Source organism: Delphinapterus leucas, chromosome 1 (assembly GCF_059928025.1).
Source record: "Delphinapterus leucas isolate spDelLeu-1000000601 "Yukka" chromosome 1, BTC_Dleu_Yukka2, whole genome shotgun sequence".
Lineage (NCBI taxonomy): Eukaryota > Metazoa > Chordata > Mammalia > Artiodactyla > Monodontidae > Delphinapterus > Delphinapterus leucas.
Genome location: NC_143129.1, coordinates 109,749,336 through 109,821,424, shown reverse-complemented (window position 1 = coordinate 109,821,424; position 72,089 = coordinate 109,749,336). Strand labels below are relative to the sequence as shown.

The 72,089-nt window shown below is 36.2% G+C and overlaps 1 protein-coding gene across 1 annotated transcript; it reads left to right on the top strand.

Moving 5' to 3' along the window:
• The first annotated feature begins 21,002 nt into the window (after positions 1 to 21,002).
• Positions 21,003 to 69,340, top strand: BRDT (bromodomain testis associated). The gene is given in 17 exon segments (XM_089919713.1): positions 21,003 to 21,364; positions 22,117 to 22,254; positions 23,986 to 24,100; positions 28,361 to 28,530; positions 29,210 to 29,563; positions 31,977 to 32,105; positions 33,145 to 33,333; positions 33,972 to 34,168; positions 34,170 to 34,510; positions 34,603 to 34,716; positions 35,198 to 35,329; positions 43,692 to 43,747; positions 45,911 to 46,085; positions 51,734 to 51,834; positions 60,642 to 60,847; positions 61,362 to 61,536; positions 69,257 to 69,340. Coding segments are annotated over 17 exon segments (2,865 nt in total). The 5' UTR covers positions 21,003 to 21,175.
• The last annotated feature ends 2,749 nt before the right edge of the window (positions 69,341 to 72,089 follow it).

Here is a 72,089-nt window from a genome sequence, read left to right as displayed (position 1 = left end):
CATCTGTCAGAATGCCTATCATCAAAAAGACCACAAGTAACACATGTTGGTGAGGATGTAGAGAAAAGGGAACCCTAGTATACTGTTGGTGGGAATGTAAATTGGTGCAGCCACTATGAAGAACAGTATGGAGGTCCCTCAAAAAATTAAAAATAGAATTACCATACGATCTAGCAATTCTACTCCCAGGTATACATCCAAAGAAAATGAAAACACTAATTCAAAAAGATAAATGCACCCCAATATTCATAGAAGCATTATTTGCAATAGCCAAGATATGGAAGCAACTTAAGTGTCCATAAACAGATGAATGGATAAAGAAGATGTGGTGTATAAACACAATGGAATACTACTCAGCCATAAAAAAGAATGAAATTTTGCCATTTTCAACAACATGGATGGACCTGGAGGATATTATGGTAAGTGAAATAAGTCAGACAGAGAAAGACAAACACTTATAAGTGGAACTGAAAAAACAAAACAAACAAATGAATATAACAAAACAGAAACACAGATATAGAGAACAAACGAGTGGTTACCAGTGGGGAGAAAGGTGGGGGGAGGGGCAAGATAGGGGATTAAAAGTTACAAACTACTATGTATAAAATAAGACACAAGGATGTATTGTACAGCACAGGGAATATAGGCAAAATTTTATAATAACTTTAAATGTAGTATGATCTATAAAAAATATTGAATCACTGTGTTGTATACCTGAAACTAATATAATATTGCAAATCAACTATACTTTAATAATAAAAAAGAGGAGGTCTTTAGGAACAAATCATTTGTTCATTATTAGATCACTATTAACTGAACACCTGCTATATGCCAGATACTCTACTAGGTTAGTGAGCAAAACAGACAAAAATCCATTCTCTGAGTTTCCATTCAAGGAAGAGATAGATATTGAAGAAACAAACAACTATATTACGTGTCAGATGGCTATATATGCTATGGAGAAAATTTGGGAAATGGACAGAGTATAGGGGTGGCAATGGTGCTTGCTCTTTTAAATAGGATGGTGAGAAAAGCTCTCACCAATAAGGTGAGTAGAAAAGTCATGGATTAAGAAATACAGTACAATTGGCCATTAGCGTTCGTGGACATACATTTAAAGGAATACTTAACCGCACAGTTGTGCATTTTCCTTTAGTCAAACGGAGCTGCAAGGCAGAGGGCAGATATAAGCTTAATAAGGATTTAATTTAAGTTTTAATAAGGGTTTAATAAAGGTTGTGACCTTGCCATGCATGAAATGAGGAGGAAGCAAGAGGAGACAGAGGAGCTGAGGGTGATCACAAGAAGGGATTATCATGATTGACCACAGCATTAAAGTTGGATAATAAGGGAAGAGAGGACGTAGGTAAGGGATAGTGAAAATGTGATAGGGTTAATGGATTACTGATCCCAGTGGAGGTGAAGGATTGCTGGATTCTGATTCTCTTCTCGGATTGAAATCAGAAGCACACTGGGGTTTGATCCTCTATTTTTTTTTTTTTTGCAGAACATCCGTTTATTAATTTAAAGGGATATTTTAATTTTCCAGAAAACCAGATAATGATTGCAGCATGACATAGAATTCTCATTTTCCTGTTTATCTGTGAGGAAGAAATTTTTTTAACATATTTATTGGCGTATAATTGCTTCACAATGGTGTATCAGTTTCTGCTTTATAACAAAGTGAATCAGTTATACATATACATATGTTCCCATATATCTTCCCTCTTGCATCTCCCTCCCTCCCATCCTCCCTATCCCACCCCTCTAGGTGGTCACAAAGCACCGAGCTGATCTCCCTGTGCTATGCGGCTGCTTCCCACTAGCTATCTATTTTATGTTTGGTAGTGTATATATGTCCATGCCACTCTCTCACTTTGTCACAGCTTACCCTTCCCCCTCCCCGTATCCTCAAGTCCATTCTCTAGTAGGTCTGTGTCTTTATTCCCGTCTTACCCCTAGGTTCTTCATGACACTTTTTTTTTCTTAGATTCCATATATATGTGTTAGCATACGGTATTTGTCTTTCTCTTTCTGACTTACTTCACTCTGTATGATAGTCTCTAGGTCCATCCACCTCACTACAAATAACTCAATTTCATTTCTTTTTATGGCTGAGTAATATTCCATTGTATATATGTGCCACATCTTCTTTATCCATTCATCCGATGATGGACACTTAGGTTGCTTCCATCTCCAGGCTATTGTAAATAGAGCTGCAATGAACCTTGTGGTACATGACTCTTTTTGAATTATGGTTTTCTCAGGGTATATGCCCAGTAGTGGGATTGCTGGGTCATATGGTAGTTCTGATCCTCTATTTTTATTTTAGAGGGTGGGGCTCACCAATACCTCTCTTCAGTTCCTTTTCTCAGGAGGTGACTGAAAATGCAGTCAAGCCCAAACAACAGAAATCCAGTTGACTCAAGAGGGCTAGGAATTTCTGAGGACATCCAGATTAGGTTATAGTGGTTTCACAGAGACATTTTCTGTAACTTTCTACTGTACATGATTTATATTTTTTATTGTGGATAGAAATTCTCTGTGTCATATAGTTTTACCATTCTATATGCAATTAACTTTCTTTTAGTGTTTTCCAGTGTTATTGTGCTATTTACAAAATCTTGATATACAGGATTAATGGAGAACAATTTTACAAATAAATTTTCTTAGGCTGATTAACTAAATTCTTAAGTTTTGTGGTAGTACTATACAAAATTTTTGGCTTCTCTTTTCACAGATGGAGCCCCTGTCTACTGCCCAGCCTCCCAAAATTATTTATGTATAATCTTTACTTATTTGAAATGAATATATTAAAATAATTATTTACTATACATGTTAATTCGCATTCAAATTTGAAACTTCTATACTTTAAGCTCTACCTGAGGAGCATTATTTAATTGTATTTAATACTATTTCCAAAATAAATAAATTTGTTAGAGAAAATTGTAAGCTTATATCTATTGGTAAATGTCATACATTTTATTGTCAAAATAATTTAAAAACTGGTTTAATTTCACTTTTTAAAAAATGAATGATATATAAGAGCTGAAAAGCTGCTAATAAAAATATTAATGTCTAAGGCAAGTAAGAAGTCAAAATTTTAAACCATGAAATTGAATAGGCAGAAAGCAAGACTAGGATTACAAGTCATGTCTCCCCTTGAAGTTAGTATATGTGCTATTTGACTCAAAACCTTTTTTTCATGCTTTGTCAACTAATTGGCTCTGTTTCTTCAAACATTTATGGAGGAACCTACGCATCACAAGTATTATTCTTCTGTCTTCTCTCAAAATCATATTTGTAATTCTTCTTAGCATTTTGCATCCCCCAAATTTACTTATTCTTAATATATGACTCACTAAGTAGGTCTACCCAGGTAAACTTACCTATGATGATGTATATATAAACACAGGTTATCCTAGTTCTTTATTTCAACTGTCTTTTTTCCTGTTATATGGTCATAGGTACATATCTTCTTTCTGTGATAGAGAAGAACAATCCAAACATGTATTAACTAATTCAATTATCAAATAATTATTAAGGGTCTGCTATATGCCAGGTAGTTTTAGGTACTTGGGACACATCATGAACAAAATTGATAAAACTCCTTGTCATTATGGTGTTTACAATCTAATAGGGTAAGGAGACAATAGATAAGATAAATAAGTACAAATATACAGTATGTTAGTGACTAGAATTAAGGAGAAAAGTAAAGCAGGATGGAAATAAGAAATACATGTATGTGTACCTATATAATGCTTTAATTTAGATAAGCTAGCTATGGAAGATATCACTGAAAAGCTGACAAGATCTGAAGAATTTGAGGGAGTAAGCCATTCAGCTCTCTGGGGAAAAGGCCTCCCAGGCAAAGGGAACACCTAGAGCAAAGGCTCTGAGGCAGGAGTGTGGGTAGGGTGTTCTAGGAGCACCAAGTCTGGCTGCAGTGGAGTGAGCATGGGAGAGAGTAGCAGGCAATAAGATCAAGTATTAATGGTGGGGTGGGGGGGGTAGGAAGGAGGAGGATAAAGAGCAGTTAATGTTGAGCATTGAAGACCATTGCAAGGACTTTGTTTTTTACTATGAGGGAAGTGGGAAGCCATTAAAACATTTTGAGAAGTGGAGTGACATGAATTGATTACCAACATCATTCTATGGCTGTGTTGAGTCTAAACTGAAGAAGGCCAAAAGGAGAAGCAGAAGCATTGGAGATTAGTTAGAAGTCTGTTGCAACAAACTAGATGAAAAATTATATAGACTCAGAATAGTTTGGATTCTGGATACGTTTTGAAAATGTAACCATAAAGATTTGTTGATGAATCAACTCTTTTTGGACTTCATTAGCTGTCAGAGGTGAGAGAGAGAATGACTGAAATTTTTGGCCTGAGTAAGTGTAAGATTGCTGTTGTCATTTACTGAGATGGGGAAGACTGAGAGGAGAAGTTCGAAGGTGGATATCAAGAGCTCAGGTTTGGATATACCACGTTTAAGATGCTCTGTAGACTCTCCACATGGAAGTATCCAGTAGGCAGTTGGGTGTATGAGTCTGGAGTTCAGGAAAACGTTCAGGCTAGAAAGATGTAAATTTGGTAGCCAAGAGCAGATAAACCTTGGGACTGGATACACCGACAAATGTATCAATTGGGAGAAGGTCCAAGGACTGAACATTGGAGCATTTCAACACTGAGAACAAGGATGAAGAAGGAACCAGCAAGAACTGACTTTTAGATTTAGCAACACAGAGGTAACAAATATTTTTATTTTTAGTGATGAATCAACTCCTATGTCTATATGTATTTTATTGCCTCCAAATTCCTATACAAAACCATCTGTAAATTTAAATTCTTTTAACTCTGAGTTCTGGGGATACTTGTGAATCCATGGAAGACCAGAGAGCTAGGCTTCCTCTTGTTGAATCTGATGCTAGAATGAAGGATGGAAAATTTAAAATGTCTTTTAGCTATGTTCATGTGATATCTGGATTTAAACTAAAATGCGTATCTCATGGAACTACATTTGATGCTTTTCTTAAAAAATGTAATTACAACTATTTACATTTGTCATAGAATAGTCCTGTGATATCCTAGTTTTACTATACTGGTCTTCAGCCACTTTCTTTTCGATATTTTAGAAGCTACTTTTCTCTACATGTCTATGCCACACATCCCTGGCAAATCTCAGTGTTGGATAAAAGCAACTATCTTACTTCTCCATGAACAGTCACCAATTTCTGGGTCTCAACTGTCTCAGATATGTCTTACTAACACCTGTCCCCAGTCAGCTTTTTCTCCTGTTCTCTATAATTATTTTAAACCTTTTTTCACCCTCATAACCTCCTTCTTGCATTCCTCTCCCATCTTCAGCCTAGATTGTATTTTGAACTCTATAATAAACTCCCTATTCAAAATCTCTACCCAGATATCTTACAGGCACCCTGAATTCATCATGTTCAAAACTGAAAGATCAGAAGGAGAAATTAAAGAAACAATCCCATTCACCATTGGAACAAAAAGAATAAAATACCTAGGAATAAAGCTACCTAAGGAGGTAAAAGAGCTGTACTTAGAAAACTATAAAACACTGATGAAAGAAATCAAAGATGACACAAACAGATGGAGAGATATACCATGTTCTTGGATTGGAAGAATCAATATTATGAAAATGACTATACTACCCAAAGCAATCTACAGATTCAATGCAATCCCTATCAAATTACCAATGGCATTTTTTACAGAACTAGAACAAAAAAAATCTTAAAATTTGTATGGAGACAGAAAAGGCCCCAAATAGCCAGAGCAATCTTGAGGGGAAAAAACAAAGCTGGAGGAATCAGACTCCCTGACTTCAGACTACACTACAAAGCTACAGTAATCAAGACAATATGGCTCGGTACTTTGTGACCACCTAGAGGGGTGGGATGGGGAGGGTGGGAGGGAGACGTGGGAGGGAGGAGATATGGGGATGTATGTGTGTGTATAGCTGATTCATTTTGTTGTAGGGCAGAAACTAGCACACCATTGTAAAGCAATTAATACTCCAATAAAGACGTAGAAAAAAACAAGCCTTGAAGGAAAAAGACTGAAGACAGTATATGCAAATCAGATGAACCATTGGATTAAGAAATAATATAGTATGGAATAGGCAAACTGAAACCGCCATGGATTAATAATAAACTCTGTGATGAGCAAAAAAAAAAAAGACAATATGGTCTTTTACAGAAAGACCTGTATATTTTTATATGCAGAAATATAGATCAATGGAACAGGATAGAAAGCCCAGAGATAAACCCACGCACCTATGATCAATTAATCTATGATAAAGGAGGCAAGGATATACAATGGAGAAAAGACAGTCTCTTCAATAAGTGGTGCTGGGAAAACTGGACAGCTACATGTAAAAGAATGAAATTAGAACACTCCTAAACACCACACACAAAAATAAACTCAAAATGGATTAAAGACCTAAATGTAAGACGGGCCACTATAAAACTCTTAGAGGAAACATAGGAAGAACACTCTTTGACATAAATCACAGCAAGACCTTTTTTTGACCCACCTCCTAGAGTAATGGAAATAAAAACAAAAATAAACTAATGGGACCTAATGAAACTTAAAAGCTTTTGCACAGCAAAGGAAACTATAAACAAGACGAAAAGACAACCCTCAGAATGGGAGAAAATATTTAGAACCAAATCAACAGACAAAGGATTAGTCTCCAAAATATATAAACAGCTCCTGCAGCTCAATATTAAAAAAACAAACAGCCCAATCAAAAAAATGGACACAAGACCTTAAAAGACATTTCTCCAAAGAAGACATACAGATGGCCAAGAGGCAAATGAAAAGCTGCTCAACATCACTAATTATTAGGGAAACGCAAACTGAAACTACAATGAGGTATCACCTCACACTGGTTAGAATGGGCATCAACAGAAAACCTACAAACAATAAATGCTCGAGAGGGTGTGGAGAAAAGGGAACCCTCTTGCACTGTTGGTGGGAATGTAAATTGATACAGCCACTATGGAGAACAGTATGGAGGTTCCTTAAAAAACTAAAAATAGAATTACCATATGACCCAGCAATCCCACTACTGGGCATATACCCAGAGAAAACCATAATTTAAAAAGACACATGCACCCCAATGTTCATTGCAGCACTATTTACAATAGCCCGGTAACGGAAGCAACCTAAATGCCCATCGACAGACGAATGGATAAAGAAGGTGTGGTACATATATACAATGGAATATTACTCAGCCATAAAAAGGAACGAAATTGGGTCATTTGTAGAGACGTGGATGGATCTAGAGACTGTCAAAGAGAATGAAGTAAGTCAGAAAGAGAAAAACAAATATCATAGATATATGTGGAATCTAGAAAAATGGTACAGATGAACCGGTTTGCCAGGCAGAAATAGAGACACAGACGTAGAGAACAAACATATGGACACCAAGGGGGGAAAGCAGGGGGTGGGGGTGTGTGATGAATTGGGAGATTGGGATTGACACTAATTTGTATAAAATAGATAACTAATAAGAACCTGCTGTATTAAAAAAATAAAATTAATAAAAATCAGTAGAATGAATGGGAAGATAAAGTTAAGGAGAACTCTTGAAAGTAAATCTGCTAAATGATAGAAATTCCACTAAGAACAGAACAGAAGGAAAAATAAACTGCCCCCCCCAAAAAAACTGAACTAATGCTCTCCCCGCTCCACCAGACTTGCTTTCCCCTCCTACAATCCCCTTCCCCGTAAATGGTGCCTTCTTCAAGCCAGAAACCCCAAGTCATCTTTACATCCCATCTAACACCAAATCCTGGGGAGTCTACTCCCAAATAAATCCATTCTCCATATCTTTTCAATTTTGCAACCATTTTAAGTTTTTCAAAAACTCAAATCTGGTTTTGTCACACTTCCTTTCCCCACCCATCCCCACCCTTAATTCAAATGTGATTTTGTCACAGTTCTTAAAACCCAGCAGGATCAAAGGATAATATACTCAATGATAATACACTTTAGAGGCTTTTGATACCTTGCACTCATGGTGCTTACTGCCTAGTGGGGAAAATAAGACATGAAATATAACCCCGGCTATATAAGTACAATTTAGTAATAAGTGCTACGTAATTAAGTTGTAATGAGAGTGTAACGAGTGTAACAGGAGGACCTAATCTAGTGGAGGCCTCCTTGAGGAAATGACTTTAGGTTGACACCTGAGTGTGGGATGGAAGAAGAAGAGAGAAGAGCCCAGCACAGAAGCAGAGAGAGAGAGGAAACAGGGTACTGGGAAGAGCTGAAAGGTAAGTGGCTGGAGATGGGAGCATTGCTGGAGGGGTGGTTGCCGCTGAAGATAGATAAATCACGCAAGACCCTGTAGTTCATCCTAAGAGTTTTGATCTTTATCTTTAAAATAATGGAAAATAATTGAATGGTTTTAAGAGTGTTAACATGATGAGATTTAGCTTTTTTAAAAAGATTACTCAGGCTTCTCGGTGGAGTGTGCCTTTATCCCTTCCACTGGTTCTCAGGAGGAGAGCCAAAAAGTTGACAGTGAGCAAGATTTGCACTGTCATTCCTGGGTTTTATTTCCTTTGACCTCCCTTAGCTCTTTTTTTTTTTTTTAAACATCTTTATTGGAGTATAACTGCTTTACAACGGTGTGCTAGTTTCTGCTTTATAACAAACTGAATCAGCTATACATATACATATACCCCATATCTCCTCCCTCTTGCATCTCCCTCCCACCCTCCCTATCCCACCCCTCTAACCCTTAGCTCTTTCATGGTGTGATGGTAACACCAGAGGTCTGTACCTAGGTTACACCCTAAGCCTTACCTTTTCCCTGCATAATGAGATTTTATACAACAGAAACAAGAACACAAGTATTAAATCTAAATAAAGTAAACGCTATGGTATTAACTCTTCCACACAATTCTTGGTCATTGGGTTACTTGGAAACAAAGACCTTTAGTCCTTTCTTTCACTAAAGAAAAGCATTTTCAGCTTTTTGAGTAAGAAAAGTCTCTCTAATGTAAAAATGCCTGCAGCTAGTTATTTATGTTGACCTCTAGTAGTGTGTGGCTTTCTTGTGAACACTTAGTCCTGAGGACCTCTTCTATCACATAAAAGCGACTAAATCAAGCCATGCCAAGCTGTTAATGACCCTCAGATTTGCGCTTCAGGAAACTGGAGGCTGATTGGTTTTTGACGGGTTTCTCAAGCAGTTTGTCATCTGTTTTTGTCCTCCCCTCCCTCTTCCACCCTTCCATCTAGGAATGAATATTAACGAATTTAGAAACGTTGTTTTTAGTTGGGTCCAAAAGACAACTACTGTGCTGAATACATTTTTCTAATTCACATCCACAAATAATGATGAGGTAGTGGTCAAGACTCTCAAAATCCAAACTCAGTCTCCTTACTCAGCTGTTGTGAAACAGATCTTAAGTGCTATTTTAAACCCAATGAACCATGTTGGCTCCAACCTCAGCTGCTACCACATGCTGAGTACTCACTACGTTCAAGAGAATGGAGCTTTAGGGAGGGTGGGAGCAAAGTATGAAAAACATGACAACACCGCAAGGCAGAACTCACGAATCCCCTAAACGACATGGGGGCTAATCCACTGACTTGTTTTGACGGTAAAAGCCTTCAGGGCGGCGCTCCTACTCCTAAATCCTCAGCTCCCTGTACGGGGCCTGGCATTCAGAAAGCACACAGCAAACGTGCACGTGGTGAGTGAACGATCTGCGATCCACGCTCAAGCCTGGGGCCGCAGAGCTCAGACCTCAAGCACCTTTCAGGCGGTCGAACTCCAGGCCGGGCCACGTGACACCCTCCAGCCAATGGGCAGGTTGCCCCCCCGGAGGATCGCCAATAAAGGCGCCAGTTGCTGCCCACTAGCGGCCGCCATTGGGGCGAGAGTTGGCGGCGACGGATGGTGGAAAGGTGCTTCCCTGCAGCGCTTCATCTCGTGAAAGCTGAAGGGGCCAGTCAGAGAAGGTCCTTTCCACAAGGGGTAAGGGAGCCCCTTGGGGGAAGCACTACTCTGGGATCCGAGCCCTCGCTGTCACCCTGGGTGGGGAATAACCGTTTTTTCCTCTCCTCCCCTCCCCCATCAACATTGTGCGACAGCAGAGGCCGTTAGAGAGGCCATCCCGGCGTGTGCCTTTAGCCCAGGTGAGCTGCCGGTTGCTTTTCTTTGGCCTTACCAGCTGCAAGCTCATTGCCCCAGTGGACCCTCTAAAATTTTTTTGGCTTTTCTCTTACGCTTGGTGGTGGTGGTGGTGGTTTTTTTTTTTCCAAGGAAGGGGTGAGAAGAGGAAGGTTGGTCCAAGGAATGGCGGTCCAACCACCTCCCCATTTGAAAAACACTCATGGCCTTTGTAGTTCTCTTAGGTCTTGGATTGATGGATCGCTGCTTGTACTGTAGTTTCGGGAATGAAGGAGAAAGCACGGAGCTTTAGCTGTAGCTGACTTTTTTTGTTGTGTTTATTCTGGGCTTGATCATTTGGGACAGGAAATTTCCCATCCTTGATTAATTTATTCGTTCAACTAACATTAAGCCCTTGGAACATATTAAACCCTCTGTTGGGTGTTGTGGAATCTGGAGTTAGGGCAGGCCTCAAGGCGCTGGATTGTGTTAAGAATTAAAATGAGGTATGTACAGGGTGCTTTGGGACCTGTGGGAAGGGCCCGGGTGGTTGGAAGGGAGCAAGGGAGGGTTCTGGGTAGGCAATAACTGAGCTGGGTCTTGAGATGAAATAGAAGTTAGTCTAAAGAGCGAGGGGAGCTCTGGTGAGGAGGGGAAATTTTCCAAAAGCATAGGCGTGAGAGCACAAGAGTAGGTGGGACAGTGGAAAACTGGCAGATTTTTGAACATGGCTGGCACCATGTTGGGAGAGTAGGAAGAGATGAGTCTAGTGAGATAGGCAAGGGGCCATAAGAGGGTTTGTTTATTGGTATGTCATGAAGGGCTATAGGTTGAGCAGTATGATCTTAAGTTGCTGAACAAAAATCACAGCATCACCATTGCATGAATTCAGGTGGGAGATAGCAAGTGATTGAACAAAAGGAGTGGTTTGGGAGATGGAAATTAGGAACACCATAAGTATTCAGAATATGTAAATTTATATTCAAGAGTCAGTTGTTTAGAGGTATTTGATGCCTTGGAGTGGCTGAGATCTGCGGAAAAGTAGTAAAGAAGACAAAGGAAAAACTGTGGAGGATATTAATGGGTTAGCAGAAGATGAGATTATGGATTCCTCTGGAATTCTAATCTGACCCACCTATTTGTTCCCTTAGCACCCTCTTAACCTCTGTCACAGCAATAATTATATGTATCCTGTTGGAATTGCCTATTTTATAAGTCTCTGTAAAGAGATTATTGTATCCCCCAATTCCTAGCTCAGTTCTTGCCACCATTGTAGGTGCTTTGTAAATATTTAGTAAGTGAACAAACAGAATCTGGGGAAAGTGGTATCCTGGAAACCAGAAAAGAGTTTCAAGAGAGTCACAATAGTCTAGTGACAGATATAGCTGAGAGGTTAAGTAAGGTATAAGATTCAAAAAGAATCCATTGGATTTAACAAGTAAATATCGTAAGTATTAACCTTAGTGTAAGGGGGAGTTTTAGAGGAATGGCAGGAAAAAGGCATGTGTGATGCGGGGAGTAAAGACAGTGTCATTTTTTAGGATGCTCTGGTGTGAGATACTGAAGAGAGAAGATTGAGACTACAAGGATAGAATAGGATCAAGAGAGGAATTTTTAAGGAGACTTGAGAAAGCTTATATGGAGGGTAAGCTAGTATAGAAGTATTGAAGATACAGGCAGAAGAGAGCAAGGACCTTCAGCAGGGGTGTTATCTAGAGTATCTGGGAAAAGAGTTCGGACAAGAAGATTGAGGGAGGAGCAGATGAGAAGATTGAACCATTGTGAAGAATATACATTTTCTACAAATTACCTGTTTGACCTTAAATAAAGCCTGATTTTATTTCAAAGAAACCATTTTCTCCCTTGAACTGGAGATGGCTAATTTGATGGTGCAGGATTTGTAGTCAGTATTTGAGCTCATCACAGGGCAGATTGCTTTTGATCTTTCTGAGCCCTAGAGGGATCTGATATTCAGAATCCAAACTTTTTTTTTCACCTCACTATCACCACTTTTATTCAGGATATACAGGAGATAGGAGTATTTGAAAAGAAACTAATAAGCAGACTTTTACAAACCTAATAAATACACAAAACCCAAATAGAAAAAAAGAGAATGCTTTGAGAGATATAACACCAGAGGCTTTTAAGAAAAAATAATTTAAAACAGGGAAAAAAAGGTAAATTTCAGGAAATGTTAAGTATACGAAACCAAACTAAATTAGAAAATCAGACGAGACCAATAGATTCTTAGACAGTGGGTTTTTTTTTATTGTTTTCTTTTTTCTTCCAGTTTTATTGAGATATAATTGACTTACAGAACTGTATACGTTTAAGGTGTACAGCATAATGATTTGATTTACATATATCATGAAGTGATTATCACAATACATTTAGTAAATGTCCATCATCTCATATAGGTACAAAATTAAAGCAATAGAAAAAAAAATTTTTTCTTGTGATGAGAACTCTTAAAGAATCCAAGCTTTTTATGCTGTACTGCTTCCCTGCATGTGTAAGATCTATGAACCCAACCAGAAGTGCCACCACACGGCAAAATAACTTATATGTTTCTTGTAACATTTTGGAAACATTTTTTAGCTTGTGTGTGCATTTCAGGAAATCTTTGGCCTATATGTATTTGTCAGGGATGACTGAAACATTCACAACAATCCCAAAGGCTCTCTTTTTCTTAGAAGTTTAAAATTTCGCTCTATAAGTTGGAATAACCTATAGAGAACAATTAAACATCTAGCAAGATTTAAATGCATTGGCCCAGAAATTGCCAATAGAAATAAATCCAGTAGGCCAGGCCAAAAGAAGAAAAGGAAGAAAGGAAGAAATATATCCAATAGGTTTTGGCATACATATGCAACAATATATTTACTTATTAATGAGTAGATATTCATTGCAACATTGCTTATAATATCCATATGTCCACATCCATAAGATTACATACTACGCAGGCATTAAGGAGGGAGGGGGCTGCTCTGGGACATTTTCTAAGATGAATTAAGTGTAAAGAACCAGTTTCTAAAAGGATACCCAAGAAATTGCTAAGAGTAAGGAGGGGGATCTGGTTGGCTGGGGGACAAGAATGGGAAAGGAAACTTTGTTGTATACCATTCAAACCATGTAGATGTTAAAATTCAAATAAACTTGTTTATTTTTTGAAATCCATAAATGATATATTATCTTTAAGAATTTCTCCAGAATTCCCAAGATTATTTTTTAATGAGCTATTGTGTGGACAAAAGGGATCTGATTTTCAGGCAACTTGCCCATGGAACCGTAGAATAATTGACAAGGTGATGCTACATTATTATGTGATTATCTTTATCAAAGTAAACCAGAATTTTTTAAAAATTAATTAATTTATTTATTTTTGGCCACGTTGGGTCTTCGTTGCAGTGTGTGGGCTTCTCATCGCAGTGGCTTCTCTTGTTGCGGAGCACCGGCTCTAGGCATGTGGGCTTCAGTAGTTGTGACTCGCCGGCTCCAGAGCACAGGCTCAGTAGCTGTGGCACACAGGCTTAGCTGCTCTGCGGCATGTGGGATCTTTCCGGACTAGGGTTCAAACCTGTGTCCCCTGCATTGGCAGGCGGATTCTTAACCACTGTGCCACCAGGGAAGTCCCTAAACCAGAACTTTTAATAATGATTTATGATACATTGTTTTTGAGCAGTTGTAACTGGTGGTTGTTGCATAACATTCAATTCTTAGTGACATTAGATTTCATCTGCCCATCCTATCTTTCTTTTTAGAAATATATCCATGGGTAAAAAATGTTTTGAAAGCAGAAATAACAATAAAATGACAGCTCATCATAACCATTAGAAACAACAGTGGATTTTCACATAAGCAGTATAGGCCACGGATTATGCATAGTTCCCAGTAGTTCAGTATGTTGGAGTGAGGTAATTTTAGAGAAAATCTTGAAGTAACCAATCTATTTAAATGACAAATTACTTCTGACACCTTACTAATTGTGACCTACCATTATGCCAATTAAGGTGAATCTTTTAGAGGGTATGTTGCTGGACCATGATGCTGGCATTTTTTGTTTATTCTTAATTAATAATTAAGAGTAAAAGCTAAAAATAATAAAAGTCTTTAGAGAATGTAAAATAAAATAGTGAAATTGGCAGCTATCTAACAGAAATTTGCCAAATATCTTTTAAAGCCACATAGCTCCTTTTTAAAAAATTTTAAATAAGAAAAAAAGATTAAAATAATTTGAACAGTAAGACTGGGGTAATTACAAAGAATATTTTATAAAGGGGGTAATTCCTAGCTCTCTATTGCTGGACAGAATTTCACCTCAAAGAAACCAGGGCCTGTAGCTAATGCAGAGCACTTCTGAGATCATCGTCAGATTACCAAATATTAGCTACTCTTTTGCCCAATGATAATTATCAGAGCTCTTGTCCATGGTCAGTCCATCTGCTGCCTTCAGTCGCGTGCACTTTAAGTTTATTATTAAACATTTCTGACATATAGAATAACGGGTAAAGTAGTACAAAGGACACCTGTATAACTACCAACAATTGTCAACATTTTGCCATGTTTGCTTGTTTATATAGGTTTTTCCCCAAAACCATTTGAACATATTTCACAGATGTGGCTATTCACACCAAATTTTTTGAGCATGTATTTCAACTTTTTTTTCCTTACATAATTACCCTACTGTTCTCACACCTATCAAAATTCCCTCAATTTCCCTAGTTGTCCCCAAAAATGTCTTTAATAGTTGATCTCAAACCAAGATTTGATATAGGATGGTAAGTTGAGTTCAGTTGTTATGTCTTTTTTTTTTAATATTTATTTATTTAGCTGCATCGGGTCTTAGTCGCGGCACACAGGATCTTCGCTGCGGCATGCGGGATCTTTCGTAGTGGCGAGTGGTCTGTTCATTGCGGCGTGCAGGCGTCTCTCTAGTTGTGGCGTGTGGGCTCCAGAGGGCACGGACACTAGAGCGTGTGGGCTTAGTTGCCCCGTGACATGTGGGATCTCAGTTCCCTGACCAGCTGTCGAACCCGCGTCCCGTGCATTGGAAGGCGGATGCTTAACCACTGGACCACCAGGGAAGTCCCCAGTTATTATGTCTTAATTCAGAGCAGTTCCTCATTTTCTTTAACAATCTTGCTTTTTATAAAAGATGGGCCATTTGTCTTATAAAATATTCCATATTCTACATTTGTCTCTTTCCTTATGATTTTCGTTTCATTTGTTCTAGCACGTCAAAAAACTTTTCTGCAGTGATGGCAGTGGTCTATAGCTGCACTGTGCCGTACAGTAGCCAGTAGGCATATGTGGCCATTAAGCACTTAAAATGCTGTTGAGTTTTTAACTTAGGTAATTTTGGTTAATTTAAATTTAGAGTTACATGTGGCTAGGGACTTCCCCTGGCAGTCCAGTGGTTAAGACTCCATGCTTCCAGTGCAGGGGGTGTGGGTTCGATCCCTGGTCATAGAAGTGAGATCCCACATGCTGTGTGGTTTGGCCCAAATAAATAAATAAACAGAATTACATGTGGCTAGAGGCTGTCACATTGGACAATGCAGCTGTAGCCCTTGAATTTTCTGTTACAGAAAAGTTAAATCTAGAAGCTTGTTACACATTTTTGTCAAAAAGCCTTTATAGATGCTATATAGATTGTATTTTGTCTTATCAGGAGATATATATATATATATATATATATATATATATATAGGCTTTTAACCCAATATATGCTATTTTAAGTTCTTTCTAGTTAGTATTATTTTCCTAAATACTACAAAAACTTCAGTATTGGATTTGACTAATTTGGTGCAGATATCTGATCAAAGTACCAGAAGCAAGAAAATGTGGACTAGTGTGGTTGAAATATAACGGTCATATGATGAAGTGGTATGAGTAGCTAAGGATGTATGGGATGCAGAGGAAAACAATTTAAAAGTGTTGCTAACCATTTCAAATACTACAGAGGAGTCTGGGAAGATAACTTAGGAACACCAGTGAGGGATTTGGAATATTTCAAGGTATTAGTGGTCTTTGGTAGAGCAGTTTCAGAAGAGAGTTGGAGAAATCAGATGGATGTATTTGACCTTTACAAGATTTTTTGCACCCAAGTTTTGTTTGCTTGTTTGTTTGTTTTAAGAGCAGTTTTAGGTTTACAGCAAAATTGAAAGGTACAGAGATTTCCTGTATATCTCCTTGCCCAAAACATGCGTAATCTCCCTTGTTACCAGCATCCCCCAACAGAAGGGTACATTCGTTACAATAGATGAACCTACAATGACACAGCATTATCACTTAGTCTGTTGTTTGCATTAGGGTTCACTCTTGGTGTTGTACTTCCTAAGGGTTTGGGCAAATGTATAATGGCAGTATTTTCACCGCCCTAAAAATCCTCGTGCTCCATCTTTTCTCCCAGCTCCTGGCAACCACTGATCTTTTTACTGTCTCCATAGTTTTGCCTTTTCCAGAATGTCATATAGTTGGAATCATGCAGTATGTAGCCTTTTCAGATTAGCTTCGTTCACTTATTATGCATTTAATATTCCTTTATGTGTTTTTGTGGCTGTATAAATCATTTCTTTGTAGCACTAAGTAATATTCCATTGTCTGGCTATTGTGTCACAGTTTATCCATTCTCCTACTGAAGAACATCTTTGTTGCTTCCAGGTTTTGGCAATTAGGAACAAAGCTGCTATAAACGTCTGCGTGCAGATTTTCGTATGGAAAGGTGTTTTTAAGAAAAAAATTTTAAGACTCTGATTACAACATGTCTGTAGGCAGAGATATCAGCAGAAGCTAATAATGTAAACAAGTATAGAAAATGAAGCCTTAAGACAAAGCAGGAAACAGAACTATGTGTTGCATAATCTTTAAATAGAGGAAAGGCTTCATAAACCTAATAAAAAAGAAACATACAATAATGGAGATAAAGGAATTATTAATGAAATAATAGGTTTCTGGAAAAAGGGAAAGAAGATCCTTATGGAAGAGAGGTGAGGCACTTATTAAATAAGAGGTAATGGAGTAGGAAATAAAAGAAGCTAAGAAATTAATTTTTAAAAGTTTCTCATGTAAACTAAGATGAGATCCTCTGCAAATGGGTATAGTGGGCCTGAGGTTTTGAGGAGTGGAACAGGTTTGGAAAAAGCATTTTATAATTGATGTATATTCATTCATTCATATATATATTTTTTGAAGGCAGATTCCTGAGCAGTAGGAACTAACTTAAGAGTAAATCATCCTTGATTTCTCTCCCTACTTCTCCCTGTATAAACAAGTCACATCTGCTTTATTTCTAACATAAAATTGAACCTGAACACTTAAATTCAGCATATGTAGGCTCTGTCCTATGCATTGGATCAATACAAACAAGGTCCATGGCCGGCATAGAGTTTACATTCTGGGAGTTGGTGGGAGGGTGGGTTGGGAGACAGACAGTAAGCAAGTAGGTAAAAATATGTTGGTGAAGCAGAGAAATGGCTGATGGATTGGAATTGGGGAGGAGGGGTAAGTATGCCTATTTAAAATGAGGTTGTGAAGAAAAAGTCTCCCTTAGGAGCTGATGATTTTGAATCAGTCTGAAATAAGAGCATTTCAAGCAGAGTTTAAAGGCCCAGAGACCAGAACTGGCTTGATGCAAAGAACTCAAAGAAGAGGATGGCTGGTGTGAAGTGATTGAGCTGGGAGAGTAGGAGTGGAGGTGGAAGGAACAGAACAATGAACCAGACCTTGGGAGGTTTCAGATCAGTTTGGAGGCGATGGCATTAGTCTTTGTTAGAGGTGATAATGACTGGGGCTAGGGTCATAGTGGTGGAAGTAGTGAGAATTTGAGATTTATTTTGGAGGAGGACTCATCAGAGAAATACAAATTAAAATCACAATGAGATCCCATCGTACGCCCACCAGAATAGCTAAAATGGAAGAAGCTGATAATACCAAATATTGACAAGGATATGGAATAACTGGAATTCTTAGACTGCTGTTGTGTATATAAGTTGGTACATTTTGGAAAACTGGTGGTGTCTATTAAAGCTGAACATATGCATAACCTATGTCCCAACAATTTTACTTCTGGGTTTATACCCAGCATAATGCATGTACGTACACACTAAAGCATTTCATAGTATTATTTGTCATAGTCAAAAACTGGAAACAACCCAAAAGTCTTAACAGGAATGGATAAATTTTGGTATAATTTTACAATAGAATACAGTATAATTTTACAGTATACAGAATAGAATACAGTAATGAAAGTGAAAGTGAACAAACAACATAGGCAAAAACATGGATAAATCTCAAAAACAATATTCGTGAAAGAAAGCTAGGCACAGTGTAATACATAGTAAATAATACTATATTTATGTAAAAGTTCAGAAACAGTCACAATTTAACGTATGGAGATAGAAGTCATCGTAGTGGTTATCTCTGTGGAGAAGGGAGGGTGTAGTGATTGGGATATTCAAAAGGTAGGCTAGCCTTAAATAATTGCAAAGCCAGGATAAGAGCCAGTTGCAGTTGCAACACTAGAATAGCACCTTCTTTCTTCTCAATGACTTTTTAAAATTTATTTATTTATCTGTTTATTTATTTGTTTATTTTGGCTGTGTTGGGTCTTAATTGCTGTGCGCGGGCTTTCTCTAGTTGTGGTAAGTGGAGGCTACTCTTCGTTGCAGTGTGGGATCTTCCTGGACCAGGGCTCGAACCCGTGTCCCCTGCATTTGCAGGCGGATTCTTAACCACTGCACCACCAGGGAAGCCCCCTCAATGAATTTTTTTTTTTTCTCAATGACTTATTTTTTTCTCAATGACTTTTTATTGAATTCTAGTTCATATTTGTATAAGATGAGGAGAAAAGTGAAATGATGAGATAAAATTATAAGTCCTCTCCAAGTTAATTCATTTTAATGTAGTGGTTTGAAACCTGACTGCACATCAGGATGTCCAGGGAACTTAAAAAAGAAACAAAACTGATTCTCAAGCTGTATCTCCAGAGGTTTGGACCTAGGCATTGTTTTTTTGCTTTTTTGGGTTTTTTTGATAGGTAAGAAGTGGATTTATTTAGAGAGATACACATTCCATAGACAGAGTGTGGTCCGTCTCAAAAGGCAAGAGGACCTTGGGAGATGGGCCATCTCAGAAGGGCATTGATATTTTTTAAATGATCCACAACACCTCACACCCATTACATTGGCTACTATTAAACAAACAAAGTAACAGGTGTTGTGAGGATGTGGAGAAACTGGAACCCTGTAGATGGTGGGAACGTAAAACAGTGTTGCTGCTGTGGAAAACAGTATGGGATTCCTCAAAAATTAAAAATAAAATTACCATATGATCTAGCAGTTCCACTTCTGCACCCTGGGGATATATCTCTATTAAAAGCAGGGTCTTGAAGAGATATTTATACATCCATGTTTGTTTGTTTTTTTACATTTATTTATTTATTTTTGCTGTGTTGGGTCTTCGTTTCTGTGCGAGGGCTTTCTCTAGTTGTGGCAAGCGGGGGCCACTCTTCATCGCGGTGCGCAGGCCTCTCACTATCACAGCCTCTCTTATTGTGGAGCACAGGCTCCAGACGCGCAGACTCAGTAGTTGTGGCTCACGGGCCCAGTTGCTCTGCGGCATGTGGGATCCTCCCAGACCAGGGCTCGAACCCGTGTCCCCTGCATTAGCAGGCAGATTCTCAACCACTGCGCCACCAGGGAAGCCCCTACATCCATGTTTTTATAGCAGCAGCGTTCACAATATCCAAGAGGTGGAAGCTACTCAAGTGTCTGTCAATAAATGAATGGGGAGACAAAATGTGTATACGTATAATGGAATATTATTAAACCTTAAAATGAAGGAAATTCTTACATATGCTACAATATGGATGAACCTTGAGGACATTGTGCTAAAATAGATAAGCCAGTCACAAAAAGACAAATACAGTATGATTCTACTTATGTGAGATTCCTGGAGTAGTCACATTCATAGAAACAGAAAATGGATTGGTGGTTGCCAGGGGCTCGGGAGACGGGAGAATGAGGAGTTGTTTAATAGGTATAGTATAGAGTTCTGGTTTTGTGCGATGAACAAGTTTGGGAGGTTAGTTACTCAAAAATATGAATATACTTAACACTGCTGAACTGTACACTTAAAATAGTTAAGATAGTAAATTTTATGCTGTATGTAGTTTGCCACAATTTTAAACGAAGGATCCACAAGTGATTAATATGCAGCAGGAGCTGAAAACTAACACTGCTTTAATGAAAAAAAAAGGTAAATTGGCTAAATGTTAACACTGAAAAATGGACAATTTATTTAATAGTCATACTTTGCTGATACACTTGGTAGTACCTTTGCTCTTTTATCCTTAAAGTAATAATGTTGTCTAGGAATGTTAGATACCATCTTTCTGAAATACTCGTGAAGCTTTAAAGTATTTTATTTTAGGTATAGAAATATTCACTAAAGAGTAGCATATTAACACTTGTCATTTTTCTTCCTAATAATTCGCTTTTAAAATAAATCACTTTATTTACATTAGCCAGAAAAATTCCTTTGCCTTTCTCCCTTCACTGATTAATAATTGTAGAATAACTATGTACTCAGATAGTTATTCTTTAACCATCTCTTTAACATTCCCTGTTATTTCATTTTTGCCAGGAATTTATAGACTTTTCCTGCTGAGACCTCAATTTGTATCTAAGAAAGACAGAAAGAAATTACTGTAAAAGATTGGAATAACTTAAATCATCCAAAATGGAGGCATACATAATGAAACAACTTTTAGTACTTACATAGAAAAAGGTTCGTATTTGTTTACAAATAAATTTATCATTTGCCTTAGTCATGATATGCTTTAAAATATGAAATCTGCTACTCTTGAAGAAAACTTTTCTGTTCCTATAAAAACCATTTTAAAGGTGCTTTGAAAATAACTCAGTTTTTTTGTTGTTTGTTTTCTGGTTTCTTTTTTTTGTTTGTTTTTTAGGGCATATACCTATAGACAACATTAGAATATAAGGACTTGAAGCAGTTGAGAATGTCTCTGCCAAGTCGACAAACAGCTATTGTTAACCCTCCACCACCAGCGTATATAAATACTAAGAAAAATGGGCGATTGACGAATCAACTGCAGTATCTACAAAAAGTTGTCCTGAAGGCTTTGTGGAAGCATAGTTTTTCCTGGCCTTTTCAGCGGCCTGTGGATGCTGTCAAACTAAAGTTGCCTGTGAGTGTATCTTATAATTATGTTAGTTTAAAACAAGTAAAACCCTGTAAATATCCTCTGATAGAAATATTATGAAATATATTTAACTTAATAAATAAATTATTCAGCACCACTAAAGAATATCCCAATGAGTATTTTTTCCTAAAACAAAAAACTCATTTTTCTGAGCATTGAAATTCTCATTTTAGCAAGTTGTGATAAATTTTAAGTATCAACATATGCTTTCTTGTTTATAGCATATGTCCCTTGACCTTTTGGTGTAAGGTTGTCATAAGTGTTCCCTTCTCCAAGAAGTCACTCTTGACACGTCCTGACAGACTTAGGTGTTTCACATACAGAATTCAACTTTAGGTCTTATATTAAGAATTTTAGCCATCTGATAACAGAATGGTTAAGTAATTTGTAATATAACTAGTAAACTGTAGAGCTGGGATTGTACTCTGGGTTTGTCAGACTCCATAAATTCTAGTTTCTTTTTCTTCATGCCCTTGTTATTTTCCAGGATGGTTCTACTCTTATATTATTTCGTTATTCTTTCTTTATTGGCTTTTTTTTTCCTTCTCTCTGAAGAAAAATGCCATGGTAATCAACTTTGTTTCTCATCACAAAAGGTTTTGGTTTCTATATTATCGCTTTTAATCAGTTGCTCTCTCTAGTTACAGGTGTATAGCTTCTTAAATTTCTTTGTGTACCAATTGTTGTAGTGAATTCATTCTTACTACTAACATTTAGAATTTCTTCTTACACCATAGGATTATTATACCATAATAAAAAACCCAATGGATTTAAATACAATCCGGAAACGCTTGGAACATAAATATTATGTGAAAGCTTTGGAATGTATAGAAGACTTCAATACAATGTTTTCAAATTGTTATTTATACAACAAGGTCTGTAAGCCTTATGCTATACTTGCTAATTCTTTTCTCTTACATACAGAGCAAAGAGATATGTATAAATAAGTGTGCTGATTTCAAATTTCAAGTCTTGATTTGGGGTACATTCCATATTTTTAAAGATAATGTTTTTTACTTTATTTCCTAATTTTCATGTATCAATATTTGTTCATTTTGCCATATTTTTTGCTATATTTTTGTCTGAATAGCTATAATGGCTTATTATGTTTTAAAAAATAAAATACTAATGATTGCTGGTTTCTGTGAATAAATTGTTATCTCAAAATGTTCTCTACTACACTTCTGCCTTTTTAGTTAAAATATGAATGATAAATCTTATTATACACTAATCTTGGTTAAATTTTTATGGCATGGATCTCTAGTTATAATCTAAGAAGCCAAACAACTGACATACTTATTTTTTCTTTCAATAAATTTATTTATTTATTTCTTTTTGGCTGAGTTGGGTCTTTGTTGCTGGGCGCGGGCTTTCTCTAGTTGCGGTGAGCGGGGCGCGCGGGCTTCTCATTGCCGTGGCTTCTCTTGTTGCGGAGCACGGGCTCTATAGCGCAGGCTCAGTAGTTGTGGCGCATGGGCTTAGGTTGCTCTGCGGCATGAGAGATCTTCCCAGACCAGGGTTCGAACCCGTGTCCCCTGCATTGGCAGGCGGATTCTTAACCACTGCACCATCAGGGAAGGCCAAATTACATACTTCTAAACTTCATACAAGTTAACTTAAAGATCAGACACATTGTGTCATATCTCAGTAGTAGTTTTGCATCTGTGTTAATGTGTTAGCCTGTATGATAATATATGTGGACATTTTGAACTTAATCTTCACTTTTGTCTTCATCCATAAAATTGGATTTGTGTATTCAATTTTCCTCCATATAGGATTCCTGTTTCCCTAAGTACTGCATCCTTTTCAAGCTGTTGTATGCTATGTAAAATTTTTAAAACTTATTTTCCATTTATTCAAAATCACTAGTGACACTGAAATGTAATAGAAATGTTGGTTTAGTTTCCAAGGTAATCATCAGTGCCACCTTATGTATAATAGATTTAAGACTATTAGCTACTATGAATTTTTTAAAAATCAGAGCTAATGGTATTCTGAAAGTACCATTGGCAAATTCATTTTAATTTAATAACTGTAAAGAGTCCTCTTACATTTAATATTTTAAAACAAAATTCAGTAATTTTCCTGAACTACCTAACTTAGAAATAGGTGTCTGCTTTAGGCTTTGCTTTGTAATTTAGTTTTTTCTCAGTAGTCAAGTAAAGCAAGATGAAGACTTCTAAGCCGATAGTTAAGATTTAAAAACTTAGCTCTACAGTGTCACTTTATTGCTTAGTTAATTGAAAATTGAATCACATCAAGTCAAACCATGAGGTACTTTTCACAGCCATGAACAAGTTTTACTTTATCCTATTTGTAAGGTAGAAATTCTAATTTCTAATACCTTTTTGTATTAGTAGGATTGGTTGGATTTTAACCCTTAGTGCTCAGAATGGCATCCTCAGTCCTTTTTAGAAGTTATAGGGGTAGGATGTTAGAATTTTAAAAGTGAGCTGCTATACTTAATTTAGAAGCGATAAATACTGTTTAGTAAATACTGTCTAAGAGTACTATGGCACTGCCTTCACTAAGGTAGCCTGAATTATAGAAATTTGATACAGTGACCATACTGTGTAAACTTATGTTACATTTTATATATTTTCTAGCCTGGAGATGACATCGTTCTTATGGCACAAGCTCTAGAAAAGCTGTTCAGACAGAAATTATCTCAGATGCCACAAGAAGAGCAAGTTGTGGGTGGTAAGGAAAGAATAAAGAAAGGTAAGCAAGAAAAGGTTTATGTTCTCTTTCTTTCTCTTTTCCATATATATTTGAATGTGTGTATAAGTATAATGACTATAATTAAATAATAAATCCCTGGGAATTCCCTGGCAGTCCAGTGGTTAAGACTTGGCACTCTCACTGCCAAGGGCCCGGGTTCGATCTCTGGTCGGGGAACTAATCCTGCAAGCCATGCGGCATGGCCAAAAAAATTAATAAATAAAAACAAATAAATAAATAATAAATACCTGAAAGGAGGTAGACATCTAGAAGTCCTTTTACATCTAAAATGTCCCTTTAAACAATCTGCTAAACCTTGAGCACAAGGATGGCTATCATACAAGATTGGGAGGACTGTATAGATTATGGCCTTGGAGCAAAGTTTCCTATAGAATAGTGCCATTCACTTAGTAGGCACCAAGTAATTCACAGTTACTATTACTATTTTAGTAGATCATGTATCTGTGCTATACTAATTAAGAGGGCCAAAATTGCCAGCATTTCTCTGTGTCAGAAGATCCCATAGCTAAGAATGAAGTGTTGCTGGTGGGTCTGAAGATGCTCTTTTTCTAGATCTTAACTCAGAACTTTAGGGGGAGATGTTTTACAGCTAATAATCCTAATATTTAAATATGAAGTTATAAAATTAATCTTAAGTATTCAGATGGGTTTATTGTAGAGGTTAATCAAGATTGTCATAGGTCAAATGTTGGTTTATCTTTGGGTCACTGAAGCTGTAAACCTTGGTTAAGTTCCTTAATCATTCCATGTTAGTTTCCTCATCTATAGTATCTGGAAAATATTTAGCTTTCATGGTTGTAAACTTTTGTAAAGTATATGTTAAGTGGCTGGGACATATGAGACTTGTACCAATTCAGGTGATGGTTGAGGTTGTTTTATTGATAGTATGATGTACTTTTTTGCTGGTTGTTAATAGACCTTTAGGATGGGTCATGACTTATAGCTTGCTTTCCATCCATCCTGTGAGATACTCACTGTTTAATAAAGTTTTTATTTTATTATTTTTGGAGAAGATTGATCGTAAGTCTGACCATATAAGCATAGATTTCCACAAGAGGTTTAAAATAAGCCCTTGTGAGGCAAAAAACACATAGATCGGTATGTTACTTAAATTGTTAAAACAAGGTGATAATTATTGCTGACTTAAAATATTATCTCTAGCAAGGTGAAAATTACTTACCTTTAGAATTTTTTCCTTTAAAACAACACTTTAACAGTTTCTTGATGGTTAAGTTGTAGCTGCTTATTTCAGGTGCTCAGGTTATTGCTAAAAGCATAGGTTTCCCTTAGACAAAAGTTCTTTGACCTTGTTTTTCTGTCAGTACCCACTTGGATGTTTGTCCCTATAAGGCACGTACTTTGGGACTACAAAAAAGTATAACCACCCTAACTCTCAGTTTAAATTTACATTTAAGTTAGAAATAAAACTTTTTAAAATAATAAGGCAATGCATTGCAATAAGTGTCAGGTGAAATTACACGTGGTGTGTGCTATGGTTCAAGAGTGAGAAATTGACTTGCACTGGAAAAGCTGGGAAGGGCTTTAGAGGTGATAGAACTTGAGTTTGGCCTTGACAGATAGGTAGGATTGGGCTTTGGTGTGAAGGTCTAGGTTTCCAAGTAACTTTTAGTAGGAGCTTTCTACTGCCTAAGTCATGTCATTTTTCATGCACAGTGGTAGGGAAACTGCCATGTGACAGTAGCTAGTCTAAATAATGTGGTTACATGTTGATACTTTATGGCAAAGAAAAAAAATTTTTTAAGTAGTACTTTGAATTGAATTGGTGTTGATTTACTGATTGAACAAATATTTGGGTACCTCTTATGTACCAGAACACTGTTCTGTATTCTTGGGATACATCAATGAACAAAACAAAAACTTTTGCTATCTCGGAGTTTACATTCTAGTAGTGAAAGAGAGACATACGTGATAGGTTCAAAGTAGGCCTCATTGAGAAGTTAAGATTTGAACAAAGAACATTCCAGGCAGAGGGCTCAGCTAGGGCAAAGGCCTTTTCCCTTCCATCACTTTGGGCCATTGCCTTCATTTATGACCTGGATCTTGCTTCCCTCCTTACCTTCTTAAGGATTGTATTCCTTTGGTTATCCCCTTTGTTTCATGCGTCATTAATTTTTCATTCTCTATCAGGTTAGTTTTATTATACTATAAACATGCTCTAGTATCTCATCTTTAAAACTCATCTTTTCCCTATATCCTTCCAGCCACTGTCCTGTTTTTTGCTTTCCTCTTACATACTCATGAACTCACTTCAGTATAGGTTCTAGCCTTACTACATCACTAGAAAGGCTTGTCAGTAGTCTTTATGTTGCTAAATTTAAGTAATATTTTTCTGTTCTCATTTTACTTGATCCCTATCAGTTGCTTTAGAAGGCTGCTGTCTCTTGAAATGCCGTTATTTCTTGGTGCACACTAGTTGTGAGGGTTTACTTCCCATTCTGTAGTCTTCTTGGCCTTATCATCCTCTTCTACTCAATCTCTAAATATTGAGGTATTTTTCAGGGCTTGGTATTAGATATTTTCATAAAATCCATCTGTGTTCTATTAACTCCCAGATTTATAGAATTTGGAGAGTCAGGGATACTATATGTTGTATGTCAAATATGATAATGACATGGAAAAAAATAAGAGAACCAGAGAGTAGTGGAATAGAGAGGGTTGCTTTATATAGGGTGGCTTGAGAAGGTGACATTTGAGTAAAGCCTGAAGGGAGTGTTGAAGTGAGCCATGAGGCTGTCTCCTGCCAGGCAGAGCAAATAGTCTGCTTATGGTTACCAAACTTGAGGACAGCAGGCCAGTAGTCTGGAGTGAAATAAGTGAGGGGAAGGGTGATAGAAATTGAGGTTGGAAGGAGCACAGAGGTAGGGGGAAAAAGTAGAGAGGTCACATGGTTCCTTACAAGCCATTGTGAGGACTTTGGCTTTTACTTGGAGAGAAGATTAGAAGCCACTGGACATTAAGCAGAAGTGTCATGATCTTATTTGAATTTTAAAAGATCCCTTTGCTTGCTGTTTTGAGAATAGACTGTAGGATGTAAAAAGCAGAAGGGGGGTGGCTTCCCTGGTGGTGCAGTGGTTGAGAGTCTGCCTGCCGATGCAGGGGACACGGGTTCGTGCCCCGGTCCGGGAAGATCCCACATGCCGCGGAGTGGCTGGGCCTGTGAGCCATGGCCGCTGAGCCTGTGCTCCGCAACAGGAGAGGCCACAACAGTGAGAGGCCTGTGTACCGCAAAAAAAAAAAAAAAAAAGCAGAAGGAAAGAAGGCCTTGTAGGATGCTACTGCAGTAATAATTACTGCAGTAATTCAGGGTTATTACCACCTATAATAATAGTTGGATTCTGGATAAGAAGATAGAGCAAAAACGTTTGCTAATGGATTGGAAATTGGGTTTGAGAGAGGGTGGAGTCACAGATGACTCCAAAGTTTTTGGCCTGGGCAATTAGAAGAATAGAGTTGCCTAGATGGAAGGATGGGCTTTTGAAATACAGTCATCCCTCAGAATCCACAAGGGACTGGTTCCAGGACCCATCCGTGGATACCAAAATCTTCGGATGCTCAAGTTCTTTATATAAAATGGCATAGTACAATGGTCCCCCGTATCTGTGGGTTGCCTCTGAGTGTTGTATCCAAGGTTGGTTGAATCCGCAGATGTGGAACCTATGGATACTGAGTGCTGACTGTAATAGATTTCAAGGTGATGTGATCCAAATGTCTCCAGTCCTAGCACTGTTTGGGAACATATAGGGCAAAAGAACATGCACAAATGTTCCTTTGATAAGAGAATTATGTTCACATCTGTTGTTCTGTGTTAGCCAGTGATGGACTATCTGAAACAAATGTCCTAGGATATTTAGGCAGAGCATTCTGAAGACCTCACGTAGTACCATATAGTTATCACCAGGGTGTCTGAAATTTTTGCTTGGGTTTACAGCAATCTGAAGCTAAAATCACAGAGCTCTGTTAGTCTGAGTTTAAGCCAGGTACCTTTTTGAATAAAATTGATAAACCTACCATTAATATAACAGGTTTTGAAGTCTCCAGTATTATATCTAAATCAGTCTAACTGTCAGCAAGTATGTGTGGGAGGGTTTCAAAGGGGAATGGGAGTGTAAACTGTGTTTATATTTTTAAAAGTTGAACTAAATGTATTAAAGTAGAATGCTAAAAGAAAAATAGTTTTATGTTTTACTCAGATACTGACTCTGGTTCACACTTTACTAGATATTCAACAGAATGCAGCAGTTTCTGTTAAAGAAAAACAATCCCTCAAAGCACTGGAAAAAATAATTAAGCAGCAAGCAATTCCCTCTGTATTTCCCGAAACATCTATTTCTCCTTCAAACATGGCACAAAGTGCTCCACTGAACTCTGCCTCACAAACAGGCACCCAAGTAAGTTTACTGTAGCATTAAAACGTTCCAGTGTAAGTTTGATGTGATGTCTGTATCTTTTTTTTTAAACATCTTTATTGGAGTATAATTGCTTTACAATGGTGTGTTAGTTTATACCTTTTTATAAGTTGATAAGAAAATTGATCTTCAGCATACAGCAGTCAGTCTTTTTGTCTGTGTACATTTTGTGAACAGAGACCTGGGAGGCAAACCAAATTTTAGAGATTCCTTAGGTAGAATTTGAACTGATTTAGTATCTTTGTAGTATTAATATCAGTTGTCTAACTACTTTTTTTTTTCTTTTTTGGGTGATATAACTTTTATTGGCTCACAACTTGGTGGGTTGATAATTTTCTTTTTTAAAATTGTATACCCTAGCTGGTTTCAGGTATTCAGAAACTTTTTGATATAACCATGACTTTTTCCCCCCATCTTTCATTGGTCTCAAAGGTTTGTACCAGACAGTTCTTTGGGATGTGGGAAGGAAATATCTGAACTATTTATTTTACCTATGAAAGAAAAATTAACCTTTACTAATACTTAATACACGGAAGACTTGGTGCTAAATATCATTTCCATTTTTTAACTGATAAGGGTAATGATCAAAGTGTGGAAACTGTTGCTCTGAATGTCACCTTATATATAGTTTTCTTTTTGTTTTTAAATTGTTTTGTTTTAGGTTACAAAGGGTATGAAGAGGAAAGCAAATACAACAATTCCTACAGCTTCAGTAGTTAAAGCAAGTGGTGAATCTTCCCCAACACTTACAGAAAAAAAATCAGGGAAAATGCCACATATAAAAGAAAATGTGCTGATGAATGTTTTGACGGATTCTCAGCAACAATATAAAGTTGTAAAGAATGTTCAAGTAACCGAACAATTAAGGCACTGTAATGAGATTCTTAAAGAAATGCTTGCAAAGAAACACTTGTCATATGCATGGCCCTTTTATAATCCTGTTGACATTAATGCTTTGGGACTGCATAACTACAATGATATTGTGAAAAATCCAATGGATCTTGGAACCATCAAGGTAAATGTTGTGTTAATAGGAGGAACTTCTTTTCTTGATTATAAAAGTAATCTTGTCATCATAAATTTAAAATTCAGAAAAGGATAAAAGAAAAAATCACCAGCAGTCATACCACCTGAAGTAAATCATGGGAACATTTTAAAGTGTTATGTTTTTATTTTCTTTAGTTCAAACACATTCATGGTTATTTACCACAATGTTTGAGGTACAGTATGTAATACAACTCTACCCTGAATTTTTACTTTGTAGATATTTTCTTGTTATATATTAAAAGTATTTTTAATTTGCATAATTATAACGCAAAAAAGGTTCTTTTGGCAAGGCATTTATGTGGTTTCTAATCCTCTCTGCATTTTTTGGTCTTCTGCCAGATTGGTAAATTTTCTTTATTGCTGATTTGGAAGCTTTAAATTATTGGAAAAATTTAATTATGTGTATTCATTTTAAGGGAAACTACTAAAAGAGTAGAACTGTAGCATTTTCAAAATGATGCATTATCTCAGTGTTCCTCCTGAATGACTACTCATTGTACTCCTTGTTCTTTATTATTGTCTAGAGTTTGGTTCTTTTAAACACAGTTTTGTTTTATTATTTCATCATCAACATTGTTTATTAACATGTTACTGATTTTTGTGCTCCCCCTCATTTCTTGCTTCTTACTCTTTCCCCTCTTAGTTTGTTTTTCTTTTTGCTGAAGTGCCAACTTCAGTGGTTCTTCCATGAGCATTTATAGGTAGTAAACTCTTAATAGCCTTATCTCTGAAAGTATCTGTATTTTGTCTTTATTCTTGAATGGTTCTTTAACTGACTATAGAATTCTAGAACAACCAGTTATTTTCCCTCAGCACTAGGACAATATCCTTTGGCATTTATTGTTGCTGCTAGGAAGTCTGCTGTCAGTCTACTTGTCATCCCTTTGTAGGCAGTCTGTCTTTCCTCTCGCTGGTTGTGCATTTAATTTTATTCATCTTGATTGGAAATTAGCACTTTCAATCTGAAGCTCATGTTTGAAGTTCTAAAAAAATTTTAAGCATTATCTCTTCAAAATATGCTTTTCTACTTTCCCCTAATACTTACATGAGAGGTCATGAAACAATACCTGAAATAGGTAAACCTGAGCTGAGTCTTAAAGGATAAGTAAGACTTAGTAAGTTATAGCATCGGTCCCCAACCTTTTTGGCACCAGGGACCGGTTTCGTGGAAGACAGTTTTTCCACGGATGGGTCGGTGGGGGGATGGTTCAGGTGATAATGCAAGCGACGGGGAGGAGCAGATGAAGCTTCGCTTGCTCACCCGCCATTCACCTCCTGCTGTGTGGCCCTATTCCTAACAGGACTGGGGGTTGGGGACCCCTGAGTTATAGGACATTCCAGGCAGGGGGAGCAACTTGGAAGGCCCTCAGATCATAAAAGCATCCAGAATACAATATTTAAGGCAACATGAGACACAATATGAAGCAGTGAGTAGGGGAAAATGAGACTGGATGGAAACTGGGGCTTGAACATGAAAGACCCTCATTGTAGAGGCCTAGAGCTGGCATTAAACATGAGGATTATGTCCTCATATTTGATTCCTACAGTAACTTCTGTAGCAGCAATGTGGAGACTGGGTTATTTAGGAGGCTATTATAGAATTCCAGGGATAAGAAGATAGTGACTTTATTTAATTTAGTTCTCCGAAATCATTCCCAGTTGCCAGTGATCTGAGTGGTAGAAAATTATGTTTCTTGTTTTAGTTTTGTGTTTCTTTAATTACAAATGATGTCTGGCATGCTGTATTTGTTTATTGGCCTTTTGTATTTATTCATGGATTGTCTGTTAATATACGCTTGTTTTGCCCAGCAGTCTATAGGATTTTCTTGACTGCTCATTTTTCTTTTTATAGTGGCTGCTTACCTGGCTACTCTGTATCCTCACTTCTATCCACTTTATATGCAGCTACCTAAAAATGTAACCCATCCTGATATTTCTCTTCTGTTCAATTTTTAATGTCTTTTCATTCCCAGGAGAATTTTAATACAGTATAAACCTTTCATTTAGATGTTCAGGGCTCATTTAAGGAGTTTATTTATTCACTGTTTTCCCACAATCAAACTGGTCTATCCAAGATTATCTGGAAACACTGTTTTTTTCCTGCTTTTGTGGTTTTGCTCCTGTTCTCTTCTTTACTTGAAACACCCTCCTTTGTCTCTACTTGTCAGAATTCACTGGATTTTTTCAAAGTCTAAAAATACAAAACAAGCGTAGCAGAATTTTAATGTTTGTCACATCTGGATGGTGGGTATCTGGTTTTGGTATTATCTATTATTCCTCTGTATGTTTGAATTATTTCATAATATAAACACTTAACATAGGTGCTCAAACAATTATTGAACTATATTGTTGATGAATCCTGTAATTTTTCCTTAATTTAGGCAAAAATGGATAACCAAGAATATAAACATGCGTATGAATTTGCTGCAGATGTTAGATTAATGTTCATGAATTGCTACCAATACAGTCCTCCAGATCATGAAGTAGTTACAATGGCAAGAATGCTTCAGGTGAGTTTTTACTTGTGCTCTGAAAGTGAGTTTCCTCTGAACATAGTTTAAAAATTTTAGAACCATAACTCAAGAGATAAAGAATACACCCCCCACCCCCGCCAAGTAATAAAGCATAATTTATACTCTTAAAATTGTGGGGGTTGTTTGTTTTCTGAGGCATAGCATCCATTCGTAGTAAATCTGTTAATGAAGCTGCCCTACATATAGAAGGTAGTGGGGAAATAGTAGTGAAGAGAGGACAGTAGGTATCTGAGAGAGGGTTGACTGCAGTCAGTGTCCCACTGAAGGGAAGGCTCAAGGACTTTTGAGGCTAAGCCATTGGGAGGTAGTAGAATGATGCACCAGCCACAGGGCAGGAGATCTTAAAAGGACTTCCCCTATATAATCTGAGAGGTCTGTCTTACCTGGAAAAATGGAGAAAAGTTGCTAAGGTTGGTAGGCAGGGAAGCATGAGTCTTATTATATTTCTGGTAAATCATTTTTTCCTCCAGTTTTATAGGGATATAATTGACATTGTATTAGTTTAAGGTATACATTATGATATATGTATATATTGTGAAATGAGTACCACAAGGAAAAATAGAATTCTCATCAAAATATGACACTGAGGGGCTTCCCTGGTGGCGCAGTGGTTGAGAGTCCGCCTGCCGATGCAGGGGACACGGGTTCGTGCCCCGGTCCAGGAAGATCCCACACGCCACAGAGCGGCTGGGCCCGTGAGCCATGGCCGCTGAGCCTGTGCGTCCGGAGCCTGTGCTCCACAATGGGAGAGGCCACGATAGTGAGAGGGCCGCGTACCGCAAAAAAAAAAAAGACACTGAGGGAATTCCCTGGCAGTCCAGTAGTTAGGACTCTGTGCTTTCACTGCCGAGGGGCCGAGTTCAGTCCTGGTCGGGTAACTGGGATCTGGCAAGCCGTGAGGTACAGACAGAAAAAAAAAAAAAATGACACTGTAATGTACCTTTTCTTAAAAGATGTTATTGCTGCATTAAATCAGAAACGCAGAAGACCTTAAGAGTCTGATTTTCCATTGTAGGATGTTTTCGAAATGCATTTTGCAAAGATCCCAGATGAACCTGTTGAGAGTATGCCTGTATGTTACATCAAAACAGATACCACAGAAACCCTTGGTAGAGAAAGGAGTTGTGAAGCTTCCTCTGCAGATAACTCTTCTAGTGATTCTGAAGATGAACAAGCTCAGAGTCTTGAAAAGCTTCAGGAGCAGGTAGTTGTTTATATTGTTACAAAGTTTTTATATTCTTTCTATGAGCTGCTGCTGCTGCTGATCTATTATAAAATCCTATTTGTAGATTAAAAGCTGTTATATTTAGATCACGTATTAACTGTGACTTTATTTACTTATGGGCACATTTTTAATGTTTAATAGTCTTTTCCCACTCAAAAATATATACATCTTAAAATTCTGTTATTTATATTCCTAATCACAATTCCTAATCACAATAAATGCCTAACCACAATTCTCATTGAAACAATTTATATGACATAACCTGGATAGTTTATGGATGAGATCTTTATTTAATATTTGTTACCTTTTGTGATAAAATGTTAACCTGCTTTGAGCTCAATCCTGAAAAATCAATGATTTAAGACTTAAGACTGCCTGGAAAAATTAATGATTCTTGGTCTGTTTTTAGATGACTATTTAAGTTTATGGGTTGAGTACATGGTAGTCTTTGAAATTTAACATATGCCTTTCAAAATAATGAATTTGTGAAATGAAATATCAACCTGAAGGAAATGAATTTCACAAAGGATAATGTTGACTTTTGAGTGCCTTCATTTTTTTCTACTGTCTTTAATTATTTAGAGCCATGAATGTTTAAAGAATTTTTCCTTTTTCAGCTTAAAGCTGTTCATCAACAGCTACCGGTTCTGTCCCAAGTACCTTTCAATAAGCGAAAGAGAAAGAATGAGAAGTCTAAAAGGGAAAAGAAAAAAGAAAAGATTGATAACAGAGATGAAAATCCAAGGAAAAAGTTTAAGCAAATAAAATTAAAGGAAAAGTCCAAGTGCAAGTAAGTATCTTTAATGATGCCTTATTAAAATAACATTATCTAAAATACATTTGATTAAATTTAACTTTTGTTACAGTCAGCCAAAGAAGGGGAAACAACAGGTCTTCGCTGCGAAATCTGAAGATAAAGATAATGCTAAACCTATGAACTATGATGAGAAAAGACAGTTAAGCTTGGATATAAACAAACTCCCTGGAGATAAACTTGGGCATGTCGTTCATATAATACTGTGCAGAGAGCCTTCACTGAGAAATTCCAGCCCTAATGAGATAGATATAGACTTTGAAGCACTGACAGCATCAACACTGAGAGAACTGGAAAAATATGTTGCTGCATGTCTGAGAAAAAGACCAGTAAAACCTCATGGTATGTATTTCTTTATATTAGTAGAAATCAGTCTGGTATTTGTGTTAGTTTTTGGTTGTACTCACTCTTTTTTTTCCTCCTAAATCACACAGGTAAGAGAATAATGAAGTCCAAAGAAGAACTTTATTCACAGAAAAAACAAGAATTGGAAAAGCGGTTACAGGATGTCAGTAATCAGTTAAATTCTAGAAAACATCAAACAAAACGTAGGTACCGGTTTTTAAAATGTTCCTGTAACTATTTAATGTCTGGCATTTTAAAAAAAATACATTTATTGATTGATTGATTGATTGATTGATTTTTGGCTGCATTGGGTCTTTGTTGCTGCACACAGGCTTTCTCTAGTTGCGGCGAGTGGGGGCTACTCTTCGTTGTGGTGCGTTCGCTTCTCATTGCAGTGGCTTCTCTTGTTGTGGAGCATGGGCTCTAGGCACGTGGGCTTCAGAAGTTGTGGCACACGGGCTCAGTAGATGTGGCTCGCGGGCATCAGTAGTTGTGACTCGCCGGCTCTAGAGCACAGGCTCAGTAGTTGTGGCACATGGGCTTAGGTGCTTCACAGCATGTGGGATCTTCCCGGACCAGGGCTCAAACCCATGTCCCCTGCACTGGCAGGTGGATTCCTAACCACTGCACCAGCAGGGAAGTGCCTAATGTCTGCCATTTTTAATGTCTTTTCGTATTCTGTAGCTGAGAAAACTCAATCATCCAAGGCCATTGGAAGTGGTTCCCGACTGAGTGAAAGCAGCAGCAGTAGCTCATCAGAGTCTGAAAGTAGTAGCAGTGATTCAAGTTCTTCAGACAGCAGTGATTCCGAATCAGGTTAGCTGTCCCCTTAAGTATACCTCTGCTTGTGGGAAAATATTTTTCTTGTAATATTGAGACTTATCGTTTGAAGAAATGTTCGTTACTTACCCAGAATCTATGGTTTGGATGCCACACTTATTATTTAATTGCATGTTGACAATCTGAACTATTTTCCTTAAAAGAGATACTGTGTAAAGTGAAACTTCATATTATACATATGTGACTTACAGGCTTGTAATGTTGAAAATAATTTACTAAAGGTGGGGATAGTCTGATATATAATATCAGGTCCTAATACCAAAAAACAGCACAGAATAAAATGCTGATTTTCACTTTTTAATAAAAGATTATTTGAGGACATCTTTCACTTTATTCTCTGATATATCAAATCACTCTAATGTTGCAAAGTTTGCTCTGTTGTGACAATATATTCTGAATTGAATAATCATTTTGAATTAAGAAACCAGTCATCCCAGAAAACGTGTAAAGCAGATTTTTTTCACTTCAGTGTTTTCTTCACTGTCGATTATTGTCCATTTATAGAAAAATGTACTTTAAATTCAGATTCTCAGTTATGCTAAAGTACCATGTTACCTTATATAGTTTATCATCAACTATATCAAGCTTAAGGCATTCGTGTTTCCTTTGTACTCTTTCACTGATGGTTGTGTAGTTGACAGCTAATCCCTGCCCCAGGTTTCAGACTTGGCAGAGGCATTCCATCATTGTTCACCAAAAGGCACATTCAAATACAGGGCACTTCCGGGCCTAAAATTTTGCTTTATTTTAAATGAGACATTTCTTGTTTGTCATGAAATTCAGCTCTCTTTAAAACATCCCACACAGAATATTGTTACATTAGGAATTCTTACTGTTTGTAAGAATATCCCTCCTATTTCAGTCTGGTAGTAAGGGTCTGCTCCGTTGCAGTACATTGTTTCACTTTTGGTTCTCTTTAATTTGTGGTGCTGATGTCTGCATTTTGTTTTTACATTTCTGAAGTATATAGTCGTAAACATTTTTGTTAGAATAAACAGAATTTTTACTTTTGTTGAAATTTGTCACACTAGAAAATTTTTAAATTAATTTAGGACTCAGATTATACATTATTTTCTTATAGTTGACTTTTTAAGCATAAAAAAGTACTGAAAAAACTCTAACTTGCATTTAGTATTTTAAATTGTGACTAGCATTTGTAATTTCATCTAATAAAGAATTTATGGCCTAATAAGTTAGAGCACTTTGTCTTTTATTTGTAGAATAAAACTCTTATTAAATTATCTAATTATATATTGACTACTGATCAATAAATACCTTGAGTATTAGCAGAAAGGTACTTCAGAGTGCTTCAGTGAAGTACCTTAATTTTAATTTGAATTATCAGTTTCTGATAGAATCTTCCAATATGTTGCTTGAAGGAAAGAATGTTTTTCATCTATTGTGTTCTTAAAATAGTATAATATATATTATGTTTTCCTAACTTTCTAGCAGAATAACTCAGCCTCAGAATTCTGATTTTAAAACACTATTTAATTTTTATTTTATGACTATTTTATTTTATTTTATTCTTGTTTGATGTCATCTTTTCCAAGTAACTGGGGATGTTTTTAAAAACACTGTTAAAATCAAGGTAGCGAATTTTTATATTTCAATCTACTTTATGGATAATGTATAGGTTTGTGACACTAAGGTCAGTTTGTCTACTAATATGATAGGATAGTATGAGTTATCATTTATCTTTGAAATTTTCATTGTTTTATGAACCAACTACATACTTCATTGGAAAAACACTGTATATGTAGGTTATAAGTTGCAAATGCAATGCTTACCTTAACGGGGAAAGAACAGTTATCTCTTTGCTTAATAAAATAAATTAGTAAATGAAGCAATGGGACCTTTTCTCCTGTTAACTTCAGTTGTACCCATTAAAATACTGTAAGGCTCTTGATTTCTAGTGTGTAAGCTAACAGCATTTTTTTAACTTTCCTGAGAACAACAAAAACTATAAGTAAAAGGACTGCAAATTGTGAAAAATAATTAATTCAGACTATATCAATAGCTATACCTATTGTAAGAATAAGCAAAGCATCTACCATTCTTAATAATGCACATGACGTTATCAAGAAGCAGATGACAAATCCCAAGTCTAAGTTTCAGGGTGAGGGAAAATGGGGCTGTGGAGAAAATATAATTTGTGAAAATTAGATATATTAGCAAAAACTTTGTTACATAAGTAAAAATTAACTGAAAATGTAAATAAGATTTTGTAACTTTAAAATTTATTACGGGCTTCCCTGGTGGCGCAGTGGTTGAGAGTCCGCCTGCCGATGCAGGGGACATGGGTTGGTGGCCCGGTCCGGGAAGATCCCACATGCCGCGGAGCGGCTGTGCCCGTGAGCCATGGCCGCTGAGCCTGCGCGTCCGGAGCCTGTTGCTCCGCAACGGGAGAGGCTACAACAGTGAGAGGCCTGCGTACCGCAAAAAAAAAAAAAAAAAAATTTATTACAATTTGTCAAGAGCTGAAACTTAAAATAGGAATATCTTGATTATCAGAACTCTGATTAAATAAGAGTTTTGATTATTTAAAATAGGACATATGCATATAATTTCATTTCCCCAAAATTTTAATAGTGGAATCTTTTCTGAAAGCTTCTGTGAGAAATTCTTTTCTGATAGAAGGATATTGATCTTTAGTAATTTTTCTTAATCTATTTTTTAATACCTGTCTTCCTGGATTTTTTAGCAACTTGAGACTGTATGCAGTTTTCTTAACAAAGTCACAATCTTTTATTTAGTTATTTTTTTTTGTCACAATCTTTCATAATTTCTGTTATCAAGGACAGCTCTCTAAATTAACTTTTCGAAATTCTTTAATAGTATTGACTCTTAAGGTTCTTCTGTAGTTTTCTTGTATTATGAGTTTCTCTCTTTACTGCAATATTATTCTGTTTAGGTATGCTGAAATGTTTTAAGGGTGACATCTGTGAAAAACACTTAAATGTTATAAATAGTGTTAGAGCTGTTTACACATTAATTATTATGTTCTATGTAATCTTTAAACTTATTTTATGCGTGTTTGAAAAATATGGAGTAATTCTGCTTCATTAAATGGGATTAATTAAATGGCAGGGGAGTAAGTTCCAAGGAAAGATTTATTTTAAAATTTCTTTAGTTATAATTTCAAACAAGATACTAAATCAGTTCCAAGATAGACTTGTAATGAAATCCCAAATCTTTGAAAACTATAAGCAAGAAATCTGTGGGCTAGAAGCAGTACTTAATTGCAAATTTCAATGTGATTCGATTTTGCCGTTTAAATTATCTTCTTGAGTTACATTGGCATATGCAAATTGTCATGTGCCAAGAAATCAAGAACAATGATTGGGAATTCCCTGGCAGTCCAGTGGTTAGGCCTCTGCGCTTTCACTGCCAAGGGCCTGGGTTCGACCCCTGGTTGGGGAACTAAAATCCCACAAGCCGTGAGGCGCAGCCAAATAAATAAGTAGATAGATAAATAAATAAAATAAAATCCTATCTAAAAAAAAAGAACAATGATTAAACATTGGTATAAATATAAAACCTTTCTAAACTTTTTCATAACCCAAAATATCATTAAATGCCAGATCAAAGATATAAATGAGGCTTGACAATAAAATGAATTCCAGATACATATATCCTATGTTAACTAGGCTGCGCTAGAATGTACACACAAGCAATTGAGAGTTTTCTAATGCTCAACAAGGTTGGCTATCTTGAGTGATATAATAGGGAGGAATATTATTAACAGATTTAATACTATTACTGAGAAACCATCAAATGGAGCAGCTCATAGGTAATAGTGCTTTTTTGATTCTATCCTTGTAGGAAATAACTTCAGGAACTGTCTAAATGTTAGCTCAGATACTTGATTAGTGTGGAATAGAATATTTTTCAGGAATGATTATCATTTCAATTCTTGCAACAGTTATACACAAAGAAATTGAATGGTTATGGCATCAATTCTTTACCTGGTTAAGACAAAGTGAATTTGTCACTTCATATTTTGGACTTTTTGCTTTTATTGGCTTCAGTGTAATGTTCTAAAAGTGAAATTTATGAAATTCTTTAAGTACCAATTGTTCCTTTTTTTTTTTAACTTTCTTAATTATGGTGACTTAATAGTAGGAGTAAAATAACCGTTTCTCTTTAGTACTACAACCCACATCTTCTGTAGAAGTGACAATGATGCATTTTTTTTTTCATGCAAGGGAAAAAGGACAAACTTTGTCCAAATTTAGATTTTATTTTACCTTTTAAGGGGGAGAATGGTTTAGTAAATGTAGGAAGTATGAAATGACAGTTTGGAGTACTTTTCATCATTCAAGCTAGAAAGTTTAAGAGAAATGATTAGTACTCATCATTTAAATATTTTAAACTTTCGTTAGTTTCTCATCAATTAGAGTGTTTTTAAAGCCCCAGAAAGATAAATTCAAGGACTCGGGCTTGATTAAAAACTTGCATATATTGAGGTCTGTACTTGAGCCACGAGTCTTAGAAATAGGGGTAAACTTTGTCACGTGCATTTAAAAATTTTCTGTTCAAACTGGGTCTTACTGAATAAACAGGCTGTCTAGAATAGTGTTTCTCAACCTTGGCAGTACATTAGAATCACCTGTAAAACTTTAAAAAATAGTGTCCAAATCTGAATTGAATGGAGGGTGGGGCCAGGTAAATGTAGTGTTCAAAGTATCCCATGTGTGGACTTACCTGGCAGTCCAGTGGTTAAGACTCCACACTTCCAATGCAGGAGGCCCACATTCGATCCCTGGTCCGGGAACTATGATCTCATGTGGCGTCGCCAAAAAAACCCAACAAAAACAAAACAGTGTATTCCATGTGACTAATGTGCTGCAGTGTTTGAGAATCATCAGTCTAGGTGTTTTTTTGTTTCCACTTTCTAAACTCTAGTTAAAATTACTTTGGTAAAAGGAAGAGGCAGCTTATAATCGGTTTGTTCTTCTATATTACATAAGCACCACACACTTAAATCAAAATACCAAAACATTCTTTAAAGGGAGCAGATTTCTTTCGTTCAAAGTACTTGATTTTTATCAATAGGGCAAATCATTCAACATCTCTGGACATACTTTCTTTCCTATAAAATAAGGTAATAACTTCCAATCACTTTTCTGTACCCTGTCCTATACAACAGAAGTGTGATTTGTTTTTCTAATTTAAAAATCTTCAGTAATTTTTTCTGCTGTAATGGCATTACATTCTGGTTTTACATTATGTATGGTATTATATTCATATTCAATTTATCAAATTTTTTAGTCAGTACTGGCTTGCTGATAATATTTGGTGTCTCTGGAGCATTGATCTCAGTGCTTTGATAGGTGATGGTTATTAGCAAACCTTTCAATCAAATATTTGATGCCAGATCTCTCTCTTTTTCTTGATTCTGTGATTAAAATTTTTGCTTAGTTTGAAAGGAAAGTTTTCCAATCAAAGTTTTATATTGAGGTTTTTGGGGAGCTGTGAAAATAAAACACATTATATAATGTGCAAAATATTCATTTGTTTAGTAGTTAACATATTTTATCCAATTGGATCCTCACAAGGTAGGTATACATATTATCACAGATCCCTGGTGAAGTTAGTTGACAAGCGTGTATGTTGTCACTATAGTGCTCAGTTTTATTAATGTTTGTAAGACCTGGTAGGGCTTCTTCATTTATTGAAATGTGGTCTTAAGCTTGATAGTGAAAATGTGTATGTTTGCCTTTTAATTCCAAAGGCCAGGAACTCATAAATAAACAGAAATATGCAGTTTTATTTTACTATGTTCCTGGAAAGTCAGCTACATAAGAGTAGAATGAGAAGCAAAATACTGAGTTTTAGGCTATCATTATTCATCTATCTATAGTCTGTAAGACTTTTTTGAGGCATACTGTATTTGGTGTTTTTGATTTTTTTTTTAATTAAAAATCTTTGATGCCTTTTTCTAGTGTTTTTTAGATTTTGAGGTGCTAGTTTTTATAATAGTCCTGAGCTTTAGTTTTATGTCAGAGAACTAAGATAATGCCGTTGAATTTTTCGTCAGAACACTAATGTGGTATGTTGTATTTTTACTGTAGTTAAGAGTTTATATCATTGAATAATTTGTTTAGGTGCATATTTGGATAATTAAGACAGATGTATATCACTAATCATTAGAGAAATGCAAATCAAAACTACAATGAGATGTCATCTCACACTGGTTAGAATGGCCATCATCAAAAAATCTAGAAACAATAAATGCTGGAGAGGGTGTGGAGAAAAGGGAACCCTCTTGCACTGTTGGTGGGAATGTAAATTGATACAGCCACTGTGGAGAACAGTATGGAGGTTCCTTAAAATACTACAAATAGAACTACTGTATGACCCAGCAATCCCACTACTGGGCATATACCCTGAGAAAACCATAATTCAAAAAGAGTCATGTACCAAAATGTTCATTGCAGCTCTATTTACAATAGCCTGGAGATGGAAACAACCTAAGTGTCCATCATTGGATGAATGGATAAAGAAGATGTGGCACATATATACAATGGAATATTACTCAGCCATAAAAAGAAACGAAATTGAGCTATTTGTAATGAGGTGGATAGACCTAGAGTCTGTCATACAGAGTGAAGTAAGTCAGAAAGAGAGAGACAAATACCATATGCTAACACATATATATGAATTTAAGAAAAAAAAATGTCATGAAGAACCTAGGGGTAAGACGGGAATAAAGACACAGACCTACTAGAGAATGGACTTGAGAATATGGGGAGGGGGAAGGGTAAACTGTGACAAAGCAAGAGAGAGGCGTGAACATATATACACTACCAAACGTAAGGTAGATAGCTGGTGGGAAGCAGCCACATAGCACAGGCAGATCAGCTCCGTGCTTTGTGACTGCCTGGAGTGGTGGGATAGGGAGGGTGGGAGGGAGGGAGACGCAAGAGGGAAGAGATATGGGAACATATGTATATATATAACTGATTCATTTTGTTGTAAAGCAGAAACTAACACACCATTGTAAAGCAATTATACTCCAATAAAGATGTTCAAAAAAAAGACAGATGTATAGATGTACATATATTATATGATCGTATTAATGAAGTCTGTTTTTTTTGTTGTTGATCAAAGCTGAAATCATAACTTTTCCCCTAAATGTGAAAGCTACCTGGATCTATACCCTCAATCTTTGCAGTCTGTCTTCTTCCCTTCCCCTTTCCACCTAACCCCCAACACTTAAAATAATACTTAGTGGAGTGACATTAAGATGGTCCATGTCATTTTAAATACTTGGATTCTTTAAATTAAAGCACGTCATTGAGTGGCACTTAGCAATTTTAACAGTGTCCAGCATCAGACATTTTAGGAAAGAACAGTAACACATCCAGCGGAAACTGATGGCATTTCAGGAGGCAGAAGGTAATTATTAAAATTAGAATGTTTTAAGTTTGAATAAGACCTGGTGTTGACCAGCCTTGGTGCCCTGAAGCCTGAGGCAGATAATGCTCAGGAGGCTCATGAAAGCTGGCTGGAGAGGTGAATCAAGGCATTAACTACCAGTTTGGTGCTTTACCACACCGACTTAGGCTTCTTACTGGGGAGGATAGCACCAGAATCAATTGTAGGATCAAGAAAGAGGAACCTATGAGCACCATGTCAGAGAGATCTCTTTTTATATCTACTCTACTGCCAGTGTCAGCTGTAAAGGCATTTCTAAAGATAAAGGAGGTACTATAAAACCCATTTGTTTCTATGTAGTTGAAGCTGCCAGATAGCTCGGAAGTAAACAGAGTATTAATTAGATGGGATCTTTATTATAATGCTTAGCAAGCAGAGCAGACTTTATCATGTATAATCAAATAGCTTCACTTTTAATAAAAGACTGTATCCTCTCAGATAATGACATACCCTTCTCTTGTAAATTCTCAATTATTTTAATTAAGCCTCTTAATGGCTACTTGGTTAAAGATGATTTTAGTATAATTGGTACTGCTTGTTTAAACCCTTATCTCTGTTGTAACTTGTTTCTTTTTAAACTGTTGCTTATTCAAGCTCTTTACTCTGAAGTAACACATTGTTCTTTTTGCCTAATAATCTAAATTGAAATTTGTGAGGGGATATTTATTCCATTATGTGGAAAAGAAAATATCCCTTTTCAAAGCAAGTATCCCTTTAGAAATTTTGACTGATTCCAAGAGGGCAAAAAAATTTGTAAATAAAAGAATTTCTTGAGTTAAGAAGTTGACCATTTTCTTAAAATCATCACTTTCATTCTAATGTGAAAAAATCTGTCATTTAGATGATGGTAATTTTTTAAGTTGGCAAATATTAAAATATTTATATACGTTTGCAGAAATGTTTCCTAAATTTACTGGAGTAGAACAGAATGATTCTTCTTCTAAAGAGAAAGTAAAGGTAAGTTAATTCTTCATTTTTACCTTAGAATTTTAAAATTATGTAGGTTATAGCTCACTGGTATAGTAGTAGCTTTCTTTAAAATTGTTCTTGATTTTATTTACATGAAGAGTTGTCACTCAATTTAATTTGTCAACTAAATGTTCAAAGATTTCTTTGTAAAGAAGATTGAATAGTGAAATGATTTGGTTACATTTTTCTAACAAGATGTGACTTTTTTATGATTTAGTCAGACAGGTAAGTTGAACAAATTATAGAAATTTCAGCTTAGTCTTGAGAGTCTAAATACAGAGAGAAGGTCTTGGTGTCCCCGTGTGCGTACCAATTACCAACTATTCATTTTTAGCACATCTATGTTTGATTAGTAGTTGACGTGCTTTAAAAAGAATAAAAGTAATTTTATCTTTTACTACTAATCCTCATAAAACTTTTAATCCTTTGTACCCATCCCAAATATAGAATTACAGGTGTATACCTTTTATTAAATCATAAACTTACTTAACAACATCTAACTCTAGGTTAGGGGAAATACAACATAAATAATACTGTCTTGAAGGATCTCTTAGTTGTGAGAAGAGAGATAATCATACAGTTAAGAGATTGTATGATTAGTGCTATAATCATCTATATTCATAATATATTGAGAAAATAAAGGAGGAATATATATATACTGCCTGAAGGAGGGAATGCTTAAAATGGGTTTTAAATTACAGGGAAAGGGAAGAAATGGTTAGTATATTGACATGCTGATTAGGGACTTACTTTTTTAAACAGAGGTAGTAGCAGTAAGAGGGTGGGGGGGAAGCACAGGAGGTGTGTTCAGGGAAATATGGTAGCAGAGGGTGTTTGTATGGGATTAGTTGGCTTTGGAGATATAATAGGGAAGGCTTTGCACACCTAGATAAAGTGTTAATATTTAATTTGTTAGGTAGGCGTGAGCTCTCAAAGGTTTTTGAGTGGAAGGAAGATCCAGATGATCTGTCTGCCATAGGTATTAGTGGAATCAGAAAATTATGTCAAGTTATGAACAAACTTTGGAATAATTCTCAGTACATAGCACATAGAATGCTATGTTTATGATCTGTTTGTGACCAAGTTTTTTTCAGTGTCACTCACTGAAGAAGAAAATGCTCATTTAAGACAAAAGAGGAAATATATTTATAGGATCATGAATAAATGCACATATTTGTGTGTTTCAGAAAGTGTTGTTTTGCTGATTTAAATCTCAGCATTTGCCTTTAAGCTTTGGGCTTGGGTCTGTATTATTGTTGGGATAAACATTTCTATGTCCTTTGTTTTATTCAAACTAGCATAGGTATTCATACACTTGCCTTATTGGCTCACTCACTCTAACGCCTTTATTAGATGGAGAAGGAAGATTGTCTTATTCACCTCTGTACTATCTATAACTCAGAGCTTAGTAGACAAGGTACCTGGGCTTTGGTACTGTAACTTAGCTTGCCACTGAATAGATGTGAGATTTTAGGTTAAGTTACCTTCCTTATATCTAAGTCCTATTGTAAACTGTAAATGGGGATAATAATTATACCAAACTCATAGGATTAGTGTGAGAAATTAAGAACTATATAAAAGGCTTACCCTGGTGCCTTGCACATCGTAAGTGTTAACTAAATATTAGCTATTATAATACACTTTTTCTTAATAAGTAGTTAGCAGTTTGGAATCAGAATTTGTTGATAGTCTATGGCTCAACCATCATGTTATTCTTTTTTTAAACACCCCCTCCTTTTAGGTCTATAATTCACTAAGGAAAAGGGGGTAAAGAAAGTGGATTAGTCTCTAGATTTGGTATAAAAGCTCAGTTTTTATTTTCAGTAGATCACAGGGAAGCATTTGAAAATAAGCAACACTGTTTAATAACATATGTATAAGTCTATGTGTACTAGCAACTAAGATCACAGACTTTGACTCTGCTTATAAGCTATATAATGGCCAAGTCATTTAATCGTTCTAAACCTTAGTTTTCTCATTTGTAAGATAGTGATATTTATACCTTATAAATTTGTGTGACTTAATTTAATATCATATTCAAAGACAGTATTAAATTATATTCTATCCTCTTGTGTTTCTATTTTCTTAGTTATACTTCTTGTGTGGTTAAGCTCTGAAAGATAGTTTTGTTTAACTTTGTCTTAGCGGATACAATCATCTGTGCAATATACAACCTCTGGGAAAACTAGTCTGGTTCATCAGACTACATGTTCAGGTGGAACACCACCAAATCCCTACCAGTTAGTATTTAATTATCAAGAATCAGAACGTTTACAGAGTGTGGAAAACATTTCACCTTTACAAATTCTGCCTCTTTCAGGTAAGAAATTAAGAAGTAAATGACTGTGATTGAACAACTGACTTCTAAATGAAAATGCCAAGATTATCTTAAATGTTATGTATCTGGAATACTGAAAATCATAACTAGTAATTTCCAGGTTAGAAATAATCCCTGAAGCATATTGCTTTATACCCCAAGGTACTCATTACATTTGAATGAAAGAAAATTGTATGTGCAGTTCACACACAACTTATTTTCATACAGATTATATACATTGGCATGTGAGCCATGCATAAAAACCTGTCACTGCCATAGCTCATAGCAAGCTCTGAGCAGACTTGTGAAATGTTGCTCTAATTTCCATGATGTCTGTGTGGGTTGGAAAGGTAGATTAGAATAGGGAAAAGATAGAGATTCTATAGGTAGAGAAATGAAGTTATAAACATTAAAAACAGTTTACAGTTAAAGAAACTTGGGCTAGAAATACTTGCCTAGTGGTGGTTCCTATTTACTAAAAACATCTTCTAAAACTGGAAATTTTTGTATTGTTAGGTTCATTTGACTTTATAAATGTCTTATCTGTTAGTCTTATCAGAAGTGAACGTATCACCTTTCTCAGCCTGGTCCTCCTGGGGATGTGTGGCACAGGAGCATACTTCTCTGATAGTGATGAGCCCAGCTTATGGAGTGCCTGAACTTTGAGACACAAATGTATTCAGGCCTAGACAGAAGCAGATGTGAATATTCCATATCCATGTCTCCTTCTGTCTAGACTGCTCCCTGGCCTTCCAGTGGCAGGGGTTTCTCCAAAACAGAAGAAATTTCTAAGCTGTTTTACTGAAGCACAGATTAGGAGGAACACAGAAGTTTTGATCCTCCTTTATTGCTTCCAGTAAAAGCTCCCTACTATTCTGTGTTTGAGTATTCCGTTTTGCATTTAACTCGAGTTATAGCTCTTGACTCTGGAGAAGGAGTGGAGATCAAGAGAAAAAATATCTGAGGCAACACTGAGGGGCATCCCAGGAAGAAGTATAAACAAAGATCCAAAGTATGAAATATTTAAAGCCATTCTTTTCTGGAAAAATATTTTCAAGGTACTCAGGAGAATAACTGAAGATGTAGTTGTTCTAGGTCATAAATTACCTTAAATACCAGTGCTACATTTGGATCTTTTATTTTGCACACAGAAAGTAGCTTCAAACAAGAGCATAACAAAATCAGATTCTACATTAGGAAGAGATTGCTGCTTGCTGTATAAGGGATGGACTAAGATGAAGATGCTCTGATATAATTGGGACCAAGTAAGGAAGCTGGGTGCTATAGTCTAGGAAAGAAATTATGAGGACCAAAACTAAGGCAGTACGTACAGAAAGGATGTGGCTAAATTAGATATTTTTGTGGCAGAATTACTAAGCTTTATTAGAATAAGTGTCTTACCAGAGTATTATCCAACAGTTGGCTTGAAAATAAGAGACATTGTTCATTTTGGACATGTTTAAGATGCTGCAGAATATCTAATTGGAAATGTATAACTAGAAATAGGTTTCTGGAACTAATAGGGTGTAACAAGAACTACAGTTAGGAATTACCAATATGTAGAAGCTACTTGAAGCCATGAGAATGAAGGAAAATGTACAGAGCAGGAGGAGAAAGGTCAAGGACAAAATTCTGGGTAACCAAACTCCCTCTCAGTAAAAGTAGAAAAAATTAATAAGTTACAAGAAGAGGTAATCAAAGCTAAGAGGAAAAGGAAAAATGGTATAATAGAAGCCCAGGAGATACGTTTTTCGAAGGAAATCATCATCACAAGTATCATGTCCTACTATATACAAAGCCTTAAAGTACCATGAGGAATGAGGAGAGAAGATTAAAATTGGCAATGTGAGATTTTTTTGCTTTTACAAAAGCTTCTTTTATGGCTATTGTGATTGAGATGGAAGCAGATTCTTGTAAATTGAGAAGTAATGGAATCTGAATGTAAACCAGTCTTTCAAGAATTTTATTGAAGAGGATGGGAAGATAGCTGTGGCTTTAACAGGAAGATAGGTTTTTTGTTTTTTTAAGACTGGGAGAGAGGTTGTTTTGCTTTGAATTTTGAAATCGGCGAGATTTGATCGAGTGTGGAGGTCAATCGCAAAGAACCAGAGTAGGGAAAAGTTGCTGTTTTCATTATAGTAAGTTCCTAGGAGAATGATAGGGATAGCTTTGAAGAAGAATAAAGACATTGAAAAATAATGGAAATAATGCAGTCAAGATGGTCTTTTGTTCCTATTTTAAGAAAACGTCCTATCTATGAAAAGTCAGGCTTTAAATATCTAAATCTTCGGTCGGGATCCGTTTCTTGTATTCCTTCAATTTCTGTTTATACGTGATTGTGAGTAACAGTACTGTGTAAAGGGGAAGTTTGGATGATGCCGAATGGCTGTTCTACTGCACTTAAGCAGATTTTTCAGAACCAAAGTGGTTTGCATTTGCCAACTGTAGGTGGCACTATGCCCAAGGGAAACTGCAAATATATATAAGCTATAAAATGTATATAGAATTTTACTTTTCTGGAATGTAATCTTGGTGGAAATAAATTAGAGTACTAAATTAGAGTTACATAGAGTACATAAATGTATGTTAGAGTACATAAATATTTAAGAAGTTGAAGTTTTAAGTATTATCAGTTTTCTTCAAAACCTCTGCCATCATATCCACATGAACTGGAGGATGTCTAATTTTTTTTCCTTAAAATAAGTTGAAGTTTTTAGTCATGAAGGATTACTAAACTTTATAATTGATCCTTCCAGAGCTCTTTAAAATATCTTCACTCAGTTGCATTAAGAAATTTTTTTAAAAAAACTTATGCTGTCACATCAATGTGAATTAACATGGCAAATGAGAAGGTAAATCAAGGAGTTTGCCATCTAGTAGGAGAAGTAAACAACTGGTATATAAAGTAAAAATAGGGACTTCCCTGGTGGCGCAGTGGATAAGACTCTGTGCTCCCAATGCAGGAGGCCCGGGTTCGATCCCTGGTCAGGGAACTAGATCCCACATGCATGCTGCAACTAAGAGTTCACATGCCACAACTAAGGAGCCCACCTGCTGCAACTAAGACACCAAATAAATGAATATGTCTGTGGATATGTGTGTGTGTGTATGTGTATATAAGTTTTTTTAATTAAAATAAAGTAAAAATTATGTGCCCTAAAAGAACCCAAAATGAAATTTAAGGAGATGAGGAAGGCAGAATTACCTGACCTCTTTGAAAGATGTGTATTGATGTATAGTAGGATCAAAAGGCATTTTGGATAGAGGGAACAACACGAATGAGTGTATTTAGGTGACCAGTAATTCAATGTGATTAAAGCTTTGCTTGAATAAATAGGAATACAGGGAAATAAATTTGGGAAGGTAGATCAGGATCAGATCATAAAGAACCTCAATACCTAGGGACTTTTGGACTTAATTATAATAGTATAGTCAGTGGGGAGCCAATGAAGATTTTTTGAACGGAGTGTGCTTCAGTGTAATTACTCTGCCAGTATTGTGTAGGTCAGTTGGAGAGATGGGGAACAGAGACCAGAGGAGGAAAAGACCAACTGGGCTGTTGCAGTAGTACAAAAAAACTAAGTGATGGAAAGAAAGAAAAAGGTATAGTTGAAAGAAATCACAAGAGTGGAGTAAGCAGGTCTGCAAAAGATGAATATATGCTGGGTTTTAATAACAAAGGGGTGTATAAGCTTTGGTGGCTCAGAGGATAGTGGCTGGATACTGGTCCAGGTTGACCTGGAACACAGATGAAGAACAGATGTCTGAGGAAAGATGCGTTTTGTAGTGTTTTGAGGTGCCAGAGGGCATCCATATGAAAATGTTTTTCAGAGAGTCGGTCCCTTGACACACTTCCCTTGGCTTCTGTGACACTCTTCTCTTGATCATCCCATCTCTGAACGTTCTTTACAGACACCTACTTTATCTGCCTACCTTTAATGTTGATAATACTCTGAGTTATATCCTTAAGCCTCTTTCTACTTTACTCCAGGCTTTTCTAGCCGTATTCCAACGCATAGGCTTACTGAGCTAGGACCTCCCCCTCAACTCTCATAGCAATAGGCTTGGAGCAGACCTCCCATTTACCCAGGTATGCCATACATTGATCATTTTCTACTTACTATGGCATGTAAAAGGTTGGAAGGCAGCAATCTATACATCCTTCCTGGATGATCTTCTTGGAGTCTTATGACTTCTAGTCTCATTTTTACAACTCAAGCATCCAAGCCCCAGGCATGTTTATACAACTCTACTGAATACCTTAAACAGCACATAGGCATGTCAAATACAGCATGTCAAAACTGAATTTCCCCCTTTTAATTCCTACATTTAAATCTTTCCTCTTTAGTTCTTGATAATGGCACTGTCACCACTTACTAACTTAGAGTCAACAAACTGAGCCGTTTAGAATATACTTCTCTTGACATGTATACTCTTTCTACTTCTTAAATAATATCTGATCCCAGGCAGAGAGGGGATGTAGTTCTGTACTTAGACTTTTTCTCCCTATTTTTCCATTACCTGTTGAACTGAGAAAATAGGTGCATTGGGCCACATAGGAACACACAAATTTAAACTTTGTTCCTTCATTCATCCGTCCACTGACTGTTTTGTCTCACCCTCCTGTGCTCACTCCTATCCTTTAGTGTTCCTCCCTTCTTCAAGCCTCACATTCAACTAGTGTGATTTAGCCAGAGAATCAGAGGAATTGATGGGTGATAGAAGCTTAAATGTAAGTTCCTATAACTCTAAGTGGCCAGGATTTTATGAGCTTGAGCCAATTAACAAAAAGATAGCAACTCAAGTTTTCATTTTTCTCCTCTGTCCTTTTGCTACTAGTTAGTACCTATAGACAAGAGCTGGAGAGACCTGAAACAGAAATGACCTAATTAAATTTCATACACCAGGATGCTTTTGGTCACAAATGCAGAAAATTCAGCTCCAAACTGGCTTACACAAGGAATTTTGTTATCATACATATTGTAGTCCAGAAGTAGGTCAGTCATTTAGACATGTTTGACAAAGGCTCAAGCTCTATTTCTGAAATTATTTTCACCTGTAATAAATGAAATATCTGTATGAAAGCTTTACAGTCAACAGGATTGTGTGGGCAGTTTAGGTGTCTGGTATCTTCGTTCTTCAATTCTTTGTATTTTCTTTGTTCTCAATTTGGCTACCAGGAAGCATCTTTCCTTAGAAGCCCTACAGTGGCTTAGGCCTCCTCTTTTCTAAATGATTCACTGGTGTGGGGGGTAGGATTACCATAATTAGCTTGGCCAATGAAGACCCATCTCTGGAGCTGAGGTCAGTTTACAAGCTGAAAGACTGCTATACCATGGGGAAAGCTAAAATAGGTCTTGGTAGGTGAGCCACAATGTCAGCTATACTTTATGCTGACAAAAAAAAAAAAAAAAAAGAAGAAGAAGAAAATGAGAAGAAATAAAGGAGGTAAAATTTCAAGTGAAAATGTTTATTTTACAGTATTACAATTCTCCAACTAAGAATACTCCAAAATTAAGCGTAAAAAAACTAGTTATTTTATTTTCATAGTTTCTGACCTGGCGGGGGGGGTGGTGGTGGTGGAAATGTCAAATTCTGGAGAATCAAGATGAAATAACTTGACTATACTATTCTAAAAATGTGTGCATCAGATAATCCTGAACAACGCTTGAATGGCCTAACTGTGATGCATCCTTCCGGTGATAATGACACAGTGGTATTAGAATCAGAATGTCAAGTTCCAGTGCAAAAGGTAAGAGTAAAGTTATTTTTTCTCTTAAAATTGAATATAGAAATGGCATGGAGGTATTTTAAGCCCTAATTTGAATGAATTTTGGATCTCTAAGCCTAATTTTTGCCTACTTATTAAAAAAAAAAGTTAACCTGTGAGCAACACTCTTTCCCACCCTCTACCTTCAGTCCCCATATTTGTGTTTAATTGTAAATTAAATAATTCTATAATGCTGGTATTTGCCAGCTATCCTGATTTTAAAACATGTTATAAAACTATCTTTTAGAATCTGTTGTAGGTGATTTCCTCATGGAGTCTTTGGTGCACTTAATCTCAAACCACACATTGATCAGTCTTTCAACAAGTATTCTAGATGTTTGGGATACATTAGATACACCAGGTACTATTCTAGACATTTGAATCTAGTAACTGTCAGAAATGGACTATGAATGGACTATGAATTCACATATCCCCTCTTTTTTCTCTCCCTCCCTTCCTTCCATTCTTTCCTTTCTTTTTTCCTTGTAAGTACTTCAGAGAACAAATCTTACTGCTTGGGCACACTTAGGAATATCTGACATTTCACCATGAGGAGCATATTGCTTTGGCCCTTGTTTTTTCTTATTCTTAGAATCTTTGACTTTCTTACATACTGCTCTGCTAATAATTATTATCATCAAAGATGACCTGTGTTTAATATGGGTGTTTTGTTATTGATAAGAACCATTTAAAAAGTACCTTTCCTGGGAATTCCTTGCTGGTCCAGTGGTTAGGACTCCTTGCTTTCATTGCCGAGGGTGCGGGTTCAATCCCCAGTCGGGGAGCTAAGATCCTACAAGCAGTGTGGCCAAGGGGGAAAATAAAAAAACAATACATTTTTTTAAAAAAGTGCCTCTCCTGATATCCAGCATAAATTTTTTATTGTTATTGTTTTTTGTTTAAACATTGGAAGTGTCATCTGTCCCCTTTAGGATGCAAAGAATAAAGCAGCAGAGTTTCTCAAATATTTGGTTTACTGTGTACTAAAATCTTTGTTTCTCATTTAACAAAACTGTAATTTTGACTGACCCAAAATAAATTTTAAAAACAGTAAGAAAATTTTCAAAAGGGCAAAGAGATTACAGCAAAAATAAGCAGCAAAACATCAAGTATACGTCATACCATTGAAGTTTGTGTTAAAGGTAAAAGTGACATAAGTCTACTCTCTGTTGATTTCTAATGTCTAGCATATAGTAAGAACTAAAATGTTGAAAGCTTGAGGAGGAATGGGATTGTGTGGCTTGTTCTCTTCACAACAAACCGTTTCCATTCTTTTTTTTTTTTTTTCCTTGATTTTAAACTGTTTCCATCCTTGACATTATTTCCTGCCATTGCTCACTCACTATCAGGAGTGTTATTACCACTTACTGAAAAAAAAAAAAAGGCTACAGAATTTTGGTGCTAGAACAGATCTTTGAGAATTAGTCTTTATGAACAAACTGTGGTCCAGACAGTTCAAGCATCTTGCCCAAAGAAGAGCTGATACTAAAATAAAACATTTCAACAAGGTCCCAACCTCTGTTGTTTTACTCAGAGCTCTAGCTTTGCTGTTCGTCTCTTACTTACCTCTGCCTCAAGAAAAGGTATCCCTTCTTGCCAAGACTTCTCTATCTCTCTTCTTCATTTTCTTTCATTTAACAGATTTTTGTGGAGCTCTCCTGCCATCTCTATAGTCTCTATTATTCCTTTTGTCTTATTTCTCCACTACTTGTTTACATTTTAAACCAGGCTTTCTCAGCTATAGCACTATTGACATTTTGGGCTGGATAAGTTTTTGCTGGGAGTAGGCCTGTACATTGTAGGATGCTTAACAGGAACCCTAACCTCTATCTACTAGATGCTAGCAACACCCTTTCCCTTACCACTACGTGACAACAAAAAACTTTGCTGACATTGCCATAGGTCTTCCCTGGGCAAAGGAGAATCACCCCAGTTGTGAAGCAGTACCTTAATTTTACCTAGAATCCAGCTGTTCCCTTATTCCTGTAATTTGTCCTATCAGAGGAACCAATGATGTCTAAAAGTGCTGCATCCCTCCCAAAGTCTTGATAGGGTAAGGAGTCCAGGGTCTTCTACTACTTCTCTCTCTGGTTGAACATCCACTGTGGTGATTTCAGTTACAGTCTCTCTGCAGATGACTCAAATATATAGTTCTAGACCTGACATCCTGTGAGTTTTAATCATTTTTGATTTCTCAGTCCCGTACAGCCAAGGAATTGCTAAATTCTTTGCATTTTACTTTCAACATGTTTCCTTTTCCACTTCTGCCTCAGAGACCAGACCTCATTGCTTTCAGTCTGAGCTCTTTGTAATATTTATAACTGGTCAGACTAACTTGAAACCTTCCTTGTTCTAATCCATTCTGCTTTTAACATTCTTACACTGTTCCTCCTGATGTATTGCTCTGATCATATTACTAATATGTATGAAACCTTCAGTAGTTTCTAACTTTGACTCCAGAGTGAAGATTAAACACTTTTACCTTATGACTCCGATCTAGCCTTTCAGTCTTAACTATAAGCCTTGTAATTCACTGAAATTGAACTCTTCATTTCTCCCCGGATATATCTAGTAATATCTTTAATTATGATTTTCTTTCTTCAGTGAGGAATGCTTTCCATCCTCATCTCTGTCTGTCAAAAGTCTTCTTATTCTTCTCTGTGATGTCTGAAAAACTGTACTGTACTCCAAACCCAATTATGAACTTTCTTGTTTTAGGATCTGCCAAAATTTTATTGCAATTAGATAGACATTTCCAGGATCAAGCCAGAGACCAGGGTTTCATCCTCCCTTTATTTCCTATTAAGTATACTACCAGGTATTACCTGTTCTGTTTCAAATCTCTACCTGAAGGCAAGATTCTTTAACTAACTCAGTAGAAAAATGAAGTCTGGAACTAGTATTTAGCCCATTCCATGGGTAAGAACGAAAACAGGTTTTATTGGCAGCATACAGGAAAGACTTCATAAACACAACTGGGTGACCTATGGGGAAGGTCTTGTGTGTACAGTAGGGGTGAGATTACTTCAGGATGGAAATTAAAAAGGCTTATGGAAAAGTCTTGTCATAAATTTTCTTTTGCTTTACCTGGGACCCTGGACAAATTTCTCCCTAATATTTCATGGAAATAATATGAAAAGAGGAATCAAGCATAATTATTAAGGAGACATTTATCAAAAAAATTTAAACAGAGGATGTTCAGGTATTGCATTGTCGTCTTTCCTTACCCCAGATAAGTAGGCTAACTCTTTTTTTTTAAATTGAGGTATAACTGATATATTATTAGTTTCAGGTATACAACTTAATATATTGAGAAATGATCACCACAGGAAGTCTATTCTCTCCCTCTCCCAACATAGTTAAAAATTTTTTTCTTGTGATGAGAACTTTTAAGATCTACTCTAAGCACATTTCAAATGTACAATGGAGCATTATTGACTATAGTCACCATGCTGTACATTGCATCCCCAGGACTTACTTATTTTACAGCTAGAAGGTTGTACCTTTTGACCTTCTTCACTCATTACGCCCACTCCCCACTCCCCCTCCTCTGGCAGCCATCACTTTGTTCTCTGTATCTATAAATTTGGGGGGTTTTGGGGGGAGTGGTGTTTCTTGGGGTTTTTTTAGATTCCACATATAAGTGAGATCATATGGTATTTGTCTTTCACTGTCTACTTATTTCACTTAGCATAATAAATGCCCTCAAGTTCCATCCACGATTTCCTTGGTTTTTTGTGGCTGAATAATATTCCATCATGTATATATGCCACATTTCCTTTTTCTGTTTATCCATTGATGGACACGTGGTGTTACTTCCAAATCCTGGCTATTATGAGTAATGCTGCAACGAACGTGGGAGTGCAGATATTCTTCAAGATCCTGATTTCATTTCCTTTGGCTATATACTCAGAAGTAGGATTTGTTGCATAATATGGTAGTTGTACTTTTTTTTTTTTTTCGGGTATCTCTATGCTGTTTTCCATAATGGCCATACCAATTTAAATCCCCACCAGCACTGTACAAGGATTTCCTTTCCTCCATTTCCTTGCCAACAGTTGATAATTGCCATTCTTATAGGTGTGAGGGTGATATCTCATTGTGGTTTTGATTTGCACTTCCCTTATAATTAATATTCCCTTATGATTAGTGATGCTGAGTACCTTTTCATGGACTTGTTGCCCATATGTTTGTTCTCTTTGGAAAAATGCCTATTCAGGTCCTCTGCCCATTTTTTTTCAGTTTGTTTGTTTTCCTGCTGTTGAGTTAGTTTTCTGAGTTCTTTATATATATCTCTTATCAGACATATGATTTTCAAATATTTCCTGCCATTCAGTAGGTTGCCTTTTCATTTTGTTGTTGGTTGCCTTTGCTAAGCAGAAGGTTTTTTAGTTTGGTGTAGTTCCACTTGTTCACTTTTGCTTTTGTTGCCTTTGCTTTTGGTGTCAGATCCAAAAAATTATCACCAAGATGGATGTCAAGGAGCTTACCACCTATGTTTTCTTCTAGGAGTTATAGTTATGGCTTTAGGTCTTATATTCAAGTCTTTAATCCGTTTTGAGTTGATTTTTACATATGGTATGAGATAATAGTCTAGTTTAATTATTTTGCATGTGGTTGGTCAGTTTTCCCAATACCATTTGTTAAAGAAACTGTCCATTACCCATTTTACATCCTTCACTCCTTTTCGTTTGTTTGTTTTTGTAGGTCATTTTCCTTTATTTTAAATGTAACAGAAAGTTAAATTTTCCAATGAAATAATAATGAGGCTACTGGCTCTCTCCCACAAGACTCTGAGGCCAAGCCAAACTATATGAAGGCTAGCCTATCCACACTATTTTCCTTCACTGCTCTTTTAATTTCCTCTTTCCCCATCTTCTTCTGCAGCAGCACAGGGACTACTCACTCACCAGAACACGTGCCCAAGTATGAAATGAGTCCTTCACTCCTTTATTGTAAATTAATTGACCATAGGTGCATTTGTTTATTTCTGGGCTCTCTATTCTCTTCCATTGTGCTATGTGTCTGTTTTTATGCCAGTACCATACTGTTTTGATTACTGTAAGTTTGTAATATAGCTTGAAATCAGAAAGCATGATACCTCCAGCTTTGTTGTTCTTTCTTGGAATTGCTTTGACTAGTTAGGGTCTTTTGTGGTTCCATACATATTCTAGGATTGTTTGTTCTATTTCTGTGAAAAATGTCATTAGAATTCTGATAGGGATTGCATTGAATCTGTAGATTGCTTTGGGTAATATGGATGTTTTAACAATAGTAATTCTTTCAGTACATGAACATGGAATATCTTTCCATTTCTCTGTATCTTCTTCCATTACTTTCATCACTGTTATAGTTTTCAGTGTACAGGTCTTTCACCTTGGTTAAGTTTATTCCTAGGTATTTTATTCTTTTTGATGCAATTGTAAATGTGATTTTTTTCCTTAATTTGTCTTTCTGATAGTTTGTTAGTGTATAGAATCACAGTGGATTTTTGCATATTGATTTTGTATCCCGCAACTTTACTGAATTTCTATATTCTAATGTTTTTGATGGAGTCTTTAGGGATTTCTATATATAATATCATGTCATCTGCAAATAGTGACAGTTTTACTTCTTTCTGATTTGAGTGCTTTTATTTCTTTATCTTGCCTGATTGCTCTGGCTGGGACTTCCAGTACTATGTTGACTAGAAATGGTGAGAGTGAGCATCCTTGTCTTATTCCTGATCTCAGAGGAAGAGCTTTCAGCCTTTCATCACTGAGTATGATATGAGATGTGGGCTTGTCATATATAGCCTTTATATGCTAGGATATAGTCCCTCTATACCTACTTTGCTGAGAGTTTTTATCATAAATGGCTGTTGAATTCTGTCAAATGCTTTTTCTGCATCTATTAAGATCATATTTTTATCCTTCATTTTGTTAATATGGTGTATCATGTTGTTTGACTTGCAGGTGTTAAACTATCCTTGCATCCCTGGAATAAAACCTACTTGATCATAGTGTATCATCCTTTTACTGTATTGTTGAATTTGGTTTGCTAATATGTTGTTGGGGATTCTTGCACCTGTGTTCATCAAGGATATTAGTGTGTAATTTTCTTTTCTTGTGATGTCCTTATCTCATTTTGGTATCAGGGTAATGCTGGCCTAGTTAAATAAGTTTGGAAATGTTCCCTCCTCTTCTATTTTTTGGAAGAGTTTGAGAAGGATTGGTATTAGTTCTTCTTTAAATGTTTGGTAGAATTTACCAGTGAAGCCATCTAGTCCTAGACTTTTTGGAAATTTTTTGATTACTGATTCAGTCTCCTTACTAGTAATTGATTTGTCCACATTTTCAATTTCTCCATGACTCACTTTCGGTAAGTTGTATGTTTTTAGTAATTTATCAGTTTCTTCTAGGCTGTCCAGTTTGTTGCCATATAATTGTTGATAGTAGTCTCTTACAATCCTTTATATTTCTGTGGTATCAGTTGTAATATCTCCTCTTTATTTCTTTTTTTTTTGCTTTTTTTCTTAGATTGATTGATTGATTTTGGCTGAGTTTGGTCTTCATTGCTTGCAGGCTTTCTCTAGTAGCGGTGAGCAGGGGCTACTCTTCGTTGCAGTGCGTGGGCTTCTTATTGTGGTGGCTTCTCTTGTTGCGGAGCATGGGCTCTAGGCACACAGGCTTCAGTAGTTGTGGCACGCAGGCTCAGTAGTTGCAGCTTGTGGGCTCTAGAGCACAGGCTCAGTAGTTGTGGTGCACCGGCTTAGTTGTTCCATGGCATGTGGGATCTTCCCGAACCAGGGCTCGAACCCATGTCCCCTGCATTGGCAGGTGGATTCTTAACCACTGTGCCACCAGGGAAGTCCCTTCCCTTTCATTTCTGATATTGATTTGAGTCCTCTTTTTTTTTTCTTGGTGAGCCTAGCTGAAGGTTCGTCTGTTTTGCTTATCTTTTCAGAACACCAGTTCTTATTTTCATTGATCTTTTCTGTGGTCTTTTTATAGTCTCTATTTCATTTATTTCTACTCTGATCTTTATTGTTTCCTTCCTTCTTCTAATTCTGGGCTTCATTTGTTCTTCTTCTAGTTCCTTGAGGTGTAAATTAGGTTTACATGAGATAGTTCTTGTTTTTTGATGTAGGCATTTATCACTATGAACTTCCCTCTTAGGACTGCTTTTGCTGTATCCCATACCTTTTGGTATGTTGTATTTCCATTTTCATTTGTCTCAAGGTATTTTTTTTAACTTCTTTTGATTTCTTCTTTGACGCATTGGTTGTTCAGCAGCATGTTGTTTAAACTCCATATTTATGAACTTACGAGTTTTCTTCTTGTAATTGATTTCTAGTTTCATATCATTGTGGTAAGGAAAGACACTTGATATGATTTCAGTCTTCTTAAATTTATAAGACTTGTTTTGTGGTATAACATTAACTATCCTGGAGAATATGACAACTATTAGAAGGGCCATCTAGACATGTAATATCCAGTGTCCAGTATGGTAGCCACTAGCCACATATAGTTATTGAGCCCTTGAAATGTCTAGTGCAACTGAGAAACTTAGTTTTAGAACTTACAATTAACTTAAATTTAAAAACTTATACTCAGTTCAGTTATTGGAGAGTGTAAGGATGTTTGGAACAGTTTGTTTATGCATATCTACTTTTTCAACTGTAAGTTTTATGAAGTCTAATTACAGATCAATGATTTCTAATCAAAGTTAAGCATTTGAATTGAGATGTGCTATAAATGTAAAACACCAATTTAGAAGACATTACAAAAATATAGGGAATTCCCTGGTGGTCCAGTGGTTAGGACTCCAGGCTTTCACTGTCAAGGGCCTGGGTTCAATCCCTGGCCGGGGAACTAAGATCCCACAAGCCGCACAGCACGGCCATAAGTAAGTAAGTAAGTAAATAAATAAATAAATAAAATTATCTTCAGTCTTTTATATTGACTGCATGTTGAAATAATAATGCTTTGGGTATATTTGGTGAAATAAAATATATTATTAAAAGTTTTAGTTTAAAAAAATTGTGGTACTAGAAGATTTTAAACTATATATATTTCTATTGGGCAGCACTGATCTAGACCTTGGCATATCACAGTTAAGAACAGTGATCACAATCAGTTAATTTTTTTCTTCATACCGAAGAAAGGAAAACATAGCTATGTCAGAGGGTTCTCAATAAACACTGTGCTGTTCTTCTGGCATCGTCTTACTTTCCCTCTGATTAATCACTTGTATATTTGCTTTATTTTTCTCATAAGATCATAAATGTCTTTTTTTTTTAAGTTTTGTAACTTAATTTTTTTTATTGAGGTGTGGTTGATTTACAGTGTTAATTACTCCACACAGCAAAGTGATTTGGTTATACATATATATATATATATATATATATATTTTTTTAAATTCTTTTCCATTATGGTTTATCATAGGATATTGAATATAGTTCTCTGTGCTATACAGTAGGACCTTGTTGTTCATAAATATCTTGATTACAGTGACATGGGGATTTTTATATTCTTAACAGATTGTCATACCCTTAACATATATGTTTCATATTAAATTGAAGTAATTGTCAAGCATGCTATTTTAATTTGATCTTAGATGAACAGTTGAATTTAGTTAATCTGTTATCCTATTTTTTCTATTTTAGTAACCTTTAACTTAAGTTTAGTAAAGTTATGAAGCCTTTGGAATCTTTATTTTTGATCTATTACTATATCAAAAAATATTGCTTTTCTTCCAAAATTTAGTTGACATCTGTAGACATATACTGAATCAAATATTTGTTTTAGGATATAAAGATCAAGAATGCAGATTCTTGGAAAAGTTTAGGCAAACCAGTCAAAACATCAGGGGTAGTGAAATCATCAGATGAGCTCTTCAACCAATTTAGAAAAGCAGCGATAGAAAAGGAAGTGAGAGCTCGAACACAGGAACTAATACAGAAACATCTGGAACAGAATACAAAGGAACCAAAAGTATTTCAAGGAAATCAAAGGTCTGTAATTTACTGGATTAATGGAGGCTTTGAGAGATACAGACATGTATTTAAAATAAATTTCGTTTTTGTAAGTGTCTATAATTCAGCTATTTAGTAGACCACAAAGCAAATTATATTTATAAAAAGTAAATTTTTATTGATTTTTTAAAAATTGGTAAGTAGTATCTATTTTGAAGGGGATACAAATAATCAAGTGATTGAAGAAGCTATTAAAGATACCAATATTGCTAAATTATAAAGACATCATTATTTTCCGGAAATGTCTTAATATTTCCATTCTATGTGTAAGAAGATGATGGTAAACCTTGGTCATAGTTTTCTAAAACCTTCTCTTCATTAACATAGATTGCCCGATGTAAAATTTGACATCAAAAATACTAAAAATAATGTCATAACATACAAAAAAGGGTATCTAGAACATTGCTTTATATTTGTCATTTAACAACGTATCTTCATAATAAAAACTTTTAAGGAGCTTGAAACCTACTTTGAACTTCACTGTTTCTTTAAGGGACCATGGCTTCACTCTAGAATCTTTTCCAAATAAAATGCAAAACAAGTGTCTTGGAGAAGAGCAGAAAGAACATCAGCAGTCACTGGAAGCTCAAGATGGAGGCAAACTCTGGCTTCTCAAAGACCGTAATTTAGCAAGGGAGAAAGAGCAAGAGCGGAGGAGAAGAGAAGCAGTAAGTGAATTTTAGTTTATTAAATCTAATGAACAAAGGAAAGATTTAACAGAGCAGTGTCTTTACGTGTTCAAAGATGTATTCTGGGTGGTTCTTCAGTGACAGTTACCTCTTTGGTGAGGATCAGGTTCTAAAATCAGAGAGTAAAATTAAAATTTCATAGTCAAAAGACACAAGCATAGTGTAATAATAGAGTATCAATCCTGGAGGCTACTAGACTTTGAGTTCAAATCCTGGTTCTTCCATTAACTAGATGTTGGAGCCTGGGCTATTTATTTAACCTCCCTGTGCCTCAATTTCCTTATTTGTAAAGTATGGATAATAAAGGTAAAAGGTGAAATGAATTTACATGTATTAAGCACATCTGAAAATGCCTGGCACAGAGGTAAAATCACTTCCTGTTATTACTGTTGAAAAATCCATAAACTGCCTATGAATTGTGGCTAAAAAATATGCCATCTGTCCCTAGTCAGTGTTTATTTAGTTGAACACTAGATGAAGAAGTTATATGTCAATTATATCTTAACAAAACTGGAAACCAAAAAAAAAAAAGACTTGTGTTTAAGGAGTCCTTAATATTTAAAAACTGATGTTTTAAAAAGTAGAATTAATTCCTTTTTTTTATTGAGGTGGATTATTCTTTTATCTGTGGACTATTTAGAAGTGTGTTATTTAGTTTCCAAATATTTGGAAATTTTCTGGCTAGTGAAAATAATAGAAAATTAGTGATTTCTAATTGAACTCTATTGTGGTCAGAGAACATACAATGTCTTGAATTCTTCTGAATTCACTAAGACTTGTTTTATGGCCCAGATTATGATCTACCTTGGTAAATATTCTGTGTGCACTTGAGAAGAATGTGTATTCTGCTGCTGCTGGGTAGAGTATTTATTAAACAGGGCAAGTTGGTTGGTAATGTTTTTCAAGTCTACTAAATTCTTGCTGATTTTCTGCCTGTTTGCACTATCAAATACTGAGAAAGGACATTGGCACCTACGATGGTATAATTATAGGTTTGTCTTTTTACCCTTGTAATTCTATCAATTTTATTTCATGTTATTTTGAAGCTGTTATTAGGTGCATAGACATTTAGAATTGTTACATCCTCATGATTAATTGACCCCCTTTTCATTACAAAATGATCTTTTTTACTCCTGGTAATATTATTTCCTGTGAAATATAACCACTTCACCTTTTTTATGACTAGTGTTGGCATGGCGCAAAAATTTTTTCCATCCTTTTACTTTTAACTTATCTGTGCTTTAAATTTATTTTCTTACAGGCAATATGTAGTGTAGTCTTGCGTAAAAAAAAAAATCCAATCTCTGTCTTTTATAGGAGTGTTTAACCAATTACATTCAATATGGTTATTGATATGGTTACATTCGAGTCCATCATCTTGCTTTTTTTTTTTTTTGCGGTACGGGGGCCTCTCACTGTTGTGCCCTCTCCCGTTGTGGATCACAGGCTCCGGACGTGCAGGCTCAGCGGCCATGGCTCACAGGCCCAGCTGCTCTGCGGCATGTGGGATCTCCCCGGACTGGGGCATGAACCCGTGTCCCCTGCATCAGCAGGCGGACTCTCAACCACTGTGCCACCAAGGAAGCCCCATCTTGCTATTTTTTGATGTGTGTCCTCTGTTCTTGTTATTTTTTTTTCCCTGCATTCTTTTAGATTAATCGTTTTTTATGATTCCATTTTATTTCCTTTATTGGCTTATTATCAATAACTCTTTGTTTTGTTACTTTAGTGGTTGCTTTAGCGTTTACAATATATACTTTAGCTTGTCACAGTCTTCTCTTAAGTTATATCACACCACTTCACATTTAGTGTAATAGCCTTGCAATAGTGTACTTCCATTCGCCCCCTCCTAGCCATTAGGCCATTGTCTAAGCAGTCAAATTGTCTCTAAAAGTTTTAAATGACATTTTTTTAAAAACCCTTGTATTTACCTACGTAGTTACCATTTCTAGTGCTCTTTATTGATTTGTCTAGATCCAGATTTCCAAATGGTATAATTTTCCTTTTCCCTAAAAGGACTTCCTTCTAACATTTCTTGTGGTGTGGGTCAGCTGGTGATGAAATCTTTCAGCTGTTGTGTACATGAAAATATCTTTATTTGGCCTTTGTTTTTCATTAATAGACTTTATTTTTAAAGTGTTTTAGATTCACAGCAAAATTGAAAGTATAAAGAGTTCCCACATATTCTCCCCTTTGCCCCACCAATTCACAACCTCCCCCACCATTAACATCCCGCTTTAGTGCAGTACATTTGTTACACGATCTGTGAACCAACATTGCCACACCATTATCAATCTTATTTTATCAAGGAAAGTCCATAGTTCACATCAGGGTTCACTCTTTGTGTTGTGCTTCTTATGGGTTTTGACAAATGTATAATGACATACACCAACCATTATGGTACCATCAGAATACTCTCCCTTTCCTGAAAGTCCGCTGTGCTCCTCCTGTTCACCCCTCCCTCCTGAACCCCTGCCAACCACTGATCTTTTTACTACCATAGTTTAGCCACTTCCAGAATGTTGTATAGTTGGAATCATACAGTATATATACCTTTTTCAGCTTGGCTTCTTTAACTTAGTTATATGCATTTAAGTTTCCTCTATGTCTTTGTAGGTTGCTAGCTCATATCTTTTAGGTGCTGAGTAATATCCCATTGTATAAATGTACCACAGTTTATCCATTGACAGACATCTTGGTTGCTTCCAAGTTAATCACTGGGTTTTCATTAATTGTTTCCTTCATGTTTCTTGTGCTTTGTTGAACTTACTGGAGCGATGTGTTTATAGTTTTGATCAAGCTTGGAAAAATTTGGGGCATTATTTCTTCATATTTTTTCTGTTTCCCCCTTTTCTCCTTTTTTTAAATTTGTTTATGGCTGTGTTGGGTCTTCGTTTCTGTGCGAGGGCTTTCTCTAGTGTGGCAAGCGGGGGCCACTCTTCATCGTGGTGTGCGGGCCTCTCACTATCGCAGCCTCTCTTATTGAGGAGCACAGGCTCCAGACGCTCAGGCTCAGTAATTGTGGCTCACGGGCCCAGTTGCTCCACAGCATGTGGGATCTTCCCAGACCAGGGCTTGAACCCGTGTCCCCTGCATTGGCAGGCAGATTCTCAACCACTGCACCACCAGGGAAGCCCCTCCTTTTTATCCTTTTAGTGACTCCAGTTACTTTTGTATTAGGCCACTTGAAGTTGTCCCATCTCAGACATTATAGTTGTCATATCTAGAAGGTGACTTGGGTCTTTTTAATGTTTTTAGTATCTCTATTAAACTTTTGAACAAATGGAATACAGTTATCATAACTGTTTAATGGGTTCTCTGCTAATTCTGACATTTATGTCACTTCCAGGTTGGTTTCGATTGATTGATTGATCTCCTTTACAGATAGTGTTTTTCTGCTTCTTTGCTTACCTGGTAACCACTGATGCCAGATGTAAATTTTACCTTATTGGGTGCTGGATATTTTTGTAATCCTGGAAAACTCATGTGAATTCATAGGACATACAGAAACATTAGTTCCAGAAGAAAAAATCCACTGGCTTTGGCTGTGATATTGATTATGATACAAGTAAATTTCCTAGGAAATAATATAAAAAAGTTTTGTCAGCCTCTTATCTATAGTATGAAGGCAGAAACAGATTGCATTTAGCAGTGTTGTAACATATGGTGGAGTTTACTTTAGAGCAATATGGTCTTATAGAACTTTCTACAATTACAGGAATGTGCTTTATACAATCAAATATAATAGCTGCTAGTCACATATGGCATTGAGCACTTGAAATGTGGCTAATGCAACTAAGGAACTAAATTTTTCATTTAATTTTAATTAATTTAAACAGCAAATTTTTTATATTGTTTTATTTTTTTGTTTGTTTTTTAGGAGTTCTTTATTAAAGTTTAATTAGTACTTTAATAGAAGTATTTCTCTAGTGACCTAGGAGTTTTTCCTTTTGGTACTCACAAGGGCCTGACTTCAGTCACCCACAAGTGATATCTCAGCAACCTACCTGCCACCTAACAACCCAACTAGGTAACCTGATATAACTTCTAAACCCCAAGCATTTTTCTGGAACCCACTGAAATGTGACTAAAAATGCCACCTCTAGCAGCTTGACATTTGAAAACCTGACTTTGGAGCTACCTACTATCATTCTTGACAACCCAGACTCTCATGCTGCTGCTACTTGACAGATCCATATTGTAAACAGCTGCAAAAACTTGGCATCTAGCATAAGCTCCCTACCAGAGCTTATTGCCAGTTCCTTTGACCCAATTTTTGATCTTAAATTTGAATGGCTGAAGTGTATATTAGGACCACTGAAAAAAGGAATATCCAGGTTATGGTGTCAGCTGCAGAGAGCCTTAATATTTAAATCGTGGTATCTAAGGTATTGGTATAGGCAATAACCAGTTAGATATCAATAAGTATTCCACTAGTTCAGATTTAGTCAAGATGGAAGAGAATCTAAAATAAAGTACTTTTATTTATTCATTTTTTTAAAGTTAGTTTATTTTTTTAATTAATTCATTTATGCATTTTTGGCTGTGCTGGGTCTTCGTTGCGGCACTGGGTCTTTGTTGCGGCATGTGGGCTCAGTAGTTGCAGCTCGCAGTCTTAGTTGCAGTATGTGGGATCTTAGTTCCCCCACCAGGGATCGAACCTGGGCCCCCTGCATTGGGAACATAGAGTCTTAACCACTGACCACCAGGGGAGCTCCCAAAGTACTTTTACTTTTTATTTAAAAATTTTTTTTTTATTGGAGTACAATTGCTTTACAATATTGTTAGTTTCTGCTGTACAATGAAGTGAATGAGCTATATGTATACCTATATCCCCTCCCTCTTGGACCTCCCTCCCATCCCCCCCCATCCCACCCATCTAGGAAGTCACAGAGCACTGAGCTGAGCTTCCTGTGCTTTATAGCAGGTTCCCACTAGCTATTTTACGCATGGTAGCGTATATATGTCAATCCTAATCTCCCAGTTAGTCCCCCCTCCTCCCCTCCCCCCCCCGCCCCATGTCCACAAATCCAGTCTCTGTGTCTCTATTCCTGTCCTCAAGTAGGTTCATCTGTACCATTTTTCTAGATTCCACATATATGCATTAATAGACAATATTTGTTTTTCTCTTTCTGGCTTACTTCACTCTGTATGACAGTCTCTAGGTCCGTCCACATCTCTACAAATGATCCAATTTCATTCTTTATTACAGCTGACCAATATTCCATTGCATATATGTACCACATCTTCTTTATCCATTAATCTGTTGTTGGACATTTAGGTTGCTTCCATGTCCTGGCTATTGTAAATAGTGCTGCAATGAACATTGAGGTACATGTGTCAAAACCTTTTGAATTATGGTTTTCTCAGGGTATATGCCCAGTAGTGGGATTGATGTGTCATATGGTAGTTCTATTTTTGGTTTTTTAAGGAACCTCCATACTGTTCTCCACAGTGAGTGTATCAATTTACTTTCCTACCAACAGTGTAAGAGGGTTCGCTTTTCTCCACACCCTCTCCAGCATTTATTGTTTGTAGATCTTTTGATGATGGCCATTCTGACTGGCGTGAGGTGATACCTCATTGTAGTTTTGATTTGCATTTCTCTAATAATTAGTGACATTGAGCATCCTTTCATGTGCCCCTTGGCCATCTGTATGTCCTCCTTGGAGAGTTATCTATTTAGGTTTTCTGCCCATTTTTTGATTGAGTTGTTTGTTTTTTTGATATTGAGCTCCATGAGCTGTTTCTGTATTTTGGAGATTAATCCTTTGTCTGTTGTTTCATTTGCAAATATTTCCTCCCATTCTGAGTGTTGTCTTTTCATCTTGTTTATGGTTTCCTTTGCTGTGCAAAAGCTTTTAAGTTTAATTAGGTCCCATTTGTTTATTTTTGTTTTTTTATTTTCATTACTCTAGGAGGTTGGTCAAAAAAGATCTTGCTGTGGTTTATGTCAAAGAGTGTTCTTCCTGTGTTTTCCTCTAAGAGTTTTATAGTGTCCGGTCTTACATTTAGGTCTTTAATCCATTTGGAGTTTATTTTTGTGTATGGTGTTAGGGAGTGTTCTAATTTCATTCTTTTACATGTAGCTGTCCAGTTTTCCCAGCACCACTTATTGAAGAGGCTGTCTTTTCTCCATTGTATGTTCTTGCCTGCTTTGTCATAAATTCAGTGACCATATGTACATGGGTTTATCTCTGCTTTCTATCCTGTACCATTGATCTATATTTCTGTTTTTGTGCCAGTACCATATTATCTTGATTACTGTAGCTTTGTAGTACAGTCTGATCCTCCAAACTCCTGAGGGTCCCTCCAGGCGTGGGAACCCCTCCCCTCTCCCAGCCACCCCTCAGGGGCGCCAGTCCCATCCAGTCTCCACTCCTCCCCACTCGCTCCCCTCCACGTCCTACCCGGTCACTCAGGGGTTCCTCCCATCCCCTTGGGTGTCAAGGTCCCCCACCAGTGTCTGGTATGTGCCCTAGTTGTGGGGAGACATGAACTCTGTGTCTTCTTACTCTGCCATCTTGACTCCAAATTTCCCAAAGTACTTTTACACAAAACAAGTTTCATTACATATTTTTGGAATTTTGCAGTATGTTTGGATATTTCTAGGAGTACCACTGATATTTAAACTAGGACAGTGTATCCAACTCTCATTGGAGGGTTAAAATAGAACTTTTAAGAAACTATTTGGGCTAGATATTTGGTATCCTAAGAGCTGGCATTAGGAAAATAGCCTGGGCTAAGATCTAAGAATTTACCCTTTTGTCTCTAAGGCATGTTTAAAGAAATTTTCATAGTTTTTAAGAGTCACACATAGCTTCTTAATATCCTTTTGGTAGCTAAGTCATAATTCCAAGTCTTCTTCCACATAGCCAGAGAACACTGATTCCCATCCAGGAAGTCAACCAACTGGTTGCAAACTGGTGCTTTTACCTACTACTCTGGGCTGCTACTCTTCACTGATTTCAAAAAACAAAACAAAACATTTTTTGAACTTTCCTAGTTGGTATCATTTCAGATGTGGCAAATACTGTCTAACTTGTATCACAAGGACTTTTAGAGAAGGCTTCAGAGTATAGTAAGAAACATTTGTTTCTTTTGTCTTAATTAGCTTTTCCTATACTTTAGCTTATTTTATTTAGCTTTTTAGCATTTAATAAACAACATTGTACTGAGTGTTATACATGCAATCTGGTTGCTCTTCATAAATATCTGTATATAAAATAAACTTCGTTAGATCATTTGCCTTAGGTTACACAGTAATTGGCAAAATCATGGAAAGCCCTTGGCTTTAAACATAGTATAGTTCTCTCACATAGGTAAGATACTGGTTCATTCAGAAAATAATTTTATGTGTCTAGCACTGTGTTGGCTGGAGAGATACATGAAACCACGTAATCTCAATTCATGTTTATATATTAACACTGAGAACTTTATTGGAGAGATAGGTTAAACTTGTTCTTTGTGTTCTTGTAAGTTTTAAACTTATTTTTATTTATTACATGAACAGTATTTTAACAAAAATCAGGTAGTATTTGAACAGATATTAAAAGTTATGTATAAACTCATTATGTTAAATAAATTGCATTCATTTTGTATGTTCCAAATGTTGCATTACCATTTTTTCATATAGATGTAACATAATGAAGGTATAAACTTTTTAAGTAACATTTACATTTTCTCTTCTTTTCTGCAGATGGCTGGTACCATTGATATGACTCTTCAAAGTGACATTATGACAATGTTTGAAAACAACTTTGATTAAGACTAGGTTTTTTAATTAACCATCAACTTAAATGAATAATACAAAAGATTAAAATGCAAATGGTAAAATGATTGCTTTCAGACACCAAGATACCAGTCTTATACTGTATTTTGACTGCTCTAAGATGATTAAACAATTTTCACTTAACGTTTTTTAATAGCTATATGTTCATTTTTTTAATGACATAATTTACAGGAAATTTTATAGTTCTGGATCCCTAAAAATTGAATAAATTCCCAAATGTTATTCATTTTACAAATAGTCTACTATATATTATAGGCCCTGTCTAATCAATGAAAATCCTAAAGAGATGGTGTCTTCCTGTTTAAAATATGAAGACTATACAAGGGTATCAAAAATATAGTTCTTGTTGAGTTTCTAATTTTGCTTTTTAGAGGGAGTTGTCATTTAATGGAGTTCAAACCTTATTTTATGGAGTGATGGGCCCTTTTGTAATGCAGATGTTTCAGTATTTTATTTATTTTTTAAAATTGAAGTATAATTAACCTACAACACTGTTATTTCCAGGTGTACAACATAGTGATTCAATACATCTGTACATTACAAAATGATCACCATGAGTTTTTAACTTTTAAAACAAATATTTGTCTGCCTTCAAAAATATTTAGAACCTCTAACAAACCATACTTGGTTTCTTTGAGTGTCAGGTTACATAAGATTCTCTATTGGTTCTATATTCAAAATTTATATTACCGACGGTTTGAAAGATGTTGAATTTGAGGCAAAATAGCAGTAGATATTAATTATGTATGCAAGTTTTTATAAGAATCTATACATTTCTTAATATGCATATGTGATAGCAATGGAAAGCTAAAGTTTTACTTTACTAAGTATTTAAGTCTGTAAAATATTTTTGTTTCATCATTCTCAAGTTGGAATTATGTATAAGTCATGTATATCAGCTTCATGTATTTTAAAATTTTGGACTCTTGAAGTGTAACATTCAGGCACTATTCCAGTATCATCTAAAGTGAAAATTCAAAGTGTATGTGTATTGTAGAAAAAGAAAGTTTTCTTGGCTTCATTTATTTTTATAATCAATATGATAATTTTTTGAAATATCTTTAAACTATTGACCATTTTAAAAACATGATTAACTAGTAGCTAAAATGGTGATGATACCTTCATGAAACATAGCCAGAATTAAAGTGAAAATCATACCTATACCTATTAAACTATATTTTTAACCAAGAAATTAGTATGCATATACTAAACAGCATGCATTGTTTTTCCTAAAAGATCATATAGATATATATTCTAATCTTTATTTATATATATAGTCTTAGATACTTCAGAAATGCATAGTGGTTACCTCTAGGTGATGGGATTACAGGATTTTTTTTTTGCTTTTTGGTTTTTTTCCATTTTCTGTAGACTTTTCAGTATTTTCTGGTCATTTAAATATTGATTGTGTAATGCTTTTATGATCTGTGGGAAATTTTCCATTTTGAAGAGAATAAAAATAGTAAATAAGAATTTAGTTCTGTCACATACACATTAAATCTTTCAACAACTGCCTTTCGATAACTAATAAAACTGCTCAATGAATGATCTTTGTCTATATCTAAAAAGAAAGTTCAGCTTCATTAACATATCCTTTTACATTAAATGGCTTACTTGAGGTTTTCCCATAAACATTTGCAGCAGTCCTTATAGAGAGTTGTGTTATGGTGATCAGTGTTTAGTTTAACCAGTTTCACGCTTGAACCTTCGCTCAGTCTGTAAGGGGCCTGGCACATTGCAGATACTCAACAAAATTTTGGTAGGTTGATTGAAGGCAGTTCTGCAGAGAAATTATTGATGTATGACTGATCCTTCCTATGTTACGCATTATTTTTTAGTACAAAATTGTTTGGCTTCTCTTAACTTCTTGCATGGAGTTTACTTGTGTTAACAACATTCTCTATATAATCAACCTTTTTGCTTTTTTTTCTTTTTGTTCTTGAGTTGTTCTGAAAGTGTGGTCCATGGACCAGCTGCATCAGCATCATCTGGGAACACGCAGATTCTCAGACTTCAGACTTACTAAATCAAAACCTCTTGGTTTGGGGTCCAGCAACCTATAGTTGACCCTCCAGGTGATTCTAATATACACTAAAGTTTGAGAATCACTGCTCTAACTGAACCCTGGCTCTCTCCTACAGGCTGTCGTTTAGTACTTGTTTTTCCACTAATGGTTTTCTTATCTTGGGAGTGCTACTTGCAGACCATTCTCTCCTTCCCTAAATATCCCAGCTTTAAGTTTTTCATGATCATCAGACTATACCACCCATAGTCATTTAGCATCCCTGGTTCACTCCTCCTCGTTCCCCAGAGATTTTAGTCTCTGTTTCACTGTCACTCTCTAATTGATGCTTCTCAGTCCCTTGACTTCTCTGCTAATGACCTTAATATCTAATCAACTTTAGCAACTCCTTTGTCATTGCCAACAACTATAACTCTTCCTTAATCTCAGTTTCAAGCATCCTAGTCTCTCACTATTTACTCCTGTCTTTTTCTAGCTTAATCTGGAAAGGCCCTGACTCCAGCAATCATTAGACCTCACTAGGACCTACGATCCTTTAACCCTAGTGCCTTTTCACAGTACCTCTCCCCTCACACCCTCACATCTCTCCTCATCCAGAGTCTGTAGTACATTATCATTTATAATCGCTCCCTTGCATACACTGTCAACTCCATTGTTCCTTTCTTTGTTGAATTCACTTGGCAAAACTCCAGTCTTTATTAATCTGCCTGCTTGGCA